We start from the raw sequence: 70,127 nt of genomic DNA on the forward strand, positions 1-70,127 counted from the left end.
AATCTAGACACTGGGTGATATGCATATTTATTATGACAAAATGGCAGCAAAATTCAGAAAAGTACCTTGTTCTGACTCAGCCAGTGCACTGGGATGATTTTCTGGTGGAGGAAAGCAAGGCATCTTGAGGAGAGAATGCTATGTCGAATGTAAACAGTATTATTGTGCAGTTTATCCCTCATGGTCTTGCCCTTTATCTTTCTAGCCCACTTTTCTGGATCTGTGTTAATTTGGGGAACTAATAAGAAGTGACGAATATGGAAAGAAGTCTGTTTTGTTCTTGTTTAATCATCAGTTAGCATCTCCACCCTGGGTTTCTGATTGAAAGGCAGGCCTGCCTGTGCCTCAGTCTGGAAGTTGCTTCATTTCCCCTGTCCAGTTCCCAGCTTGACCTGCTATAGATATATAGCTATATATATATACCTAGCCCTTTTGCAGGATAACAACGTGCCCTTTAATGCCAGTCTGGGCACCCTGTTTTTCTTGTTGGAATGTGACATGTCTCACTTTGTAGTTCAGACTGGAGTTGAACTCAAAGCAATCTCCCTGCCCCAGCCTTATGAGTGCTGAGATTATAAATGAGAGCCACCACACTTGACTTGGGCACCTTACTTCTGTTGGGGTGAGGCCTGTAATGACAGAGAGAGGGGGCCTCTCCCTCCTGGAAGTTTCAGAATGTCTCAGGCTCAGAGGTGAAGCTCCAAAGACATACTGAGCCTCTACCATCTGTGGCAGTGTCTCAAGATCAGAAGGTTACTGGCACACCATATCCTGAAATATTGGGAGTTCAAAGGAGATATTCCATCTACATGCAAATTATGACAGTACATCTGATAAATTGTATAAAATAATTAGAATGATGCATACATGAAATGCCCCTTAAACATTCATAGGGAGGGTCTGCTAGAGGTGGTAGAATTTGCATTGAATCTCAACCAAAAAGAGATAACAGGTTCCAGGCACACTGAGTGACCACACAGCCCACACAACTGCAGCTTAGAGAGAAGAAGGTGACATTTCCTGGTGACCTCAAGTAACCCTGCATTGCTCTGAGACCAAATGGGGAGCTGACAACAGGCCCAGGCTCAGCCCACTGAGTCACCTCCCCCCACTTTTGGCTTCTGAAGAAGTTTAGGTTTTACTTTCTTCTATCTGTAGGAAATTGAAAGCTATTAACTAGTTTTTAAAAAATATTGAAATTTATTTATTTATTAGTTTATGTGTATTATACAGGCCTGGTGCCTGTGGTCTGTGAAGATCATAAGAGGACATTGGATCCCTGCAACTGGAGTTAGGGATGGTTGTGAGCCACCATGTGAGTGCCAGGAACTGAACCCGGGTACTGTGCAAGAGCAACCACTGAGCCACCTCTCCTGCCTTATTAACCAGAGTTTTTAAAAAGTCAGATGATCAAATTATAAAATGGAAACCTAACTCTGGTAACTGCAGGTAGATAGATGGCTGAAAACCCCAGGAAGACCCATGTCGAGGTGGGGAGGGTTCAACCGCTCCCTGCATGCACAGGCACCAACATGCAGCTGGAAGGAGAGGGCAGAGGGCCCCCAACAGGAAAGATCAAGCAGCCTTAGCAATGGAGTTGGCGCAGTAATGAGGAAAGTGAGAGGCTGCAGAGCAGTGGGACTCTGTACTGCAGCAGGTAAAGGGAGGAGATGATATCTGTAGACAAAGCTGATGATGGAGTATTTGCCAAGCTGCTGAGATACCCTACTTCAAGTGCTTAGCAACAGTGATGCAGGCCTACAGGGAGAGGATGACTTTAGATGTGAGGATGAACATCATCTGGCTCCCAACATTTCTAAGGAAATTCATGGGGCTTTCCAGAAAAGTATCCCACTGTAGGCCTGGGGGACACTGAGAAGAAAGGGTGAAGTGAGCTGGCATCCAACTCCTGCGGTGAATGCCACAACATCCCCCCAAAGTTTCTACACTCTCTGGACACCCAGAAAAACCTCTGAGGTGGAGTCCTGGGGAGAAAGGCATGGCTAACAACTAAAGAAGCGATGTTGCCTGGAGGGCCACTGCGGGGACTTCACAAGAGATGGTGTTAAAGGAAGTAAAGTTGAGCCCCATGGCCGCGGGTCATCTATGGGCCTGAGGACTCTGACACTGCTTATTCTTCACTGTGTTCCATTTATGTGCTGTCCTGAGTGACAGAAGCCAATAGCGCGGCTGGGGGGGGGGCACAAAACAAAACAAAAAAAAAAAGAGGGAGACATCTGGAGAGATGACTCAGTGCTTAGGAGCACTGACCTCTCTTCCAGAGGACCAGGGTTCAATTCCCAGCACCTTCATGGCAGTTCACAACCATCTGTAACTCCAATTCTATGGGCTCGAATACCCTCTTCTGACTTCTAAGGGTATCAGGCACACACAGACAGGCAAGTACTCATATATATAACTTAAAGGATGACTTATACCCTATTCTAAGCCCTCAGAAACCTCATTTTCTTTGTTTGATTTTTTGAGACAGGCTTTCTCTGAGTAGCTCTGGCTGTCCTGAAACTAGCTTTATAGACCAGGTTGGCCTTGAACTCAGAGATCCACCCCCCTCTGCCTCCTGACTGCTGGGACTACTGACACGTGCCGCCACACCTGGCTAGAAACCTCATCTTCAGTTGATATTTTTAAATAATTGCATTTTAAAGAAAGATATCCACATCAGGTTTTTCAAATGCATTGCTAAAATTTTTCATCTTTTTTTTTAAATTTATTTATTTATTAAAGATTTCTGTCTCTTCCCCGCCACCGCCTCCCATTTCCCTCCCCCTCCCCCACTTAAGTCCCCCCCCCCCCCTCAGCCCGAAAAGCAATCAGGGTTCCCTATCCTGTGGGAAGTCCAAGGAACCCCCACCTCCATCCAGGTCTAGTAAGTTGAGCATCCAAACTGCCTAGGCTCCCACAAAGCCAGTGTGTGCAGTAGGATCAGAAACCCATTGCCATTGTTCTTGAGTTCTCAGTAGTCCTCATTGTCCGCTATGTTCAGAGAGTCTGGTTTTATCCCAGGCTTTTCCAGACCCAGGCCAGCTGGCCTTGGTGAGTTCCCAGTAGAACATCCCCATTGTCTCAGTGTGTGGGTACACCCCTTGCGGTCCTGAAATCCAATTGTTTTTCCCCTTTAGAGAAGCTAATCCATAATACACCTTTGAGATTTTATTTCTGTTGACACATAGAAATATAGCTCCGCCTTTAATCCCAGCACTTGGGAGGCAGAGGCAGGCGGATCTCTGTGAGTTCGAGACCAGCCTGGTCTACAAGAGCTAGTTCCAGGACAGGCTCCAAAACCACAGAGAAACCCTGTCTCGAAAAAACCAAAAAAAAAAAAAAAAAAAAAGAAATATAGCTCATTCATTTTGGTATTTTAACTCCCAAGAAAATAAGTATTCATTCTTAACCCAGTTGGCTTGTTTCTGGTTTATCCTCTGGAACAGTTGCAAGCAGGTCCTTTTATGGGTCTGTGTATTACACACCCACGGACGTCTCTAAGGAAACCATGGCAGCAGGGTCCTCACTACTAGTGAGGTTCATGATTACTTTCAAAATCCATTAACCCTTGGAGATTGGTCTTCTGGGGAAAACATCTGCCAAGCCTCTTTAATGTTTAAAGTTGAATCGACTTCTAGAGAAGATGCCTCTCGCCAGGCAGAGTCTTATAAATATTGCCATTGAATCCAAACTTGCCTTGGCATTTTATGATGGCTTTGTTGAACAGAAGATTCAAATGTTCAAAGACTTAAATCTATCAACTTATTCTTATTGTTTTTGAATTCATATGTTTGATAGAAAAAAGAAAAAAATCAGTTTTGGCATGATTCCTCATTGTTTTTTTTGTAACACACAGCACTCTAAAGCATCAGGACACGTGAGGCTCTAACTGGGTGAACAGCTCAGAGAATACGTCTCATCTTCAACCGTACACTTTGCGTAACTGCCAAATGCTCATTTCCCAGGAAGGTTTTGACGACCCTATACAAAGATCAGATTAACCTGTCATACTGTCTTGTGGTTAGTTTTCTTTGGAATACTTGCCCATCATTAGTAAGCATGTGTGTGCGCGTTCTGGTCTCAAGAGGAGAAAAGCATTAGTGTTCACCATTTGGCTCCCAGCGCTCTAAAGAGCAGCATGCACAGAGAACTCAGCATGTTCCGTTTGAGTGAAAGGATTATCCTGAGCCAGACACTCCATCTCTTCCTCTGTGATGTGAAGCCCTTCCCTAGAGACTGATTCTCCAGGCCTGTTATAATTTGGCTTCCCCCATATCAGCACCCAGAATGGAAAGTTTCAAAACATTCAACAAGTTTGCCTTTGTCTGTGATCTCAGGCCCACAACGATCTGTCTCTGAGGTTTCAACTGTGACTATGATGATTGTAAAAAGTCAATGGCTCTTTTGACAGAGTGAAACTCAGAAGCGTGGTTTACGGTGAGAACATTTCATTGCGAGTTTATGGTTTTTGACTAATTAAATGAATTTTCAGCCACAACTTACACGCTGGTATTTTAAATTCTTTCTCTAACACATTTTCATGGAAATTCTTTTTATTACTATATCTAAAACACTGAAAGAATTGTCAAAAATGTATTATTAATTAACTGATTAGGCCATTGGAATGTCTACTATTTATCTAGCAGCCATAATATTGAGGATTTTATTATATAGGCCTGTTACACACGCACACACACACTTCCATCATCAACCTAGTTCAGGTTTTCCTCAGATATCAGTGGTACCTTCCTCCCTTCCATCTATCTAGAGTTCAAGCTGGAATTCAATGTCCAATGATGGCGCTGATATAGATGTCCAGGCATGGATTTACAGTTGTTTTATATAAGCATGGGGAAATTAAGATGGAACTCACATGAAAAAGATAGTTAGACAAGCCTTGTGGTACATGGCTGTAATCCCAGCACGCAGAAAGCTGGGTGGTGGGAGCCATGTGACGTCTTCAGGGGACAAGGCCCGAGAATAACATGAATGGCTCTCCTTGTGTCAAGACCCTGGAGATCCTAACCCACTTGGCAAGGACCTATGAACAGTTCTCTGCATGATTCTGGGCATGACCCCGGGAGTGTGTGTGCTTCATGCTCTCCTTGCTTTCACCGTGTTAGTCATACTTCTGGCCTGAACGAGTCACAGTAGGTCATGTAGTTTAATATTACATGTTTGTATAACTGCTGTATAACTGACTGATTTTAACCACAAGAGTTTTAAAGAAATGTTCTTAGATAGATATCAAGAGTTAATGGGAACATGCAAGGAACAGGGAATGAAGTAGAATCATAGAAAACCACAGTTCCCTCATTTTTAATAACTGTGCCAATACTCTAAGAAGCTAAGAGGGATGGGAATAAAAACAAGGGACAAGCAGTACCAACTATTAAGAGTAACTCTCCAGGTTACGTTGGCTATAAAATAAATGAAAAAACTTGGTATGCCCCCAGAAGGGATAGAGTAGTACAGAATGTCAAATGGATTGACCCAGCTTTGGCTGGTGAGTGGATCCTGAGAACCCAGACCCTACCAGATGTAAATATTAACCACCAGAGACAAAAGCATCTTTCTCCCTGCATGAGGCGTAACTGCATGTGCTGCCAGCTGGGCACACTGTTCTCCCGGAGGTGTGCCTACTCAGAAAAGTTCCTTTGGAGCTCGCGAGGCTGCTTATGCTTCTGACGGTCGAGATATGGATGAAAAAGGTAATGGCTACCATTGGGAGAGCTTGGAGATGGAAGGGGAAAGGAACAAGGGACAAACCGGCAATTACTGTCACCATTTTTAGAAACGTGGAAAGTGAAAACTGTTTGTAAAACTGTTCATGCAAACCGTTGAAACTGTAGAAATAAAGACAGCCCAGGCTATCCATGGCCACTTGTTTGAACAACAGGTGGTCACAATTTCTTCACGGTGCTGACTCCACACATCCATCCCAGGTCCATGGTCATGTCTGGAGCAAGGCTTCCAGCAGCTGACGCAAGAGGATCTGGAATTCATGGCCAGCTTGCACTACACAGCAAGTTCCAGGCTAGTCAGACTATACAGTAAGATACTGTCTCAAAAAGTAAATAAAGCGAGGGTTGGTGAGAGAGTAAAGGATAAAAGTTCATTTGTTGTATAAAATGACCACACAGGGCTACACAATTAATCTCTACTCTTAAAACAGCTTGTAGGAAGGAGGGTGAGTATATAAGTTGGAAGTAACCAAATATTTAAAATGGAGATATGATCATATGATACATACCAAGTCATCCATAGAGTCAGAAAAACCCTTAGGAACCCAGGCTTTCCTAGCCCCTGACCCTGGCAGGGCCAGGGAAATGCAAAAGTGCTCCTGGAATCAAGTTACTTTTTTTTTTATTGCGAAAAGAAGAAAAACAAAACATAAACAAAAAACAAGTTTCCACCTCCTCCCAGCCCCCCATTTCCCTTCCCCTCCTCCCACCCTTCTCCCCCTCCTCCCACCATTCTCCCCCTCCCCCCACTCCTCTCCCCCTCCCTCTCCAGTCCACAGAGCAGTCCGGGTTCCCTGCCCTGTGTTAAGTCCTAGGTCCTCCCCCCTCCGTCCATATCTAGGAAGGTGAACATCCAAACTGGCTAGGCTCCCACAAAGCCAGCACATTAAGTAGGATCAAAACCCCCTGCCATTGTCCTTGGCGTCTCATCAGCCCTCATTGTTCGCCATGTTCAGAGAGTCCGGTTTTATCCCATGCTTTTTCGGTCACAGTCCAGCTGGCCTTGGTGAGTTCCCCGTAGATCAGCTCCACTGTCTCAGTGGGTGGATGCGTGCCTCGTGGTCCCGAATTCTTTGCTCATGTTCTCCCTCCTTCTGCTCCTCCTTGGGACCTTGGGAGCTCAGTCCAGTGCTCCTGTGTGGGTCTCTGTCTCTATCTCTATCCATCACCAGATGAAGATTCTATGATGATATGCAAGATATTCGTCAGTATTGCTCTAGGATAGGGTCATTTCAGGTTCCCAATCCTCAGCTGCCCAAGGAACTAACTGGGAACCTCATCTTGGGCACTAGGGAGCCCCTCTAGGGTCAAGTCGCTTGCCCACCCTAAAGTGGCTCCCTTAACTAAGAATTGTGGTTCCGTGCTCCCCTATCCACCTTTCCTTTATCCCAATTCTCCTGTTTCCCAGGTCCCCCCTCCTTCCCTTCTACCTTTTCTCTCCCCATCTCCCCTTACCCCCATCCCACCCCACCCCCAAGATCCCATTTTCTCCCCGGAAATTTGGTCTACTTCCCTTAGCCAAGAGGACAACTATATGTTTTTCCTTGGGTTCACCTTCTTCCTTAGCTTCTTTAGGTTCACCTATTGTAGACTCCGTGGCCCTTATTTATGGCTAGAAACCAATTATGAGTGAGTACATCCCATATTCATCTTTTTGGGTCTGGGACACCTCACTCAGGATAGTGTTTTCTATTTCCATCCATTTGCATGCAAAATTCGAGAAGTCATTGATTTTACCGCAGCGTAGTACTCTAGCGTGTATATATTCCATACTTTCTTCATCCATTCTTCCATTGAAGGGCATCTAGGTTGTTTCCAGGTTCTGGCTATTACAAATAATACTGCTATGAACATAGCTGAACAAATGCTTTTGTCATTTGATAGAGCATCTCTTGGGTATATTCCCAAGAGTGGTATTGCTGGGTCCAGGGGTAAGTTGATCCCGAATTTCCTGAGAAACCGAAACACTGACTTCCACAGTGGTTGCACAAGATTGCATTCCCACCAGCAATGGATGAGGGTACCCGTTCTTCCACAGCCTCTCCAGCAAAGGTTATCCTTGGTGTTTTTGAGTTTAGCCATTCTGACAGGTGTAAGATGATATCTCAAAGTTGTTTTGATTTGCATTTCCCTGATTGCTAAGGAAGTTGAGCACGACCTTAAGTGTCTTTTGGCCATTTGAACTTCTTCTGTTGAGAATTCTCTGTTCAGTTCAGTGCCCCATTTTTTAATTGGGTTAATTAGCATTTTAAAGTCTAGTTTCTTGAGTTCTCTATATATTTTGGAGATCAGACCTTTGTCTATTGCGGGGTTGGTGAAGATCTTCTCCCAGTCAGTAGGTTGCCTTTGTGTCTTAGTGACAGTGTCCTTTGCTTTACAGAAGCTTCTCAGTTTAAGTAGGTCCCATTTATTCAATGTTGCCCTTAATGTCTGTGCTTCTGGGGTTATACATAGGAAGCGATCTCCTGTGCCCATCTGTTGTAGGGTATTTCCCACTTTCTCTTCTATCAGGTTCAGTGTGTTCGGACTGATATTGAGGTCTTTAATCCATTTGGACTTGAGTTTTGTGCACGGTTAAAGATATGGGTCTATTTTCATTCTTCTACAGGTTGACATCCAGTTGTGCCAGCACCATTTGTTGAAGATGCTTTCTTTCTTCCATTGTATACTTTTAGCTCCTTTATCGAAAATGAGGTGTTCATAGGTTTGTGGGATAAAATCCGGGTCTTCTATACGATTCCATTGGTCGACTTCTCTGTTTTTATGCCAGTACCACACTGTTTTCATTACTGTAGCTCTGTAATAGAGTTTGAAGTCAGGGATGGTAATGCCTCCAGAAGATCCTTTATTGTATAGGATTGTTTTGGCTATCCTGGGTTTTTTGTTTCTCCATATAAAGTTGATTACTGTCTTCTCCAGATCTGTGAAGAATTTTGATGGGATCTTGATGGGGATTGCATTGAATCTATAAATTGCCTTTGGTAGAATTGCCATTTTTACTATGTTGATCCTCCCAATCCAAGAGCAAGGGAGGTCCATCCATTTTTTGGTATCCTCTTCAATTTCTTTCTTCAATGCCTTAAAGTTCTTGTCAAATAGATCTTTCACTTCCTTGGTTAGATTTACCCCAAGATATTTTATGCTGTTTGTGGCTATCGTGAATGGTGAAGCTTCTCTGATTTCCCTCTCTGCTTCCCTATCCTTTGTGTATAAGAGGGCGACTGATTTTTTGGAGTTGATCTTGTATCCTGCCACATTACTAAAGCTGTTTATCAGCTGTATAAGTTCTTTGGTGGAGTTTTGGGGGTCGCTTATGTACACTATTATATCATCTGCAAATAACGAAAGTTTAACTTCTTCCTTTCCAATTCGAATCCCCTTGATCCCATTATGTTGTCTTATTGCTATTGCTAGAACTTCAAGCACTATATTGAAGAGGTATGGCGAGAGTGGACAGCCTTGCCGTGTTCCTGAGTTAAGTGGGATGGCTTTGAGTTACTAATGGTTACTAATATTTTTTTGTAACTGTGTAAGTTAGCTTTGTTACCAAGTATGTGGTCAATTTTCGAGAAGGTTCCATGAGCTGCAGAGGAGAAGGTATATTCTTTCCTCTTTAGGTGGAATAATCTATAGATGTCTGTTAAGTCCATTTGCTTCATTACCTCCATTAATTCTCTAATTCTCTGTTAGGTTTCTGTCTGATTGACCTGTCCATTGGTGAGAGAGGAGTGTTGAAGTCTCCTACTATTAGTGTGTGCGGTTTGATGGCTGCCTTGAGTTTTAGTAATGTTTCTTTTACGTACGTGGGTGCTTTTATATTAGGGGCATAGATATTCAGGATTGAGACTTCTTCCTGATGAATTGTTCCTGTTATGAGTATAAAATGTCCCTCTCCATCTCTTCTGATTGATTTAAGTTTGAAGTCAACTTTGTTAGAAATTAGCATGGCCACACCTGCTTGTTTCTTAGGTCCATTTGCTTGATAAGCCTTTTCCCAGCCCTTTACTCTGAGTAGGTGCCTGTCTTTGTGGTTGAGGTGTGTTTCTTGTAGACAGCAGAATGTTGGATCCTGTTTTCTTATCCAATCTCTTAGCCTGTGCCTTTTTATAGGTGAGTTGAGCCCATTGATATTAAGTGATATTAATGACCAGTGGTTGTTAACTCCGGTCACTTTTTAAGTAGTAGGGTTTGTGTGTTTTCCTTCTTTGATTTGCGCTGGTGAAGAGTCTCTAGATGTCTGAGTTATTGTGGTCATTGTTGGACTCCTTGGTTAGTGATTTTCCTTCTATTATTTTCTGTAAGGCTGGATTTGTGGCTACGTATTGTTTAAATTTGTTTTTATCCTGGAAAATTTTGTTTTCTCCATTTATAGTGAATGAAAGTTTGGCTGGATATAGTAGTCTCGGCTTGCATCCGTGGTCTCTTAGTTTTTGGAGAACATCTATCCAGGACCTTCTGGCTTTCATGGTTTCCATAGAGAAGTCAGGTGTAAGTCTGATAGGTTTACCTTTATAAGTAACTTGGCCTTTTTCCTTTGCGGCTCTTAATATTCTTTCTTTATTCTGTATATTTTGTGTTTTGATTATTATATGGCGAGGGGATGTTTTCTTTTGATCCAGCCTATTTGGTGTTCTGTATGCTTCTTGAACCTTCATAGGTACATCTGTCTTCAGGTTGGGAAAGTTTTCTTCTATAATTTTATTAAGTATATATTCTGTACCGTTGAGCTGCACTTCTTCTCCTTCTTCTACTCCAATTATTCTTAGGTTTGGTCTTTTTATTGTGTCCCATATTTCCTGAATGTTTTGTGATGAGAGTTTGTTGGACTTGCTGTTTTCTTTGATCAGAGTGTTTATTTTCTCTATGTTATCCTCAGAATCTGAGATTCTTTCTTCTATCTCTTGTATTCTGCTGGTTATACTTGATTCTGTAGTCTCTATTCGTTTACCTAGATTTTCCATGTCCAGCCGGCCCTCTGTTTGTGTTTTCTTCTTTGCCTCCATTTCAGTTTTCAAGTCATGAACTGTTTCCTTTATCTGCTTGATTGTTTTTCCTTGGTTTCCTAGGTATCATTCACTGATTTACTCAATTCCTCGAACTTTCTATTATACTTCTCATCCATTTCTATAAGGGCATTTTTTATATGCTGTTTAAGGGTGTCAATCACTTTCATGAAGTCAGTTTTTTCTACTTCTTCTTGATTAAGGTGTTCATGTCCTCCTGTTGTGGGGTCACTGGCTTCTGGTGGTTTCGTGTTGTTTTTCAGATTGTTGGGAGAATTCCTGCATTGGCGTCTGCCCATCTCTTCCTCCCAATACTCCCCTTTGGATCTTCTTTTATAGGATCAGGTCTTCTTGCCCACTGATGTACCTTCCCAGTGATGTCACTCCCCAGAGATGTTTCTCCACAATGATGTTTCACTCGGTGCCCAGAACGAAACTTCGTGCTGCTTGGTTAGCTCGCGAACAAAGGGCCTGCCCTGCTCGCTGCGGGCAGGCTATGGGAACAAAGGAGCTACCTGCCACCCCTTTGTCCTCCTGGTTCGGGTTCTGTCCCATCACCCTAGCAGGCTGAGTAGGGAGGCGCTATGCCCCAAAGAAGGGAGGGAGGGAGGGAGACAGGGGGCGTGGGGATCTGGATGTAAGCTGAATGGGATAGGAAGAGAGAGGCGGTTTGGGCAGTATAGCCCCTGTAGGATGGCCAGGAAGTGTGGGCAGGCTGAGGTATGATCCCAGCTGCCGCAGCACTCACTCACCACAATGATGTTTCACTAGGTGCCCAGATCGAAACTCTGCGCTGCTTGGTTAGCTCGCGAACAAAGGGCCCACCCTGCTCGCTGCGGGCAGCCTATGGGAACAAAGGAGCTACCGGCCACCCCTTTGTCCTCCCGGTTCGGATTTGCTCCCAGCGCCCTAGCAGGCTGGGCAGGGCGGCACTATGCCCCAAAGGAGGGAGGGAGACAGGGGGTGTGGGGATCTGGATGTAAGCTGAGTGGGATAGGAAGGGAGAGGCGGTTTGGGCAGTATAGCCCCTGTAGGATGGCCGGGAAGTGTGGGCGGGCTGAGGTATGATCCCAGCTGCCGCAGCACTCACTCACCACAATGATGTTTCACTAGGTGCCCAGATCGAAACTCTGTGCTGCTTGGTTAGCTCGCGAACAAAGGGCCCACCCCGCTCGCTGCGGGCAGGCTATGGGAACAAAGGAGCTACCGCTCAAGTTACTTTTATTTTTTTTTATTTTTTCTCTTTCAAAGGCCTCGAAAACAAGGCCTGGAACTACAGTTTAATCACAGGATTTTATGTTTCAGGGTCTCACATAAAAAGTTATAACAAAAGACTAATGTTGAACAAATGATAGCAAAATACATAGTTACCCTCAACTACAGAGTGAAAAAAATGTAGCAAACCCACTATCCGACACAGAAGGGAGCTGACCAGCCAAACATGCATAATAAATAAAACTTTCTAAAAGTCCATGTAATGATCAGCATTTCAGTAAAAAATCACAGTCTGGGGTCTGATGTTAAATTTTATCACATTCAGAAGTCAGAAAGCCAGCACACTGGAATTACTAAAGAATTTTCTGACATCCATAAAAACGAGACGAGATGATTTTCAGTTTTGAATCTTAGACATGCTGTGCCTCCACAAACAATCAGCTACCACAGAACAAGAGAGTGCATGGAAATTGCTCACTGTAACTCAATGCCTGACTGCCATAAAAATAAAAACATACTGAAAGACCTTGTGTGGCCAATTGGGAAGGCAAATACATCGATAACCCGAAAATAACTGCACTGGGGAGCCGGGACCACACCAAGTTAACCTGGGAGATGGTATCATGTTACTTTTAAATAGTTTTCCCCAACCCAATGCTGCAGAGACAGGACAGACTCCAAAGCTACAGAGAAACCCTGTCTCGAAAAATTAAAAAAAAAGAAAGAAAGAAAGAAAGAAAGAGAATCAGGCATTCAAGGCCATCCTTGGCTACATTCTGAGTTCCAGAGCTAGCCCGTGTTATATTAGACCATGTTTCAAAACACCAAAAATAAAACAAAATGTGACAAAGATGAAGATTTCTTGAGCCACACATAATTAACAACACAATTTACAAAACCTTAGGTGTAAATATAATCCCTTTTATTTTTCTACCTCCTCTGCAGGGTGGGCGTGATTTGTCTGGTGAACACAGCCAGAGCTGTTGGAGAGCGGGGAAAGAGAGGGGCTGCTCAGTCCTACCCTCCCTCTGGGCACCTCTCGGATCCCAGGCCAACTTGGAGTTTCTTTTTTCAGCTCTGTTTGACTCGTCAATGGTTGCCTTGATGGCTCCAAGCCCTACTTCCTGCCAGTGTGGTTGACCTTGCTCTGACCCAGTGCCCCCATTCCTTCTGAGATGATGCATTTCTACCAGGACTTTTAAAAATGGATTAACAGGATGCCCGTCTGTCTCATGCCCTGCCTGGCAGGCACTGAGCGACCAGCACCTGTTGACTCCAGAACACAATCGTAGAGAGTAGCCAGGCAAACCTTCCCCCACAGCATTCAGCCCCATCTCACATCTGCATAGCTGAGGCCAACAGGTCCAGCCAATGTCCCCTGTGAGGCCAAAGTTCTTTAGACAGGACACTCAGTAACGGCAGCCTCTTTACCAGTTCAAATCACCAATTGCAAAGAGGGTCACTGTCCTCCCAGGCTCGAGCTGCCAGTTTAGTAAGAAACAAACTTGCCACAGCAGGATTGGAAAGGACTAGAAACCACCAGTTTTATGATCAATAACCAAACAAATAGATCTTGTGTATCTACTAAGTGCCAGGTAAAGGACATTCAAAAGCAAGGATGATGGACTCTGTCCATTCCCTCACAAAGCAGTCTTGGGGACTGCCATCAGAATGCCCCCAAGTGGAAAACCCACACAGAGGAAACCCAACTTGTTTGTGAATAATCACATTTACCTTATAACCTACAGGTTTTATGTGTATTGCCACATTTGAGGCCAGAACAGAAGTATATGGGCTTGGAAATAACATGGAAATCTTCTGAAGGTTTCCAATTCTATACTCAGTAGAACCTTGCCCCTGGGCGAGGGAGTGATGCAAGAAGAATAAAACCAAGGGAGTTATCCTTAGGGGAACAAATCCAACCAGGAGAGGCATTTCTAGGATGCCCCACAGGGTATGCAGGTCACTACAAACTATGAAGTGGAATAAATACCACAGGTCCTGTATTTCTTAAATAACACCAGATTTGGGGGGATTCATGTAGTGCCAGATAAAGAAGGAAAACAACCCCCAACTCACAAACTGTCATGCTTAGTTTGCAAACCCGCAGTGACCCTTGGAGCCCAAGTCTACAGAGTGAGACACTTCACTGATACCAGGCCCCATGGTACCCTGAAAATTCTATCAAGACATGACCAGAAGCCATCCTCTAGAACACTTGATGCCGATCTGGATCACTGTTTTGGAGTTAAGTCTAGCCCTAGTTGTAAGTGAATGTCGCCTCACCAAAGTACACTTTCTCTCTCTCTCTCTCTCTCTCTCTCTCTCTCTCTCTCTCACACACACACACACACACACACACACACACTCTTTCATATACACATACTCACACTCTCTCACACACACGCATACTCTCTCTCACACACATACACACACATATATTCTCTCTCTCTCACACACACAGTCTATAGAAATTCCTTCCTTTAGGTTCCTGTGACTCTCATGTCTTGTCGCCCATAAAGATCTTTACAGCAGACTATCTTAACGAACTGGGTCACCTTCATAATGAGGGAGAGCAGTTGACTTTGCATCTTCTTGAAAGTATTCCTGAGAAAACGTGTACCAAGATCATGTTTGGAAAGACTGAAATAAAAGGATACAAACAGAATACTTTAGTAGCAATATGCCTGCACATACCCACATCCACACCCCCACACAAACTAACATAAATTTATGGATAGCTTAATACACACACGTATATGTAAAGGTTATAGATATAGTTTAGTTTAGTCATGGAGAAAAATAGATGGTAGATAGATGATTTCAAATGATATCTTAACTCACACACAGACATACAATTTATTTGAGGAAATGCCCCTACAGTTTAATTTTTAAAAATCCCATGTCATAGCTCAAATGATAAATAAAAATCACGCAGCCTGAAAACTGACAAGAGAGCTCCATTAACTGAAGAGGAAAGCAAGGCCCCAAGGCTCCAGGACAAGGTGTTTCCAGCTGAGAGACACTCAGAAGGGCAAGAGGCCCCCAAAGTGATTTTGTGCTTGCACTCATGGCATTGTTTTAGAACCACGACAGATGTTCCTTGGAGAGAAAGCACTTGGGTTCCCCAGAACAGACATTCTCAGGTGAGCTCCGATTATTAAGAGCACTTTCCTCTACTGAAATCTGCCTGATGTGGTTTCTACCACTTCTCAGAGAGGTAAAGAAGCTTTTCACTGTGGTAGGCACGTATGTCACATATGTGTGTCCACATGTTTCTGGAACCATGTCACCTTTGGGTACATCACTTGACATTTTTGAGTCTCTGCCTTTAGAATGTGACAGATGAGCAATTCCGTGCAGAATGTAGAGAAGTCAGGGAGAGCCTGTGCAACTCCCTTGTGCAAGCTTAAACCACTTTAAGATACAGATTAATCTGAACACCTCTTGCCTGCTTTCTTCTCTGACATCTCTTTCGCTGCATTTGTATTTAAGACATGTATCGAAACAAATTCTGCTACCAAATGGCAGCCTCAAATTATTTCAGGAGGGTTGAGGAGGTGACCCAGTAGCTAACACACCTGCTGGGCAAGCATGTGGGCATGAGGTTGGATCCCTAGCACCCACATAAAGCTGAGTTGTGGCACATTTCTTTAATCCCAGAACTCTGGAAAATGGAGGCAGGGAGATCTCAGTGAGTTCAAGGCCAGCCTGAATCACATAGCAAGCATCAGACTAGCCAGGACTACATAGTGAGAACCTGTCTTAAAAAAATTAACAGCACTTACAGGAGTTGGAATTATCTCATATATCTGAGCCCTAGCATTGGGAGGCAGAGATAGGTGGATCCCAGGGCCCCATTGACCAGGTAGTCAAGCTAAAACAACAAACTTTATGTTCAGTGAAGAAACTGTCTCAACAAGCAGGCTGGAGAGCAATATTGAGGAAGACATACCAACATCAACCTCTGTCCTTCACACATGCATGCACAGGCACGCACAGACATGTACACACACATACACCCATGCACGCATGCATGACCATATGCATGCACACTACACACACACACACATACACACACACACACACACACAAATTGTTTCAGATATCTATGATGTACTGCTGCCCCATCTCATCTTTTCTCTATGTAAGTCATCTGGGAATTGATAATGTTCAGGATACTTTTCTGAGACACCCAGTATGTACCAGGCTGAGCATCTTCTTGGCAGCTGGTCTTTTCTCCCCTCCTTAACTCTTATAACCTCAGTGGGGAAAATGAAAATGCCCATCTCTCTTCCCCCTGTGAAGATTGGGTCAAAGGTGACATTTCTAGAAAGGAAGGAGCTAAACTAAAGGCATGCACTAACACAGATTCTATTATGTCTCGCCCCACCATGTCCTCAAGAGTTATTGAGTAACTTGTGTAGATGCTTGTCATGCTCCTAGCTAAAGAGTTAAATCTTTAGTATGTGATACCAAAAGAAGTCAAATGTGTAATTTCTTAGAGCCCTTAGGAACTATTCAGCGCTTTGGTAGATTTATCATGGCCTACCAACCGATCCTCAGATCCTCAACCTTACAGACTTAGAAACTTAAAATGAGAAAACATTAAAAGGGTTTGGAGTTTCTAGATAACTTTGGGGGTTCTGGTAAGTGATCACAAATAGCAATGTGGTCAGAACAATGTTGTCACCAATTCCCAAGTGTCACGGTGGCGAGGTAAAGCAACACCACTGTGCCATTCGTACGGATTTCTCAGAAACAGGCTCCTGCAATATGCAGTTTCTCCTAGGGAAGACCTGCCTTCTATTTCGTGTGTACTTAAGGGTCTTTTGTCAGTCATTTGGTCGGAAACAGAGAAACTAAATAACCAGAATTCTTCATAGCAGAACAGTCACACCAAGACTGAATGATAGATGATATGACAGGAGAATTATTAGGCATGATAAAGAGAAAACCACACGTTTTGCAGTTATAAATTCAAGCTTCTGGTAAGTGATTAGGCAGCATATGTCTTACCTGCCTCAAACCAAACTGTTTGCCACATCCTAAGAAGATGCGGTCAGAAGGTTCACACGTGAGACCCCATGAGAGAGAGGAGGAGGCGAGTTTGTCACTCTAGAAGGTTAATTTGTGAATTCCACCTTCCAGTTTGTAAAAACAAGCCACTTTTAAGAATGGAAGTCCATTTACATGCAAAATTCGAGAAGTCATTGTTTTTTACCGCAGCGTAGTACTCTACTGTGTATATATTCCACACTTTCTTCATCCATTCTTCCATTGAAGGGCATCTAGGTTGTTTCCAGGTTCTGGCTATTACAAATAATACTGCTATGAACATAGTTGAACAAATGCTCTTGTCATATGATAGGGCATCTCTTGGGTATATTCCCAGGAGTGGTATTGCTGGATCCAGGGGTAGGTTGATCCCGAATTTCCTGAGAAACCGAAACACAGATTTCCAAAGTGGTTGCACAAAATTGCATTCCCACCAGCAATGGATGAGGGTACCCCTTCCCCACAGCCTCTCCAGCAAAGGCTATCATTGGAGTTTTTTATTTTAGCCGTGGGAGCCTAGCCAGTTTGGATGTTCACCTTCCTAGATATGGACGGAGGGGGGAGGACCTAGGACTTACCACAGGGCAGGGAACCCTGACTGCTCTTTGGACTGGAGAGGGAGGGGGAGAGGAGTGGGGGGAGGGGGAGAAGGGTGGGAGGAGGGGGAGAAGGGTGGGAGGAGGGGGAGAAGGGTGGGAGGAGGGGGAGAAGGGTGGGAGGAGGGGGAGGGAAATGGGAGGCTGGGAGGAGGTGGAAACTTGTTTTTTTTTCTCCTTTTCTCAATAAAAAAAGTTAAAAAAAAGAAAAAAAATAAATAAAACAACCTGAAACACCAAAAAAAAAAAAAAAAAAAAAAGAATGGAAGTGGCCTTGGTGGGCGATGTCCACACTCTCCAGTTTTCATCACAGAATCACAAAGGAAACAGAGAGTAATGGTTACACAGGAGACAGCTTATAGGAAATACTTTTTAAAGGGATCTTAGATGTTATAAGGTCACAAAGGTTTTTAGTTTCTTGAAAGTATTCAGAGCTGAGGGAACCTTCGAGAAGGAACTGAAGGGAATCAGTAATGACACATGAAAAAGTAGAAAATATTTACAAACACACCAAAATTTTAACACTGAAAAGGACAATACCTAAGATGGAAGCTTCGCCACTGGGATTCAACTACAAATCCGAGCAGAGGGAGAAATCAGCAAAACTCACGCTGGAGTCGTGGCTCAGCAGTGAAGAACGCTTACTCCTCAGCAGAGAACGTGAATTCATTTCCCAGGGTCCATATAACATGACTCACAACTTCACAGCTGCCTGTAATTCCATCTCCAGGGGATCCAATACCCTTTTCTGTCCTCTATGGGCACTGCATCCATGTACAAACGTGCACGTGTGTGTGTGCACGCACACACACACACACTCACACACTCACACACACACACACACACACACACACACGCTTGCATCTGAAAGTAATTAAAAATAAAATAAATCTTTTATTAAAAAGATTACAGTGTCGATGCATTACAATAGACTAGCTCAAGGAGGAAAAAATGTCTAAGCTGGATGACAAGTCTGGTGAAATGTGACAATCAGGCATCATTAAAAGATAAGGATGATCATAATTTGTTTAGAATTCTGTGATTTGCTCCAGAAACAAAGCCTATGAATCCATAGGATAGAAGAATTAACTGAGATTACAAAAAAACCTAAAGGAATAGAAGACATATTACATAAAATTATAAAAGAAAATTTCCCAAATCCATGCGAAGAAGTGAACATCTAAACACAAGTTGTCTTTAGAAACCCAAGAAGAAATGAACAGAAAAGATCCTCTTCACAACACATTTTAGCTAAAATGTGAACACTACAAAACAAAGACAATAGCAAAAGCTGAAAGAGAACTGGAACTCATTTATGAAGACAAATTCACCATAATGATATCGGAACCCTCAGCAGAAATCATAAAAGTTAAGACAGAATGGAATGACAGATTTCAAGCCATAAGGTTAAATAAAAATGCCAGCAAAGATTATTATGTCCAGAAAGTTTACTTCTCAAAATTAATAGAGTAATAAATACAAGATAAATATAAACTAAAGCAATTCATAACCACTAAGTCAACATTGCAGAATATGCTTAGTGGAATTACATACAGGAACACTGTAAATACACGAACACTGTATTTACAGTGTTCCCATACCTACTCTCCCTTCTCTGCATTTTGAACAGTCTGTAGATGTCTGTAATGGTCTCCATCTGCTGCAAATGAAACTTACTTGATGAGGAATTAGAGCTACACTCATCTGTGATGCGAGGGTCGTTATGTAGAGTGCAGTAGGGAACCCAGTAGAGGAAAGTAGGTTTTCCTCTACTGGGCTCCATGATGTCACAGCCACAGGTAGTTGACTAGGTTTCTAGTATCAGACATGAATTCCTCCCGCTGAGTGGGCCATATGTCTAGTTAGAGAGTTCTTAGTTACTTCCAGGATGTTGGTGACACTCTTGCAACCTTGGGTATATCTTACTGTGATGGTCATTGTTGTGGTTTTAGAACTAGGTAGGACTATTAATAGCTATTTTCATGGGCAGCTTGCATAGCACCATTAGATATTCTGAGAGCTAGTTCTCCAGGAGGAGGCTTCCAGGTCAGTTCCAGCCTGAGTCCTCCAAGTCCTTTGTCAAAAGTGTATGGTGTGTTCATCTTTTTTTTTTTCTGCCAAGAAACTCATTGTACAAGGGAGGATTTTCTTTACTAAAATTTGATTATTTTTCTCTTAGGAAATTCCAGATTAAAGTACCTTTGACATTGTATGACTTGTTTTCCCTCATTAACAATTGTTTGAAATAAAACCAAGGAGATGAGAATTTTAAAATTCTCTGATGGTGTGACTCTGTGGTCTCGATAACCTGATACACTGGTGAAGATGACATTATTGAGAATGTTCATAGTATGAGTCAAAACCATCGTCTATTATGGTATTACAGATGAAATGATGGCCTTTTTTGACATGTTTTGTTGTGTCATATGTGTAAGTCATACTGTCTCTAATGTTGGGATGAATTGATTCACTCCTGTAGCATGGGTTGATATTTTGGTTCCATGGTTCCTTTGTTATCACAGGCTGATTTTTAATGAATAATGAATACCTATTGGTAGTTAATATACCAGACATTTGTTTATACCAAGTAAATATTTTTCATTTTCTGGACAAATTATATAAAATACTAAGAGGTAGTTGGGAAACAGCTGGATAGGTAAAGTGTCTGCCAGGCAAGTGTGAGGACCTGAGTTTCATTCCCAGAACCTGTGTGAAAAGCTGGGTGTGGTTATAACGCCTGTAATTCAAGCTCTGGGGGATGGAGACAGATACTTGAGGTTCTCTGGTTGGCCGCTTTAGCCTAATCACCAAGCTAAGTGAGAGACCATGCCTTAAAACACAAGACAGACAGAGCCTGAGAATGATCCTCAAGGTTCACCTCTGCCTACACACACACACACCCAGAGCACACACACCCAGAGCACACACACAGTCACACAAAGAGCACACACACAGAGCATACACACACAGAATATACACACACACACAGAACACACACACACACATATACACACAGAACACACACACACACACACACACACACACACACACACAGAGGTTGCTGAGTTTTAGCAGCCTGGCTTATTTCCTTATGTTGCACTATATCAGCAATTTAGTGACCTGACTGCCCTTTGGGAGCCTTTCCCAACCTTAGCTCATAGGTTTTCATGGGACAAAAGTCAGCTTTCCTGAAGAAGTAGGAATGACTCAGGTTTTAGTCAGTCAGTGGTTCAACTCCCAGAGCCTGCACCAATCTCTTATTTTTGGTCAATAAATGTCAAATGTGGATTATTTCATTAGAAAGGGCTTTGTCACATGGAAGTTTTGAAGCTATGGTGTCAAATAGGTTGACAGGTATTGGTAGACCTATCTGTTACTGCCTTATCCATCACTCTACCATTGCCCTCCCCAGACTGTACTCTGGTCAAGGATGCCCCTCGTAAATCCCCCCCAACACACACTCTAGGTGGTCAGTTCATGCTTGGTTCCAGTACAAGAGATGAGCCTGAATGCGATCTGTTCTTTTGGACTCAGCAGTGTGGCATTGAAAGCATTGGCCTTCCACCACTGGGAACTTGGGTTTCTGGGACTCTGATACAATACTTTACAAGCCCCACCCTGTACCCTTGTGTTCCTGCCATGGGCTGTAACTGGTGGCTTTCTGAGTCATTGGCTGTGGGTTCTGCTGTGGTTACTTCATGGTTCTCACACAAACGCTCAGAAGACGTCACCAGGCAGAGACAGTAAGGGTAGGAGCTTTCATAGAAAGCCTTCCGTGATAAAGCATCATAAAAATGGAGGTACAAGGTTGCTGAGCCCACTCCACCTCCTTCATCTGCTAGAGGTTAAAAGAGAGCAAGGGCAAAGCCCCAGACACGGGGACCTACTCGGCCTTCTAGAGAAGATGAAGCTCCTCCTGTTCCTGCTGGCCTTCTCTCTGCCCCCCAGGACAGAGGCAGGTGAGTGAACACCTCCTTAGTGGTCAGTTTTCACCACTGGTGGGAGGGCAGTGGTCTTTCTCAGGAAGAGCCACTGAGTACTAGCCCTTCCCTGAGCCATATCTTGTCATCTGGAAAGTGGATTTTTTTTTTTTTTGAAGTTTAAGGGTAGAAGGTAAAGAGTAGGAACTTGCAAAGCAGAGAACACTATGTTCTCCTGGAGCAGGCAGAATGGGCCTGGCTCTGCATCTCTGACGATACAGGCACTTCCTCACCAAGCACTCATTAGAGAAACCTAGATCCCAGAATAGGTAGGGATGTTGGCCTCAGGATAAGTGCTTTTGCTGAATCCCAAGCCACTAGGTCCTTTTCTTCATCTCTGCGCCTCCCAGGCTTTTGTGGTTCCACAGTGTTCGAGCATGAGACGCTCCCTGGGCAAGCACTAACTTCTCTGTTTTCTAGAATGCCAGCAGCCGCATCTAGGAATGAGTGGGCGTCCTCACTCATGAAGCCAGTGACCTCTGCTGAGCACCTACTACGTGCCACGCCTGAAGAAATAGGAGGCCACGAAGTGTAGACTGAGCCTTGTCCCCTAGAAAGCAGCCCTGTTCCATCACAGGCACCACAGGGCTGGGGAGGGAGCACGGTTAGAATCCCTGGGAACAGAAGTTGGGGACAGACATGATGGTCCTTAGCCTTTTCTTGCCCAGAGACTTAATCTTGCCTCCAACTATGTGGAAGAAAGATGGACAGACCAAGACCTACCTTTCTCTCCTTTTAGCGAAGGGGAACTTGAGGACTTTCCTTACAGCCTGCTCCTAATTCCAGGCCTCCCCTGGTTCCTAAATGCCTAGCAAGTCAGGAGCCATTACGCAAAGCCCACCTGGTAGACTAGCAGGTGCTTACAAAAGGGCTGGCTTTCCCTTCAGGGGAGATCATCGGCGGACATGAGGTCAGGCCCCACTCTCGACCCTACATGGCGTATCTTCAGATCATGGATGAGAATTCTCAGAAGAAGTGTGGTGGCTTCCTAATACGAGAGGACTTTGTGCTGACTGCTGCTCACTGTTCCGGGAGGTGAGGAGCAAGAAACAGCCCATACCCTCCCGGGAACATTCCACGGAGACCTTGCCTTCTTCCTAAGGGGACTGGGAAGACAGAGGACCTAGCAAGTCTCATGAGGGAGAAGCAGCCTGGCACCAGAGTGGCAGCTAAGGAATCAAGCACATTTAGACTGGGGGGGGGGGAGAGTGTTAGCCTCACAGTACAAACTGAACAATACAGTGGGTTTCATCAGCACCCTGACCCTAAGCAATGTGGTGTACCAATGGTGCTTAGAATGCTATCATTTCTATGACTAACGCGCAGAAGCCACAGTCACTCCGTCCCCTCAGTTTCTCACAGCTAGAGCACCACCATGGCCAGCACTTCCTTCCCTTCACACCTCCTGGGCTGCAACCTCTGAGTCCACATCTCTTATCTACATTCTGCTCTCTGTACAGGCTAATCAATGTCACCTTGGGGGCCCACAACATCAAAGAAGAGGAGAAGACCCAGCAGATCATCCCTGTGGCAAAAATCATTCCACACCCCACATATAACGTTAAGAAAATCCTGAATGACATCATGCTGTTAAAGGTGAGACCTGTTACCCTCAACATATTCCAGGGATTGCCCCTCCCACCCCACTCTCATCCTGTTCCTTCCCTCCCTGCCACCCTGGCTTTCAAAGGGTCCCGGGCCAGCAGGCTCCTGGCTGAGCTGCTCTCTCCTGCCTCTTCCTCCACAGCTGAAGAAGAAGGCAAAGAGGACTAAAGCTGTGAAGCCCCTTAACCTGCCCAGGCGTAACGTCCAAGTGAAGCCAGGGGACCGTTGTTATGTGGCTGGTTGGGGAAAGCTGACCCCAACGGGCCCCTTTCCCGAAACACTACAAGAGGTAGAGCTGACAGTCCAGGAGGATGAGGAGTGTGAGTCTCACCTTCAAAGCCATTACAACAAAACCATTGAGATCTGTGCGGGGGACCCAAATAGCAAGCGTGCTTCCTTTTCGGTAAGTTGGCTTGTCCTCCTCTCTGGGCTCCATGGGAGGAGGAAAGCATCAGGGACTCCTTTGCCCTCTGGCTGTGATCTTTCTCCCTGGAAACAGCAGGAACCAGTAACTAGCTAGGGCCTCAGAGATGACAAGGAGCCTTGGTGAAGACAGTTGGTATAAAGCAGGATTTGCTTGTGTCATTAACACAAGCAAAGGTCTCCTCAGAGCAGTTACCCACATTTGTCACCATTCTGGTCCTCCATGTTCACATCAGGCTCACTCACCTGTCCCCATGTTCTTAAATAATAGCCTGGAGCTGAGAGTTCCATATACCTTCATAGAGAGTAGATCACAGACCTGGAGAAAGTCAGGGCCTGGGCTCAGGAGGGAGGTCAAACAATAACTCTGTCCATAATCAGAGTAGGGATCCTAGGGACCCCAGGCCTGCCCTCTGATGTCCCACAAGCAGAGAACCCAAGTCATACTCCTCGGAGAGGAGCCTTGGCATGAGAGAGTGGTTGGGACTAGGGTGAACAACAGCTCAGTCCTCTGTGAACCTTCTCCATTCACAGGGGGATTCTGGAGGACCTCTCGTGTGTAAAAAAGCAGCTGCAGGCATCGTCTCCTATGGACGAGCTGATGGTTCAACTCCAAGAGTCTTCACCAAAGTGTCAAGTTTCCTATCCTGGATAAAGAAAACGATGAAACGCAACTAACTACAGAGCAAACCAGACCCCTCCCTGACTCACCATCTTCCCTACAGCTGAGTCCAGGATTGTCCTAGGACAGAAGCCAGCATCTTAATAAAGGTCTCTTTGCTGAATTGGAAGACTGGTTTTATATCACATGGACAACCCTGTGCTAGGCAGGCTAATGACATACTTCTGCTTTCTGTTCACCCCAACACCATACCCTCACAAAGCTTAGGCATGGCCATTGAGCAGCTCCTTTCAATGTGTCCCACTGTGCAGGGCCTGACCTTCTGACTGGCCCAAAGCTGAGTGTGGGTGTCTCTTGTCTTGGGGCTCATGGTCAACTCTTTTCCTTCCCTGAGTCATATGGAAGAAAGGAGAGGGAAAACACCATGGGTCTTGAAGACAGGGGAGACAGAGCTAAGGTCACTGTGGATGGACCTTCCTGGGCAGGGCATCTCTGTCCCACAGCTTCATCATTAAGGTGACAGCAATTTCAGCAAGCCCTATTGTTTATCTAGAATTTGTTTCTCTATCCTCTTCTGGGTACAGGGCTAAGCTTTGTCCAGCCTCCTAGTTCCACCCTCCTCTTTTCACACCTACTTTAATGAGTCTATCTGTGCTTTACAGATCATGCAGATCTGAGGACATTCCCACCTTTTATTCTTCTTCAACCCAAGCCATGTGGGTTCCTTCCATTAAGGCCTCAGCCCTGTGGTTCCAGCCCAACTTAAACCCTGGTAGAGAGGTACTGCTCAAAGGTCCAGGACAAAAGTGCCATCACAGAGGGTCCATGGAAGACAGGGCTTTCACTGTCTCTCTCCAGAACCCTGGACCCCACCTCCCACATGCTCAGACTAGGGAAGCTCTTCCCAGTCAGCTCAGTTCTTCTCGTGTGCTCAGCATCCATAGCAGTAGGGTCACTCAGCAGCCTGAGCCCCTCTGAGCCTGTTCATCTTAGTCACTGCTGGCCTCCAGGTTAAGACTCCCTGCTGCTCACCTGGCCTATGGCAGTCTTTGACATCCGGAAGGGTACATTGCTAGAAATCTCTACTTTTCCATCAGTCAGTTCTGAAATGTATGAGGTTTGGAAATGACTATAGTCTATTAGCTTCTATTGGGAAACTCTTCAGAAAAGAATCATTTTTACCTAGGGGAGAGGGCAGTGGGTAGAGAATGACACAACCAAGATGGCCTTGTTTTACAGAGTCATTATACACATATAAATCCTAAGAGATTCACATATTCAGAAGCATAATCCAGAAACAGGATTACACATGAGCCAAGGAGGCTGGAAAAAATAGAAAAATTAAAAAATGGTGTGAAGAAATACTTCTAAATTTAAACATTCTTGCTTACTGCTGCATCCATAGTTCCAAAACTACTTGGGATTCTCATTTTCAGGAAGATCTTGGCATGAGACCATAGCTAAAATGTGTGGCTGCTTGTTAAAGAAAAGTCTTCCTGTGTTGGACTCACATTGCTAAAACAATCCAAGGTGCTAGGCATGGTTGCTTACACCTTGATCTAGCACTTGGGATGCAGAGGCAAGAAGATCTTTGAGACCAAGGCCAGCCAAGGCTATAGAGAGAGAGAGACTCTGTCACAAATCAAACAATTTAAAAATGCTTAATTAACTCAAATAAACTTCAAACTCAGGGTCAGATCTTGTCAGATACTTAACAGATAGCATGACTGGTAGCTATAGCTTAATGGCTCCCTGTCCCAAACAGACAGAGCGTCATGTTCTTCTTGGAGATGAAGTAAAATCTCTCTTTGGGTCAGGTAACTTTCAAAGACATGCTTTTATATAGAAAGAGATGTAGGTGGCACACAATTCCTGATAGAGAACTGGAAAACAAACCCTGCCTTAGAGATATACTAAGATATACTAGTTCCTTTGGAGACAAAAGAATCAAAACAAACAATCAAACAAACAAAAAACAAACTCAAAGAAAAGGCAGAATCAAAGAAAAACATATATTACAAATCATACAGTCATATATGTATTCAGTTTAGATGTCATATTTACTTTGACATGTTTTATGGCTTAAAATAACTTTGAAAACCATTATTGTGTTTCTGTTAGAGAGGAGACAGAAATGAATTTCTACCAAGAGGTAGTAAATGACCCAATAACCAGAATCAACCATGTTAGGATGGAGCCTGAACTGAGCCAAGGATTCCCTGTCCACCAAGGCACAAGTGACCTCTATGTCTTCTAATGTGTGGTCAGTAACTTCCTGATATCCCACACAAAAGACAAGCCCATGCTCTGACTCCCCATGGAGAGGAATTCCTGGGCTCCTCCCACAGCTGCATGGTGAAGGTGTTCATACTCACCTTGCTTTGCTCCCTTGAGCACACACTGGAGTAGATTCAGAGGCAGTAAATGCCTTAAACACAGACAGCTTCAGATTCCTCTGCTCTGTGTATGTATCTCTCAGTCTTCACATTTGCATAGAGCTCACTCAGCTCCCCTAACATCTGTACTGATGTTTTGCACCTGGGAAACGAAATGCTTCAACACATCAAGACCCAACTTCTCTGCTCCCCCAGGGCATTGCAGTCCAGGAAGCCAGAGAGTATAAGACTCCCCTGAAGCACACAGAGCAGACACAACAATACAAGGTCTTCTGGTTCGTGCTGGGGAATCCATACTGGTATACAGCCATTGTCCTGTCCAACATTATTAATTTGCCAGCACCATTTTCCATGAACTTAGAGAATATAGAGTTTCTGTTCTGTATTTGTGTCCCATGGCACCTTTCTGTGGTTGTTTTTTAGTGATGATGTCCCTCCCGCTCCAGACTCATGTATTTGGGTACTTGGTTCCCAGCTGATGATGCTATTTGGGGATGTTAGGAAATATGGCCTCGATGGCGGAAGTCCATTGCTGGGGCAGGCTTTAACTCATACCACTCCCAATTCTCTCTCTCTCTGTTTCTCTCTTTGTCATGCCCATGGTTGTGTGTAACTTAGTAAATGATATCATTCCTTATCATCCTGCTCCTGCTGCCATGCCTTCCACTGATGCCTCACCTGGATCCCTATGTCCTAGTCTTTCTCCTAGAAGCTGCCGTGGTCATGGTGCTTTATCAGAGTAATAGTAAAGTAACTAATACACATGCATTTCAGCAACATACATATTTTACCTTGACAGAAATGCAGGGATGGATTCATTTGCCTTATTTCTCAGGAGTATTTGGCCTGAAGCATTGTGGGAGAGTCCACAAAGAACACAACCCCTCTGCAGGATCAGGCTGCTACTCTACATCATGTAGTTTGTCCTTTAAACATGGGAATGACATTTTCCCTACAGCTGAGATACATGGATTCCAAATCACAGAGATGTGCAGCCAACTCCCCTCATAGAAATGACTGCACTCAATGGTCTTGGTGTCTGTGACAGATAAGGCGATGCTCACCTGTAATTCCAGCCCTCCATGGTTGGGGAAAATAGAGCTTTCAAATCGAGCCTCAGTCGCAAAGTAAGATCACTTCTGGAGAATGAGCTTTTCTCCATACAACCTTGAGTGTGGATTGCCCAGAAGTCTTAATTCCTGAGAAATCAGTCCACCATAAATAACGGATTAATTTATAGCTAGGTTATCAATTCTGATTTGCTGGGGAAATTGGTTTCACTGAATTATCTCTCAAAGTATAATGACTCCTAGTTGGGTGGTGGTGGTGCACACCTTTAATCCCAGCACTTGGAAGGCAGAGGCAGGCAGATCTTTTTGTTTGAGGCCAGCCTGGTCTACAAGATTTAGTTCCAGGACAGGCTCCAAAGCTTCAGAGAAACCCTGTCTTGAAAAACCAAAAAAAGTTTAATGACTCCTAACAAGTCTCTGATAGATCTGTGTAGTACAATAAAGAAAAGACCATCAAGATACCTTAACTATCAAGTTTAGAGTAGCTGTAGTGGAGAGAGAATCCTTGTAGCTTAGACATTTGGGGTCAGAGTTCCCTGAACATCTTTCAAGAGATCATTTAAGTCCCGCTTGATGTGGGAGTCCCCTCTGTGTGCTTTGATTACCATTAACAAATAAAGAAACTACTTTGGGCCTATTGATAGGGCAGAGTTTAGGTAGGCAGGGAGGACAGAACTGAATGCTGGGAGGTAGAAGGTGGAGTCGGAGAAATGCTATGGAGCTGCTGCCAGAGTCAGATATACCGGAACTTTGTCGGTAGGCTACGACGTCATGGTGATATACAGATGGATAGAAATGGGTTAAATTAAAATGTAAGAGTTAGCCAATAAGAAGATAGAGCTAATGGGCCAAGCAGTGATTTAAATAATATGGTTTCTGTGGGATTAATTTGGTTCAGGGCAGCCGGGATGAACAAGTGGCTCCTTTATCCAACATCCCCTTCCCACAATGACTCCCCAGCCCATTTGCTTCAAGACCCTGCTAACTTAGTGCCAAGGAGAATGACAATCTGAATTCACTGCAATATGACACCAGGAAACCATGATGTGACAACTGATACCTTCCTATTGTAGTATGCACGGTCTACAAGAGAGGTAAAAAGTTTGGATTTGATCCAGGCATGTCCTGCTTCCCCCCAGTGTCCTTAGAATGTTAATTAATACAAGTCATCATGAACAGCTACTACAGAACTTTCATGGAATTTCACCTAAGTAACTGACGTGTTCCCCAGTATGGAGAAACATTTGAATAAATAGAACTCCTTTTGCCTATCTGTCCTTTTTCGTCCAATACCAATATTTGCATGTTTTATAAAGCCAGTTTCTTTATTAAACAACGTCTTTAAAATTTTACATTAATTGCATATTTTCAGGCTTGAAAGTGGTGTTATATGTATATGATGTCAAATGATTAAATTAAGTTAGTTGACACCCCACATACTCAAATAGTTTCCATTTGTGTAGTGAGAACATACATTTATTTGATAGATGTTTGGAAATGAACAATGCATTATTAACATACTGTGCAGCAGATCTCAAAGAGTTGTTCATCATCCTAATTGAAATTCTGTGCTCCATGATCAAGAGCTTCCAATTCTAATCTGTTCAGCTCCATGAACCACTATTATCTCCACTTTTGCAGCTTCTGTTTTAGATTAGATACAGTGAGATTATGCATTATCTTTCTACTGTCCCTAGCTTATTTGTCTTAGGATCATGTCTCAGTTTCAACTGTATCATTGCAAATAATGAATTACATCATTCTCTTATCTCTGGATAATGAGCTGGAGAGATGGTTCAGTGGTTTAGAACACTCGTTGCTCTAGCAGAGGATTCAGGTTCAATTTCCAGCATCCTCATGATGTCTCACAAGTATCCTGACTCCAGCTCCAGGGCATCCATTGTCCTATTCTGATCTCCACGGACAACACACACATGAATACACACGCACATATACACAGACACACACAGACACACAGACACCGGAACACACACACATATACCACACACATGCACACATATACACACATAGACATAGACACACACACATATACCATGCACATGTGCATACACACACACACACACACACACACACACCTGTGTTCAGAGTAAGACCAGTCTGTCTCACCTCCCAGAGCTGATCTCACACATCTCTAATCATCTGTGCTCTAAATTCAGATCCTCAGCTCACTCCAGTCAATATCAGCCTTTTCAAGGGCTGGGTCCCTGTCTGTCTCACTTCCAGATCTAGCCCACTAAATAATCACTCAAGATCTAATCAAAGTCCTTGTTTATCAACCGAAAATCCTAGGGAATGTTGTAGAAAATACCACTTCAGTCTCCAGCAGACAACCCAGTGCTGACCTTTAAATTAATATTACTGACCTTTAAATTCATTCCTAAAGCTCTTGCTTAGAGATGAACATCAAAATATAGTAAACAGGTAATTGATAAACATAATTTGTGATTCGTTATTATATTTAACCATGTATGAGAGTAAGACGTGATCAATGGCCACAGGGTAAATACTTTTGAGACTTCTCTGTGACACCCTAGCAGTTTAAGAAAGTCAGAGTGAGTGAAGATTAATTCATCAGACTGTTCCAACAGATGTTCCTCAGTATGATCAGAACTCCCAGAGGTTAAAAAGAAGATGAACTGAAACTCTGCCTCGCCAAATAGGACACAGTATCAGCTCCTAATAAATACTGTATAATTTTGTCCATGTATTTTTAGTGCTATAACTGTTTTGTGGTAAATTGGGTATCATTTTCAAAAAAGAAAAGAGAGAAAGAAAAAACCCAAAGAAATTAAAAAGAGATATTGCCAGAAAGGAAAAAAAATGTAAGTGATAAGAAAAGCCAAACTTTTCTCTCAGTGCAGGCACAGTGGACTTCCTGGGGTCTCAGGCCCTCCTTAACCACAACCTCACCACCCTCTTTTCCTGGTCTTTATCCAGGATTAGCTCAGAGGATGTCAGTGTGGTGACCGTGTTATTTTTACCCAAACCAGACAATGTCCTGAGCTAATAAAGCCAATCAGAGCAGAGGTGTACAGGTTTAAAAGGCCTGTGAGGTCACTGAGCGCTCAAGTCCTCATCCTTCAAGGGCTGTGTCCACTCTGCCCTTTCCAACCCGAGCAGCCTTCTAAGAAGATGGCTCCAGTCCTGATTCTCCTGACCTTTCTTCTGCTGCTTGGAGGAGCTGGTGCAGGTGAGTGAACACCCCTGTCCCAGAGAATCCATGCCATAACTCTGTAGAGTCTCTGCCCAGCTCTAATCAGGAACATCCTGCACTGAACCAGGAGCTTTCTGAACCTCAGGTCCCATTCCAACCCAGACCTGGAAGTCTGTCACTGGCTAGATCGTCAACAAGGTCTGAAGAAGGGCGGTGTCCTCATACGACATGGTGGGCACTAGCTTCTCCCTGCTCTTTGTGTCACCTGGGGAGTGGATCATCCCTAAAAGGAGAAGTAGCAGAGAATGCAAAGTTACTAAAAAGTATACCATTAACTCTACTGGAACCCAGATCCTGGGAAGCTTTAATGACCAGTCAGCAATGGGGTAAGAACACTAATTCAGGAGTATTAGCATCATTTAGTAACCTCAACCCTCAGGCTGCTAAAGAAAGAGGTCCAGGGTGACACTGAGCACTCCACTAGATTTGCATTCTAGTTTTCGTTGGCCTCTCTACTTTCTGCAGGTCACCAGCTATTCCCTTTATTCCAGCACACTCCTCCAATGTTCCCTAGGCTCTGAATCCCATGAATTCTGAATCACCAGTCCTCTAGCTAAGTAGAAATCATTCATTAAGCAGCCAGAATTATTTACTGAGAACCTAGGATATGATGGGCACCAGAACAGGAGAACTTTAGACAATCCCACTCTAAAGGCCTTGGGGTAAAAAGGTGACAAAATTGGCAGAAATCAAGACATGAGAGGTCTCCAGAGACTCACTAACAGAGAAAGACTAACATGAGCCACCCAGCATCCCCTTGGTCTCTAGCATCATGAAGAAAGAAGTTTGTCCCTCCATGTATTTGTAAAGCAGGGGCTGGAGGACGAGTCCTACCCACCCCTCTCAGAACAGGGCACTGAGATCAATCTGTGTGCAAGGAATTCTGTCCACAGCAGTCTTGGGGAACTGTAGATCTCACCGTTCACCTCTCCCTAGATCTTCCCTCCTACCTCATCTGCTGCTCCCAGACACTTCATATTCTCACCTTTTCTTTCAGAGGAGATCATCGGGGGCCATGAGGTCAAGCCCCACTACCGCCCCTACATGGCATTTATTAAATTTGTGAAAGATGATGGCAGAAGTGGTGGCTGCGGAGGCTTCCTGGTAAAAGACAACTTTGTGCTGACAGCTGCTCACTGCAGGGGAAGGTGAGGAGGAGCAGCCCATGCTTTCTGAGACCCCAACAAAAGTTTTCATCCTCTACTCATGGATACTTTTGTGAAAGCTCACTGCAGGGCAGGGCTGTGAAAATGGAAGTCTGTCATTAGGGAAACTTAGAGGTCACAGGGTGAGGGGTCAGAGGCAGCAGCACAGTTGAGTTGAAAGCAACTACACTGGTCAGACTAAAGCAGTGACGGTGGTTGAAAGTGCACATTCAGAATCAAAGCAAACGTTAGATATTGCTGAGAAGCAAGAGGGAACCTCCAGGAGTCTAGTGCCCTTGAGAAGACACAAGCAGTAGTTCACACCCCGAGGCCCTTCTGTCCCCTCAGTCCCCCTCAGCTAGAGCCCCACCCTGCCCGCCCAGCCTCTTACAGCTCCTGCACTGTGTCCTCTCTCACTCCACATCTCCCATCTGCACTCTGCTCTCTACAGCGCAATGAGAGTCACTCTAGGAGCCCACGACTTCAAGATGCGGGAGGAGACCCAGCAGGCCATCCCTGTGGCAAAAGCCATCCCACACCCAGACTACAATCCTAAGGATGGCTCCAATGACATCATGCTCTTAAAGGTGAGAACTTCCCCCACAGTTCTCTGTGCTCTGCTTGCTGCAGGGATTGTCCCTCCCCCCCCCTTCATTCTGTTCCTTCCCTCCCTGCCATCCTGGCTTTCAAAGGGTCCCAAGCCAACAGGCTCCTGGCTGAGCTGCTCTCTCCTGCCTCTTCCCCCACAGCTGGAGAAGAAGGCCAAGAGGACTAAAGCTGTGAAGCCCCTCAACCTGCCCAGGCGTAATGTCCAAGTGAAGCCCGGGGACGTGTGCTATGTGGCTGGTTGGGGAAAGATGGACCCAAAGGGTGACTTTTCAAACACACTTCAAGAGGTAGAGCTGACAGTCCAGGAGGACCAGGAGTGTGAGTCTCGCTTTCAAGGCTTTTACAACAAAGCCACTGGGATCTGTGTGGGGGACCCAAAGGTCAATCGTGCTTTCTTTAAGGTAAGTTGGATTGTTCTCATCTCTTGGCTCCATGGGAGGGGAAAAGCAATCTGGGACCTAGCAACCAAGCTTCAGGGACTCCTTTGCCCACTGACTGTGATCTTTCTCCCTGAAAACAGTAGGAAAGAAGTAGTAAGTATTCAGGTCCTCAGAGCTGACAAGGAGGCAGCCAGTACAGAGGATTTGCACAGTCCTCCTGTCACCCAGGCCCAGGCTTTAGTAATCTGTACTCTCTGTGTGTGTTGTTACCACAAGCAGGGGTCTCCTCAGAGCAGGCACATTTGTTAATGGACTGGTCCTCCATGCTCACATCAGGCTCACTCACCTGTCCCCATGTTCTTAACAATAGCCTGGAGCTGAGAGTCCCACACACCTTCATAGGAAGTGAATCACAGCCCTGCAGAAAGGGCAGAGGCCGGGATCAGGAGGGAGGTGAAACAGTAACCCTGTCCACAATCAGAATGAGAAGCCCAGGGGCCAGAGGCCTGCCCTCCAATCTTCCACAAGCTGAGCACACAAGTCATACTCCTCATTGAAGAGCCTTGACATGAGAGGGAGGCTGAGACTAGGGTGAGCAACAGCTCAGTCCCCTGTGACCCTTCTCCATTCACAGGGCGATGATGGAGGACCTCTCGTGTGTAAAAAAGCAGCTGCAGGCATTGCCTCCTTTGGTGGTCCTGATGGGTCTGCACCAATGGTCTTCACCAGAGTGTCAAGTTTCCTATCCTGGATAAAGAAAACAATGAAAAGCAGCTAACTATGTAGCAAACCAGACCCCTCCCTGACTCACCATCTTCCCTACAGCTGAGTCCAGGATTGTCCTTGGACAGAAGCTAGCAATTCAATAAAGGTGTCTTTGCAGAATCATAAGACTGGTTTTCTGTTCATTCACATGGACCAACTCTGTGCTAGGCAGGCCAATGGCACACTTAATATCTCTGCTTACCCCAACACCATACCCTCCCAAAGCTCAGGCATGGCCATTGCCTGGCTCCTTTTTACTTGGCCCACTATGCAGTGCTTGCCCTCTGACAGGTCCAATGCTGAGTTTGGGTGTTGTTTGTCTTGGAGCTCAGGGTGAATTTTTTCCCTCCTCTGTCATACGGAAGTAAGGAGAAGCAAAGCACCATGGGACCTGGAGATGTGGAGACAGAGCTGATGTCACTGTGGTGGATGAACCTTCCTGGGCAGGTCATCTGTCCCACAGCTTCACCATTAAGGTGACAATTTCAGTATCCTTTCTTGCTCATCTAGAGTTTGTTTTCTTATCCTCCTCTGGGTAAAGGGTCAAGCTTTTTCTAGTCTCCTAACTCCACCCCGCTCTCTTCATGCTGGCTCTGATGAGTCTGTCAACATCTGTGCTTTACAGATCATGCAGATCTGAGGACATTCCTACCTCTTATTTCTCCACAACCCAAGCCAAGTGTGGTTCCTTTCATTAGTGCCCCAGCCCTGTGGTGCCAGGCTAAACCACAACCTGGCAGGGAGGGGTCTCTCAAGGTACAAGCTACAGGCGGCATCACAGTGGGTCCATGGATGTGTGGGCTCTCATTGTCTCTCTCCAGAACCCTGGACCCCACCTCCTATAAGCTCTTCCCAGTCAGCTCAGTTCTTTCTGTGTGCTCAGCATCCGTAGCAGTAGGGTCACTCAGCAGCCTGAGCCCCTCTGAGCCTGTTCATCTTAGTCACTGCTGGCCTCCAGGTTAAGACTCCCTGCTGCTCACCTGGCCTATGGCAGTCTTTGACATCCGGAAGGGTACATTGCTAGAAATCTCTACTTTTTCATCAGTCAGCACGGACGTGTACGAGACTTGCAAATGACTTTCAGAAATTAGCTTCTCTCCGGAAACTATTCAGAAAAACCTCTTTTCCACCTAGGATATAGGGCAGTTCCTACAGAATAATACAATCGAGACAGCCTCATTGTATTTATTTAAAAAGTAACAGACACAGCCATTGTGCAGATTTCAGTTCTAAGAGATGCACATATTTTGTAGAATAATTCAAAAACGATACTAAACATAAATCAAGGAGGCTGAAAAAAGTAGAAAAACAAAACAAAAAAATGGTATGGAGAAGTTCCTGTAATATTTAGACGTGCCTGGGTCCTGCTGCATCCATTGTTCCTAAGACTACCTGAGACTCTCACTGTTAGGAAGATCGTGGCATGTGGCTGGAGCCAGAATGTGTGGCTGCTTGTTAAATGAAAGTCTCCCTGTGTTGGACTCATGTCGCTAAAACAATCCAAGGTGCCAGGCATGGTTGCTCATGCCTTAATGTAGCACTTGGGAGCAAGAGGCAGGCAGATCTCTGAGCCCAAAACCAGCCGAGGCCTTACAGAGAGAATCTGTCTCAAAACAAGCAAATAAAAATTGCTTAAATTAACTAAAATAAACTTTAAACTACAAGCAGCCTTGGCTTCAGGGTCCTGTCAGACCCTTAGCAGGTAAACATGACTGGTTGCTACAGCTTAATGGGTCCCTGTCCCAAGTAGACAGAGCGTCACGTTCTTCTGGGAGATGAAGTAAAATCTTGCTCTAGACGAAGCAACTTTCAAAGACACACTTTTATATGTGTGAAGAGATGTAGGTGGCACACAGTTTCTGACAGAGAACTGGAAAACAAACCCTGCCGTGGAGATACACTATGGGCCTAACTCTTTTGAGGACAACAAAAACTAAGAAGAGTGTAGAATCAAAGAAAAAGAAACCACACAGTCACATATGACTGCAGTTTAGATGTCATATTTACTTTGAGGGAATAGTTCTATGGCTTAAAATAACTTTGAAAACCATTACTTTGCTTCCGTTAGAGAGGAGACAGAAATAAATTTCTATCAAAGGTAGTCAATACCTCATAAACAGTATCAACCATGTTAGGATGGAGCCTGAACTGAGCCTAGGATTCCCTGGCCACCAAGACACAAGTGACCTCAATATCATCTAATCTGTGGTCAGTAACTTCCTGGCATCCAACACAAAGAAGAACCCATTCTCAGACTCCCCCTGGAGAGAAACCCCTGGGCCCCTCCCACAGCTGCATGGTGAAGGTGTTCAAAGCCACCTTGCTTTGCTCCCTTGAGCTCATACTGGAGTAGATTCAGAGGCAGTAAATGCCTTAAACACAGACAGCTTCAGATTCCTCTAGTCTGTGGATGTGTCTCCCAGTCCTTACCATTTGCATAGAGCTCACTCAGCTCCCCTAACATCTGTACTGGAACAGGAAGTGCTTCAACTCATCAAGACCCAACTTCTCTGTTCCTCCAGGGCATTGCAGTCCAGGAAGCCAGAAGTACTCCAAGACACCACTGAAGGATACAGACACAGACCAGAAACAATAACACATGGCCTTGTGGTTTGTGCCGGGGAATACATGCTGGTATACCTCCATTGTCCTGTATAATGTCATACTTCTGCCAGCACCATTTTCTGGGGCCTTAGAGAATACGGAGTTAACATTCTGTATTTGTGTTCCATCCCACCTTCCTGTGGTGTAGTAAGCATATTCCTGCTCTCCCCTTCCCTGCTAGGTTCATGTATTTGAGCACCTGGTTCCCAGTACAAGATGCTGTTTGGAGATGTTAGGAAATATGGCCTTGATGAAGGAAGTTCATTTCTGGGGCAGGTGTTGACTCACACTATTCCCAGTTCTCTCCCTCCCTCCCTCCCTCCCTCCCTCCCTCCCTCCCTCCCTCCCTCGCTCCTTACCCACCCTTCTCTCTCTCTCTGTCATGCCCATGGTTGTGTGTAACTTAGTAAATGATATCATTCCTTATCATCCTGCTCCTGCTGCCATGCCTTCCACTGATGCCTCACCTGGATCCCTATGTCCTAGTCTTTCTCCTAGAAGCTGCCGTGGTCATGGTGCTTTATCAGAGTAATAGTAAAGTAACTAATACACATGCATTTCAGCAACATACATATTTTACCTTGACAGAAATGCAGGGATGGATTCATTTGCCTTATTTCTCAGGAGTATTTGGCCTGAAGCCTTGTAGGAGAGCCCACACAGAACACAGTTCCAACTGCGTGACAGCTATCAGCAGGATCACGCTGCTCCTCTACATCAGGTAGTTTGTCCTTTAAGTCAGGAACGACGATTTTCCTACAGCTACAATCCGTGGATTCCGCATTACAGAAATATGCAGCCAACTCCCCTCTTAGAAATGACCAGACTCAAGTGTTCTGGCTTCTGAGTGAGGGATGGTGATGCTCACCTGTAATTCCAGCCCTCCATGGGCTGAAGTAGGAAGATTGATCTTTCAAGCTCAGTCTCAGCCACAAAGTAAGATCCTCCTGTCCAGAGAATGACAGGAGCTTGTCTCTATAGAACCTTGGGTTTGTATTGCCCAGAAGTCTTAATTCCTGAGAAATGAGTTTACCATTAATAATAATGCATTAAATTATAGCTAGGTTATCTATTCTGATTGCCAAGGGAAAGGGGACTCTCTGAATTGTCTCTCAGAGTTTGACGACTTCTAAAAAAAGTCCATGATATATCTGTGTAGCACAATAAAGGAAAGACCACCAAGACACCTTAACTATCAAGTTTAGAGTCACTGTAGCAGAGAGAGAATCCTTGTAGCTTAGACAAGGTCTAAGTTCCAAGGCCGACTACTCCTGAGAAATATAGCAAATGAATTCACTCCTGCATTTCTCTCAAGGTAAAATATGTATGTTTGAGGTCAGAGTTCCATGAAAAGCTTTCCAGAGATCATTAAATCACCCTCTCCACAACCCCAGTCCATTTCATCAAAAACCCTGCCAACTTAGTGACATCCTGAGCTCACTGCAATATGACACCAGGAAACCATGTTGTGACAACTGATACCTTCTTATTGTAGTTTGTGTGGTTTACAAGAGAGGTAGAAAGTTTGGATTTGATCCAGGCATGTCCTGCTTCCCCTCAGTGTCCTTAGAATGTTAGTTAATGTAAGTCATCATGGATGGCTACTACAGAATTTTCATAGAATTTCATCTAAGTAGCTGATGTGTTCCCTAGTATAGGGCAAAATTTGAATAAATAGTACTCCTTTTGCCTCCCTGTGTTTTTTTCCCCCAATACCAATATATGTGTGTTTTATAAAGCTAATTTCCTTATCAAATGTCAGGCTAAAATTTTTTTATTAAATCACACATTTTCAGGCTTGAAAGTGGTGTTATATGTATATGATGTCAAATGATTAAATTAAGTTACTTGACATCTTTACAAACTCAAATAGCTTCCATTTGTGTAGTGAGAACCTATATTTGTTTGATAGATGTTTGGAAATGCACGATGCATTATTAACATACAGAAATCCTGAGTTCAATTCCCAGCAACCATGTGATGTCTCATAACCATCTTTAATGGAATCTGGTGCCCTCTTCTGGCATGCAAGCATAACATTATATACATAATAAATAAATCTTAAAATAGTTTTTTAATAGTAAGTACATGTCCAAATATACACAGTTGAATTCAGGTTGCATAAACATATACACACATACAGAGTTAAAGGTAGCTTATATTCACACATAACATTAAATCAAAAGTCACATGCATGCACACACATATATATTAAACAGGAGTTGAAAGCAGATGCTCTTCTGGGTTCTACCAAAAGCATGCCACTGTGCAAAACACACCAGACGTAACAGAGTCAGTACGAGGAATTTAGAGACAAAAATGTAACTAAAAGGCAAGAGGAGGCAGAGCACCTTCAGTAAAGATGGCAAGTAGGTTACCCGACCTGCCCTTAGTCAAGATGGCGGTGGTCATCTATAGCAAAGGTAGCAGTGAGATCATCTGACCTGGCCTCCTTGCTCTTAGTCAAGATGGCATTGGTCACGTGGTGCAAGTCGCAGAGAAGCCACATACTTTTTAGAGCAGCCCAGCAAATTTTAAACAGGTCCAAATAACAAGAGAGACATACAGGACATGTAGAACATACATTTAAAACAGAATCACATCTGTGTATCCTCACCATCCACATATTCTTTCATACGTGAAGTAGACAGGAAAATTCCCCAGCACTGCTAGCCCACAGTAGGGTGGGAAGAGGGACCATCAGAGACAGGGCTCCCTGAACAGTGGGGATAGGACAGGTAGAAGAGAGATAAATCCGCCCTAGATTGGGCTTCACTGTGGTGAAAGGCGGCAGGGGTGCCGGTGGGGCCGAGTTTAGCACTGTTGGATTACACACTGGGAATGAAAGGCAGACAGACAAACAGAAGGGACAAAGATCAGAGGCCTCACTTTCAACTATGGATCACGGTCAGAATGTTATGAGGAGTGGGAGTGGCACAGTTTTCACGAGTGAGGAAGGGATCATCCTTTAGACTCCAGTGTCCCAGAAACTGGGAAGGGAAGACCAGACATGAATGGCACGGGCTGCCCTTGCAGTCCGTCAAGCACAAAGGCAGGGGCCAGGGGCTCTGAGTCCCTGGGATTGTAGGTGCCCAGTACTGGGTCTTTTGGAGCAAAGCCAGAAGGCAAGGACCCCTCAGGCCAAATGAATCCTTATTCATGAAAGCAGTGAGCCTGAACCTGAACTAAAGTGAGCTCCTGGTTTCTTCCCTGCCACAGGGGAAGAATGCAAGCCTAGGAGCATGGCCGGGGACACTGCCATTTGCTGCACTCTGTGTGAAATGGAGACCAGTCAAGCTGCTAACTCAGACCCACGTCCACAGGTAGGAAAGGAGGTCCTGTCTGTCACATGATGAATAAACCCCATAGAAGAAAACTTATAACCTATAGAAGGACATGCCTGTGAAAGTACAAGAAGTTTACAGAACACCAAATAGACAGAAAAAATTTCCACTTGCCACATAGTAATAAAAGCACTAATACTACAGAATAAAAAAATATTAAGAGCTGCAAAGAAGAAAGGACAAGTAACACATAAAGGCAGACCTATCAGAATCACACCTGAATTCTTAATGAAAACAATGAAAGTCAGAAGGTCCTGAATAGATGTTCTGCAGACACTAAGAGACCATGGATGCCAGTCCAGACTATTATACCCAGCAAAGCTTTCAATCACCATAGAAGGAGAAAACGAGATATTCCATGACAAAACCAGATTTAAACAATGCTTATCCACAAATCCAGCCCTATCAAAAGTTCTAGAAGGAACATTCCAACCCAAGGAAATTAGCCACACCCACAAAACATAGGCAATAGATAATCCCACAACAGCAAAACCCAAAGAAAGGAAACACACACAAAATACCACCACCAACACAAAACCAGAAAATAACAGAAGCTGACAATCACTGATCATTAATATCTCTTAATATCAATGGTCTCAATTTGCCTATAAAAAGACACAGGCTAACTGAAATATGAAAAGAGCATCCATTCTTATGCTGCATACAAAAAATACATCTCAACTTCAAAGACAGATATTACCTCAGAATAAAGGGTTGGGAAAAGATTTTTCAATCGAATGGACCTAAGGAACAAGATGGAGTAGCTATCCTAATATCTAACAAAATAGATTTCAAATTAAAATTTATCAAAAAAGATGAAGGAGGACATTTCATATTCATCATAGGAAAAATCCATCAATATAAAGTCTCAATTTTGAACTTCTATGCCCCCAAAACAAGAGCACCTCACTTGTAAAAGAAACATTACTAAAGCTTAAATCATACAAGAATTTAACAGATATCTATAGAACATTCTACCCACAGAAGAATATACCTTCTTCTCAGCACCTCAAGTGTTATGACAGACTTTATTGACTCCCCATGGGAGGCCTCACCCTCTGGGATGACTGGTTAGGAGGTGGGGTAGGGGGATGGTGGGGAGGTGGGAGGAGGGGAGGGAGAAGGAATTGGGATTGGTATGTAAAATAAAAGATATTGTTTTTTTAAAAAAAGAATAAAAAAGTAAAAAAAATATTGAGTGCTTTAGACTTTGGATCTAGTAAATTTTGGTTTGTGTTCTTATTTATTTATAAGGTTTTATTTTAATAATGTTTCTGGGTGGGAAAGTGGGTGGATCTGGATGGAGATTGAGGGAGTCAACCATGCTCAGAATATATTATATGAAAAAATAATATTTTCAATTAAATTTTTTTTAAAAAAAGGAAGTAAAGAAAAGAAGCCACTCAATTTGTATAAACCAGCTCAGAGTGTTTTGGTGACCTGAGGGCTGCATGTCATCCAGAATTGGTATTCATACAGCACAACATAAAGTCATAAGCTCCCTGAGAACATTATGAGATGTGTGTGTGTGTGTGTGTGTGATTGTTTTAGTAACTATATTGTGACTCTGAGCACGAAGTTTGTAGATGACAACATGTTCCAGTATCGTGTAAAGTGAACATATGTGTACTCTTGCTATTGACACACATGCATGGCTTTAATTTGATGGTAGAATGAGGCTTCAGCTGTTTCATCTTGCAACTGCAAATGGTCAAATTGACACTATAAAATTTGCACGTGCTCCTAGTGACGTAATAAATGAAATGCAGAAATTATCAATGATGTTTTATTCTACTGTTGCAGACAATGGGTGTTTAATGCTCTTTGGAAAACCAGCAAGCCTTCTTCTTCATCATTAAGAGCACACACATCTCAGTGGTGCCTCACACACCATCACCCAGCGACCACTCTTTCACTCAGCTGTCACTTTGCACTGCATCTGCCCCTGAGATGTTGCCATATCAAATCTTGCTTTCTATTTTCTTGTCAATTTTCATAATAAAAGTAGATATAGTTCCTTATCTATTATTATATATAATCACAGCATGACTTCTATAAAATCATATAAGAAAACAGAACTCAAAACAGAGAGAAGCTGGCGATGATGGCATATACCTTTAATCCCAATACTGAGGAACAGAGACATGAGGATCTCTTATTTCAAGCCTACCATGGTCTACACAGCAAATTCCAGGACAGCCGGGACTACACAAATATCCTGTCTCAACAACGACAAAAAATAAGAAGGAAACTTGAGAGGAACCCATAAAATTAAGAGAAGACAGTGCAATCACCACACTAGACTCATGTTTAATAATAGGTCCTTGCAGAGGTCATCAAGAAAATGTATGCACAAGGAAGATTTCAGTGGGGGAAAGAAGGGGAATAGGACAGGAAAATTGTGGGTAAAAATAACCAAAGTACATCGATTACATGTATGAAGTTGTCAAAGAAGAAAAGGTGGTTTTAAAAGGAAATTTAGTGCAAAAACATTAAATCATCATCAGGACAGAATTTCAAAAGGGACAAGGGATAAAATCATCTCTAATGCTAGGAATTCCTAAAAAGTGTTCATGATAACTATGGTGACATTATTTACATTTCATAAGTAAGATGGTCAAACTAAGGACATCACCAAAACATTATCAAGCTACTTCCTGTGTCATCAAAAATATTTGTGCCAGAGCTTGAGAATGAAAACTGACTTACAGAGGGAAGCTTTTAGTCGATTTGACTGCTCACTTCATCTTTAAGGGAGAGCCAGCCTGTCAACACTGTATTTCAAACCGTAAGTGCTCCAGGTGGAGGTGGAATTATGGAAAGCTCAAAGTAAGGCAAAGAACCGTCTGCATTTCAACACGGCAAAATGCAGTTTTGTGACAGTGATGTAGCCTTGCTATTACATTTGGCAAGAGAATTGAAAACAGATCTCAAGATTTCCAGAAATAATGGCACTATTTTGATATATTCCCAAGTTCATTTTTCTCAGCACGTTTGTTATCTGCTGATTTTCAAATGGAATGCCTAGAACTGCAATCTTCTATTCAACCTAAACAATATTTTTTCTTCATGTCTCTTCACATTCTTTCCAGGGCATTTATAGGTCTTCCTCAGAGACCAGCGCTCACACTTCACAACCACACGTTGTATTCACGCTGGCACTTTCCCCCAGCATCTACATGTGTGAGCAACTACTTTTAAGAACAGGATTGGAGAGATGCCTGTACGTCTTAACAGAACACACTTCTCTTCCAGAGGACTCAAGTTCAATTCTGAGCACCCATGTTGAATGTCTCATAACTACTTGCAACCTCAGCTCTTCTGGCCTCCAAAGGCCCCTGTACTCAAGTGTACATGCCCAAATCCAAGCACAGACACAAACTCAGACACATACACATAATCAAGTGGTAAAAATCTTTTAGATAAATGTTTCTAGATATAACAAGGGACCTACACCCGTGAAATCTCAGAAATATTACTGCTTAAACAAGACCTGAACAATGACTACACCAGTTGACCTTCTACAGTATTTGGGGAAAAACCAAGGGCCCCATCCCAAGATGAAGAGCAACAGGCAATTATAAAGTGCTGAGAGAGGAGAGGGAGAAATAGTCTTCCCCAAAGATGAGTCCCCTTAATAGTTTTCTACTCCCAAGTGGTCAAACCTAAGAATTATGCATTCAAGCAATAATAAACCAACTCTGTAGGTTGGATTTATATTTTTATCCCCTTGTTTGTGTGAGAGAAAGAAAGAGAGAGAGAGAGAGAGAGAGAGAGAGAATGATAATTAAAGAATAAGAGGCCACAATCTGAAGGGGATGGAGCAACCTGAGAGGATTTAGAGGGATAATGGAGGGAATGTTATAATTCAATTTTAATTTTCTTTTAATTTAAAATGTTAAACACACTAGTCATAAAATTAGAATTAAAATATCTCAGTCCCACCTTAGAAATTCACTGAGTTCAGAGCTATGCCCATCAGGCTGGGGAGTAAAGCATCTCTTGCTCAAAAGCAATGTCGAATATCCCACAAAATTCACATTGTCCTCCTTTGCTTTTATGACAAAAGCATACCAAAATAAATGATACTATTTATATGTGTACAATTTCTTTATTAGATATTACAAACATGGACCCTGCTCCATAGTTTTGAAAGATTCTGTATAAATGGGCACAGTACAATTAGGATTATTTTATTCTCTAGAATTTTGTTGCTTGCCTGTATGTGCAGATATTGTGTCACTTTTATATGGTCCCTTTCCAAGGGGAAGAGTCTTCTTTCATTACAGCTTGCATTAGTAATGCGTAGTTCAAAACAATTATCCCTTCACTATGGCCCAGAAAACCCAAAAGGCTACATATCCATAGACCAGATCATTAATTTTGAGCCAATTAATATCAGGACTGCAGTTCACAACTAGGACAAGAAAACCTCTCTTGGTCATAAAGTAGGAAAGAAAGAAATTCAAAAATAAAACATAATGCTGTGGTGGTAAAGCAGGACCTGATATGCTCTGGGTTATCTGACATGCTCTGGATGTGCATAGACACACACGCACATACACACATGCATGCACAGGTACACACATGCATGCACGCACACACGCACACACACCTGTTCCTAGGGCAAGGCTAGTCTGTCTCACCTCCCAGAGTTGTTATTACACAGCTTTAGCCACCTGTTCTCTTAGCTCAGATCCTCAGCTCACTCCAGTCAATATCAGCCTTTTCAAGGGCTGCATCTCTGTCGGTCTCACTTCTGGATCTAGCCCACTAAATAATCACTCAAGATCTTACCAAGGCCCCTTGGAGCTACAGAAAATCCTAGGCACTGTTGCAGAAAACACCACTGCAGTCCTCAGCAGGGAAGCCAGGGCTCATTTAATTTTCCTAACCTTTAAATTCAATCTGGAAGCTCGTGCTTTGAGATAAATGCCAATAAACAATAAACAGGTAACAGATACACGTCAATGTGATTCATTATTATACTTAACTATGCATGGCAGCAAGATGTGATCAGTGCCCACAGGGTAAATACTTGCTTTTGAGATTTCTCGGTGACATCCTAGCAGTTTAGGAAAGTCAGAGTGAGCAAAGATTAATTCATCAGACTGTTCCAACAGATGTTCCTCAGTATGATCAGAACTCCCAGAGGTTAATAAGAAGATGTACTAAAACTCTTCCTTGCCAAGTATGGCTCTGCATAACTCTCACTAAACACTGTATAACTTTATCTGTGTATTTGTAGTTCTATAACTGTTTCATGGTAAACTGGTTATCTGTATTTTTTAAAATGGAAAGAAAGAAACCAAAGAAACGAAAATCGATCTTATCAGAATGCAAAAGGATGTAAGAGGTAAGAAAGGCCACACTTTTGTCTCAGTGTAGGCACAGTGGACTTCCTGGGGTCTCAGGCCCTCCTCAACCACAACATTAACACCCTCTTTTCCTGGTCTTTATCCAGGATTAGCTCAGAGGATGTCAATGTGGTGACCATGTCGTTTTTACCCAAACCAGACAATGTCCTGAGCTAATAAAGCCAACCAGAGCAGAGGTGCACAGGTTTAAAAGGCCTGTGAGGTCACTGAGCGCTCACGTCCTCATCCTTCAAGGGCTGTGTCCACTCTGCCCTCCAACCTGAGAGCCTTCCTGGCAAGATGGCAGCAGTCCTGATTTTCCTGACCTTTCTTCTGCCACTTGGAGCTGGTGCAGGTGAGTGAACACTCTGATTCTAGAGGTACCATCCCATAATACCTCTGTGGAGTCTCTGCCCAGCTCTAGTCAGGAACTTTCTGCTCTGAACCAGGAGCTTTCTGAACCTCAGGTCCCAGACCAACCCAGACCTGGAAGCTTGTCACTGGCTAGATCCTCAACAAGGTCTGAAGAAGGGCGGTGTCCTCAGAGGACATGGTGGGCACTAGCTTCTCCCTGCTCTTCGTGTCACCTGGGGAGTGGATCATACTTAGATAGATATGTTAAGAGAATGAAAACCTCCAAAAAGCATGTCATTAACTAATTAAGCCCAGACCAACGGCCCCTTTAATGACCAACCTGCAATGGAGTAAGACCACCAGCTCAAGGATATTATCATTATTTAGCAACCTCCCCATTCAATTACTGAAAAAGAGGCCCAGGGCAACAAATGCCAGCATTGCACCCTCCACTAAATTTACAGTTTTGGTTGGCCTCTCCACTTCTTTCTGCATGTCCCTATATTCCTGTCTTTGGCCCCAGGGCCCTGAATCCCATGCTATCTTAACTACTAGCCCTGCAGCTAACTAGAAGTCATTCATTCATGCAGCCAAAAGCTTTTATTGAGAACCCAAGATATGTTGGGCACCAGACTAGGAGAGTTTTTAAAAATTCACTGGATAGGGGTTGGGTAAAAGGTGAAAACATGATACCAATCAAGACATCAGAGGGTCAGACAGACACATTAAGAGAAAAGACCAGGCAATTCACTCAGGATTTCCTCAGTGTAGACTCATGTATTTGTAAAGCAGGGCCTGGAGGACAAGTGTACCCACCCCTTTTCAGAGCAGGGCCCTGAGGCTTAGGATTCAGCAAAGATTATTCTATGTGTAAGGAATTCAGTCTACAACATCTTGGGGAGCTGCAGATCCCATTGCCTTCACCATCCTGACTTCATCTGCTGCTCCCAGACACCCCATATTCTGCCTTTTCTTTCAGAGAAGATCATCGGGGGCCATGAGGTCAAACCCCACTCCCGCCCCTACATGGCATTTGTTCAATTTGTGAATATTGATGGAAGTAAGAGTCGCTGTGGAGGCTTCCTGGTAAAAGACAACTTTGTGCTGACAGCTGCTCACTGCATGGGAAGGTGAGAAGGAGCTAGGTCATGCTTTTTGAGATCCTGAAAGGAGTTTAAATGCTTTAATTGTGATTCCTTCTGTGAGAGCTCACTGGAGGGCAGGGCTGTGATAATGGAAGTCTGTCATCATGGAAACTTTGAGGTCAAAGGGTGAGAGCCCAGAGGCAGCAGCACAGTTGAGTTGAAAGCAACTACAGTGGTCAGACTACAGCAGTGGCCGAGGCTGAAAGTGCACATTAAGAGTCAATGTAAACTTTGGAAAATCGTGGAGAAGAAAGAGGGAGTCTTCAGGAGTCTAGTGTCCTTGAGAAGACAAAGCAGTAGTTCACACCCTGATGCCCTTCTGGCTCCTCAGTCCCCTCAGCTAGAGCCCCATCCTGCCCACACAGCCTCTTACAGCTCCTGCACTGTGTCCTCTCTCACTCCACATCTTGTATCTGCACTCTGCTCTCTGCAGCTCAATGAGAGTCACTCTAGGAGCCCACAACTTAATGATCAAAGAGAAGAGCCAGCAGATCATCTCTGTGGCTAAAGCCATCCCACACCCAGACTACAATCCTATGGATAACTCCAATGACATCATGCTCTTAAAGGTGAGAAGAGCCCTCATCCTGTCCAGGGATTGCTCCTCCTGCTCTTACCGTGCTCTTTTCATCTCTTCCATCCTGCTGTCTCAGCCCAGCTGTCAATGAGCGGCACTCTCCCTTCTTCCCACAGCTGGAGAGGAAGGCCAAGAGGACTAAAGCTGTGAAGCCCCTCAACCTGCCCAGGCGTAAAATCCAGGTGAAGCCGGGGGATGTGTGCTCTGTGACTGGTTGGGGAAGGATGGACCCCGAGGGTGACTATTCAAACACACTTCAAGAGGTAGAGCTGACAGTCCAGAAGGATCAGGAGTGTGTGTCCCGCTTTCCACGTTCTTACACCAAAGCCATTGAAATCTGTGTGGGGAACCCAAAGATCAAGCGGGCTTCCTTTAAGGTAAGTTGTATTGTCTTTCTCTCGGGGCTCCATGGGAGGGGAAAAGCAGTCTAGGACCTAGAGACCAAGCATTAGGGACTCCTTTTCCCTCTGACTGTGATCTTTTCCCCTGGAAACAGCAGGAACCAGTAACTAACTGGGGCATCAGAGCTGATAAGCAACCACTGTGAAGTTAGCTTGTTGCAAGGTTTTACATGGATTTAGTCCACCATATTGGTGCCAGGTGTTGTAAGGAGAGGGCTGTTTGTTTGTCCCAGCTTCCCAGAACCAAAATAATCATACAGAAACTATATTAATTAAATCACTGCTTGGCCTATTAGCTCTAACTTCTTATTGCTTAACTCTTATATCTTAAATTTTACCCATTTTTATTAATCTGTATGTGGCAGTGGCTTACCGGCAAAGATTTGGCATGTCTGACTCTGGTGGCGGTCCCATGTGTCTCTCTGACTCTGCCTTCTTTCTCCCAGTATTTAGTTCAGTCTTCCCTGCCTACCTAAGTTCTGCCTTATCAACAGGCCAAGACAGTTTTTTTATTCATTTATGGTAATGACAGCACACAGAGGGGACTCCCACATCATCAGCTGGTATAAAGCAGGATTTGCACAGTCCTCCTGTCACCCAGGCCCAGGCCCTCTGTGTGTTGTTACCACAAGCAGGGGTCTCTTCAGACAGGCACCCACTTTTGTCAATGGTCTGGTCCTCCATGCTCACATCAGGCTCAACCACCTGTCCACAATTCTAAACAACAGCTTGGAGCTGAAGGTCCCACACACCTTCATAGAAAATGGATCATAGACTTGGAGTCTGGACTCAGGAGGGAGGTGAAGCAGTAACCCTGTCCAAAATCGGAGTGGGAAGCACAGGGGCCCCAGGTTTGCCCTCTGATCTCCCTCACACAGAGCATACAAGTCATGCTTTATGGTGGGAGGTGTGAAATCAGTTCAGTCCCCTGTGCCCCTCTCTATTTACAGGGCGATTCTGGAGGGCCTCTCCTGTGTAACAAAGCGGTTGCAGGCATCGTCTCCTATGGGTTTAAAAATGGTTCACCTCCGAGAGTCTTCACCAGAGTGTCAAGTTTCCTATCCTGGATAGAGGAAAACATGAAACACAATTAACTACAGAGCAAACCAGACCCCTCCCTGACTCACCATCTTCCCTATAGCCAAGTCCAGGATTGCCCTAGGACAGAAGCCAACATCTCAATAAAGTTCTCTTTGCAGAATCAGAAGCCTGGTTTCATATCACAGGGACCAACTCTGTGCTAGGCAGGCCAATGGCACACTTCTGCTTTCTGCTCACTCCACAACCATGTACACACATTGCCCAAAGCTCAGGCGAGGCCACTGAGAAGCTCCTTCTTACTTGTCCCTCTGTGCAGTGCCTGCCCTTCTGACAGGTCCAAAGCTGAGCTTGGGTGCCTCTTGTCTTGGGGCTCAGGGTGAAGTTTTTCCTCCTCTGTGTCATATGGAAGAAAGGTGAGAGCAAGCACCACTGGTCCTGGAGACAGGGGAGACAGAGCTGAGGCCAGTATAGATGGACCTTCCTGGGCAGAGTATTATTGTCCCACAGCTTAACCATTAAGGCGATAGCAATTTCAGTATCCCCTCTTTCTCATGTATCCTCCTCTGAAACAGGGCCAAGTTCCTCCAGCCTCTTAGCTCCACTCCCTTTTCTTTTATGCCTGCTCTGAGACTCTATCAATTTCTATGCTTTATGGTCCATGCTAATCTTTACATGTCCCTACCTCTTATCTCCATACCTAAGACACCCAAATCCACATGTGGCTCCATTCATTAGGGCCTCAGACCTGTGGTGCCCGCCTAAATCATGACCTAGCAGGGAGAGACTGACAAAGGTCCAGACCAGAAGTGGCACCACAGAGGACCATTGAGACCAGAGCTCTCAGGGCATGTCTCCAAACCCTGCACCCCAGATCCCACATGCTCAGACCTAGGAAAGCTCTTCACAGTCAGCTCAGTCACACTCCAGCCTCCCCATGTGCTCAGCATCCGTAGCAGTGGGGTCTCTCAGCAGCATGAGCTCCTCTGAGCTTGTTCATCTCAATCATTGCCAGCTTCTAGGTTATGGTGCCCTGCTGGTCATTTGGTTGATGTCAGTCTTTGACATCCCCAAGGCAAAAGAACTAAAAGTCTCTACTTTTCCATCAGTCAACACTGAAGTGTATGAGGTTTGCAAATGGCCTAAGGCAATTAGTTTCTATGGGAAACTATTCAGAAAATCAGCATCCACCCAGGAGTGGGCAGTAGGTAGAGAATAACACAGCTAAGACAGCCTCATTGTGTTTATTTTAAAGATGGCAGAAACAGAGTCAGTATTCTGATTTAAATCCCAAGAGATGGGCATGCTCAGAAACATAATTCAGAAACAGAATCAAATGCAAGTCAGGAGGCTGTGAAATAAACAAAAATGAAATGAAAGGTGTGGGGAAGAACCTGTGATATTTCGACATTCTTGGTTACTGCTGCATCCATAGTTCCTCAGACTACCTGGGATTCTCACTGTTATGAAGTTCTGGGCATGAGACTGTAGCCAGAATGTATGTGTGTGTGTGTGTGTGTGTGTGTGTGTGTGTGTGTGTGTGTGTATAAAAGTCTCCCTACATTGGACACACATTGATAAAAAAAAATCATTGCTGCCAGGGATTTTTGCACCTGCATTAATCCAGCACTTGGGAGGCAGAGGCAGGCAGATCTTTGACTTCAAGGCCAGACGAGGCTGTAAAGAGAGACTCTCAAGTCCCCCCCTTCATCCAGGTCTAGGAAGGTGAGCATCCAAACAGACTAGGCTCCCAAAAAGCCAGTACGTACAGTAGAATCAAAATCCAGTGTCATTATCATTGGCTTCCCAGTCCACCCTCATTGTCAGGCACATTCAGAGAGTCCGGTTTGATCACATGCTCGGGGAGTGGGGAAGTAAGGGAAGGGGGAGTTGGGGGAGGGGGAGGGAAAAGGGAGGATGGGAGGAGGTGGAAATGTTAAATAAATTAAAAAAAGAGAGAGACTCTCAAACAAATGAAAATTCTTAAATTAACTTAAATAAACAGAAAACTCTAAGCAGCCTTAGCTCAGGGTCCTGTCCTGTCAGACACTTAACAGATAACAGGACTGGTAGCTAAGCTTAATGGTTATCTGTCCCACACAGACAGAGTGTCACCTTCTGGGAGTGGAAGTAAAATCTTGCTTTGGACCAGGCAACTTTCAAGGACAAGTTTTTATATAGGAAGAGATGTAGGTGGCAGACAGTTTCTGATAGAGACCTGGAAAGCAAACCCTGCCCTGGAGACAGACTAAGGACCCAGCTCCTTTAGAGACAACAAAAACAAAGAAAAGTTCAGAAACAAAGAAATGTGTATTTGAAAACATATGGTCATATATGTATTCAGTTTAGAAGTCATATTTATTTGAGGGAGATGGTTCTAAGGCTTCAAATAACTCTGAAAACCATTATTGTGTATCAATTTGAGAGGATATAAAATAATTCTCTACCAATAGGAAGTAACTGACCTGAAAAACAGTATGAGCCATGTTGGGGTGAGGCTGAACTTAGCCTGGGATTCCCTGAAGAATCGACCTCAGTGTCATCTAATCTCCAGTCAGTAACTTGGTGTCATCCCACAAACAGATGAGCCCATTCTTTGACTCTCCCTGAACAAAACCTCCTGGGCTCCTCACACAGATGCATGGTGAAGGTGTTTAAAGCCCCCTTGCTTTGCTCCCTTGAGCACTTATTAGAGTAGATTCAGGCAGTAAATGCCTAAACCCAGAGTGCTTCAGATTCTTCTGCTTTGTGAAAGTTTCTCTCAGCCCTCACATTTGCATCGAGCTTACTTAGCTCTCCTAACATCTGTACTGATGCTCTGCACCTGCGACAGAAAGTGCTTCAACTCATCAAGAGCCACTTCGCTGTTCCTCCAGGGCACTGCAGTCCAGGAAGCCAGAGAGAAAACTGTAAGACATCCTTTAAGAGCAGACACTAGAACACAAATTCTCCTGGTTCATGCCGGGGAATACATGCTGGTATAACATCCATTGTCTTGTCCAGCACCATGCATCTCCTAGCCCCATTTTCTGTGGACTTAGAGAATGTAGAGTTTCTGTTCTGTATTTATTTGTTTTCCATGCCATGTTTTTGTGGTGTTTTTGGTGAGGATGTTCTCTCCTAGACTAATGTATTTGAACACCTGGTTCTGAGTTGATGATGCTGTTTGGGGATGTTAGGAAATATGGCACTGGTGGAGCAAGTCCATTGATGGGGCAGGCTTTGACTCACACCACTACCAATTCTCTGTCTCTCTCTTTCTCTCTGTCTCTGTCTCTCTCTCTGCTATGCCTTACTCTTTGTGTGTGTGTTTGTAACAATAGTGTATGACTTTTGAGTATGAAGTTCGTAGATGACAACATATTCCAATGCCATGTGAAATGAATAGATGTGTGCTCTTGCTATTATTAAACATGCCTGACTTCAGTGTGATGCTGCCAGTGTTTTATGTTCCAACTGCAGACAGTCAAACTGGCGCCATTATAGTTTCATGTGTTCCTGGTGACTTAATTAATGAAACATAGAGAATATCCATGATATTTTAATTTGCATTACAGATAATGTGTGTTTATTGGTATATGGAAAACCAGCAAGCATTCTTTTTGGATCACCAAGACACACACACCTCAGTTTTGCCTCACACTCCACCCTCCAGCCACCATTTCTACACTCAGCTGTCATTTTAAGCTGCATCTGCAGTTGAGACATGGAGATACCCAAGCCTTGCATTCTATTTTCTTTTCAATATTCATAATAAAAACATAGTTCGTTATCTGTTATTGCTTTTAATTTCAGCATGATTTCTTTACCATGATGAAACAATATAATACAATAAAAAAGAGAGATGATTTCTCAGTTAAAAGGGGGCAGACACTTATTTTTTTGTCAGGTAAATACAAGGCTATGTTCAACCTTTGGGGATTTGTGAGTGTTCACAAAGGTGATAACAGAAAACGTATTACATGCAAATCATACTACCTAACATGGCAGCTGTCAAGGATGGTGACACAAGGAGAAAGCAGTGGAATTGAAAAGGACATCTTCTCATTAACAAAAGCACTTATGTTTCAATTCAGGGGGCTGAGGATGTGGCTCAATGGCTAAGAGTATTAGCTGAACAAGCAGGAGAATCTGAGTTCAGATCCCAGCACCCACATAACAGATGCTGAGTGGAGCTGATCGCCTGTATCCTCAGTGCAGACAAGGAAGCCTGCTGATGCTTGCTGCTAGCAGCCTCAACAAAACAGTCTGTTCCCGGTTCAGGGAGGGACCCCATCTCAAAGGAGTGAGACAGAAAACAGTAGAGGAACCTGACATCTTCCTCTGCACTTATTCAGGCACAGGGACACACACACTGACATACATGTGTACACACAAGCACCACACATTAAAAAGATAGTCACACCTGTTCTAGTTATGTTCTGTTACTGTGATAAAACACTGTACCAAAGAAAGCACTTGGCCAAGAAAGGGTTGATTTGGCTCCCATGTCCCACCTGCACTCCATCACTGATGGAACTCAGGGCAGGAGCTGAAGCAGGAGCAGAGGCAGGAACCTCAGAGGAAAACTGCCTACTGGATCAGCTTGCTTTCTCTTCTAACCCAGGACCACATGCCCATGAATGGCACTAATCACAGTAGGCCAGGCCCAACTCAATCCATTAGCAAACAAGAAAGTACCCCCGCAAACATACCCATAGTCAATCTAATGGGCACAATCTTGAACTGAGGTCTTCTCTTCCCCACTGTTTCTAGTTTGTGTCGAGTTGACAGAAAGTTCCCAGCACAGCCCGTTAGACAGGCTCTGTGGTAAACAGCTAGACATGTGGTTATGTGGTTGTTTTTAAAAGAACAAAACAAAACAAGTAAAAATGCCCAAAATACATCGAATACACATATAAAATTGTCAAAAAAGTAAGAAAAAGTAAGTTCTAAAAGGACATTTAATGCAAAATCATTAAAAAATGGGTAACATCATATAGATCATCATCAATACTGAATTTCATAAGGGACAAGGGATTAAATCATCTCCAGTGCTGGAATTTCCTGAAAAGTGTTCATGCTAACTAAGGTGAAATCATTTACATTTCAGAGGTAAGATGGTCAAGCTAAGGACATTACCAAAACATTATTAAGTTACTTCTGATGTTGTAAACAATATTCATGACAGAATTTGGGAATGAAACTCAATTACAGATTGAACTTTTAGTTCATTTTACTGCTCATTTTATTTTTAATGGGGAATCCAAATTCTCAATACCATGTTTCATACACCATAAGTCCTACAGGTAAAGTTTGAATTATGATATGCTGAAATTAAAGCTAATAATTGCATGCATTTCAACCCAGCTGAATATGGTTTTGTGAAAAGTGATATAGCCTTTCTAATACGTTTGAGAGACAATTTGAAAACAGATATCAAGATTTTGTGAAATAATATCACTATTTTGGTATAATCACAATCCCATTTTTATCAGCATATATGTTATCTGCCAATGTTACCTTCTGATTTTCAATTGGAAATGCCTAGAATTGCAATACTTCATTCAACCTAAAAATATTTTCGATCATGTCTCCTCTCGACATTTATGGGTCTCTTACAGGACCTTCTCAGAAACAAGAGCTCACCCTTTACAGTTACACTGGATTCATGACATCAGTATTTCATAGCACCCACACTTGTGAGTCATAGGTCCCAGGAACTGAGCATGCAGGCCTGGAGAGATGGATCAGATGCTCTTGCATAGGACCCTAGTTCAGTTCTGAGCACCCATGCTGAATGACTCATAACACTTGTAACCTCAGCTCCTCCAGCCTCCAAGGGCGTGTGTACTCACATGCACATGGACAAACACAGACATACACATAAAATCCTTGATGCAAATATCTTCTAGATATGAGAGGGAACTACACCTATGAAATCTCAGCAATGTGACTGCTCAAATAAGACCTGAACAATGACAACTCCAGTTGAGCTTCCAAAGTGGTTGGGAAAATAGTAGGGAGCCCCATCCCAAGATGAAGAGCAACAGGCAATTATAAACTCCTGAGAGAGGAAGAAATAGTCTTCACCAAAGATGAGCCCCTCTAATGGTTATCCAATCCCAAGTGGTCAGACTCAAAATAAATATGCATTCAAGAAATAATAAATTGACTCTGTAAGCTGGATATATATATATATATATATATATTCTTCATGTATGTTGAGAGAGCGAGAGAATGATAACTATAGGTTAAGAGGCCTTGATTCTGAATGAGATGGAGCAACCTAGGAGGAGTTAGAGGGATAATGGCTGATGGTATGATTATATTTTAATTTTTCCAATAATTACAAGTGCTAAGCACATTAACACATAAATTAGAACCAAACTATCACAGCCCATCTTAGGAATCACCGAGATCAAAGCTCTGTTCATAAAAGGCAGTTGTGTCTAACAAGTCCATTTGCTTCTTGAAAGCATTGTCCAATAGCCCACAATGTTCGTGTTGTCCTCATTCACTATATTTGTTTGTTTGCTCTGTATTTTTCTTTTCTGAGACAGCATTTCTCTGTGTACCCTTAGCTGTCCTGGAACTCACTCTGTAGACCAGGGTGACCTTTAACTCTAGACATATGTCTGCCTCTGTCTCCCAAGTGCTGGGGTTCAAGGCATGTGCCACCACTGCTCTCCTTAATTTTAAGATAAAAATATACTAAAACAAATCCTATTTTTATGTATGTCCAAATTCTTTATTAGATATCACAAAATTGAAGCCTGGCCCATGGTTTTAAAAGATCTCTTCTAAATGGGTAGCATATAATTAACAATTTTTAGTCTGTAAGGATGTTGTTGCCTATCTGTATGTGCAGATAATGTATCATTTGTATATGGTTCCTTTTCAGGGAGGAATTATCAATTTTCATTATAGCTTGTATAGTAATGTGTATCCCAAAACAGTTATCCCTTCACTGTGACCCAGAAATGCCACAAAGTTCCAACCCATGGACCAGATGAGTAATTTAGATTCAATTAATATTGGAACTGCAGTTCACAACAAAGACAAGAAAGCCTCTATATACACCAAGTGTGAAAGGAGGAAATTCCAAAATCTCTGAAAACCATAATGCTGTGGTGGCAAAGCAGGACTCCGGTTGTTCTGTGGTTGTTCTGGTTGTCTGTGCAGGCAAGCATGTGTGTGCGTACACACACACACACACACACACACACACACACACACACACCTCTATTCTTAGGGCAAGGCCAGCTTGTGTCACCTCCCAGAGTCGATCTCATACAGCCTTAACCATCTCTTCTCTAAGCTCAGATCCTCAGCTCACTTCTGTCTTTATTAACTTTTTCATGGCTGGGTCACTGTCTTTCTTACTTCCTGATCTAGCTCACTAAAATAATCATTTAAGATCTTACCAGGGCCTTGTTTATCTACAGAAAATCTTAGGCAATGTTGTAGAAAATACCACTACAGTCCTCAGCAGTGAAGTTAGGGCTGATGTAATCTTACTTATGTCTTAAGAGAGAAATGCCAATACATATTGAACAGGTAACCGATACTTGTCAATTGTGATTTGTTATTATATTAAGTATGTATGTTAGTAAGACACGATAATTACTATCAATTAATTATCACACAGGGTATCAATTGCTTTAGAGAATTCTCTGTGACACCTTAGCAGTTTAGGAAAGTCATAGTGAGTGAAGATTAATTCATCAGACTATTCCAACAGATGGTTCCTCAGTATGATGAGAAGTCTCAGAGCTTAGTGAGAAGATGTACTGAAACTCTGCCTCGCCAAATAGGACACAGTATCAGCTCCTAATAAATACTGTATAATTTTGTCCATGTATTTTTAGTGCTATAACTGTTTTGTGGTAAATTGAGTGTCATTTTCAAAAAAGAAAAGAGAGAAAGAAAAAAACCCAAAGAAATTAAAAAGAGATATTGCAAGAAAGGAAAAAAAAATGTAAGTGATAAGAAAAGCCAAACTTTTCTCTCAGTGCAGGCACAGTGGACTTCCTGGGGTCTCAGGCCCTCCTTAACCACAACCTTACCACCCTCTTTTCCTGGTCTTTATCCAGGATTAGCTCAGAGGATGTCAGTGTGGTGACCGTGTTATTTTTACCCAAACCAGACAATGTCCTGAGCTAATAAAGCCAATCAGAGCAGAGGTGCACAGGTTTAAAAGGCCTGTGAGGTCACTGAGTGCTCACGTCCTCATCCTTCAAGGGCTGTGTCCACTCTGCCCTATTCAACCCGAGCAGCCTCCTAAGAAGATGGCAGTAGTCCTGATTCTCCTGACCTTTCTTCTGCCACTTGGAGCTGGTGCAGGTGAGTGAACACCCCTGTTCCAGAGGTGCCATCCCATAATACCCCTGTGGAGTCTCTGCCCAGCTCTAATCAGGAACTTCCTGCACTGAACCAGAAGCTTTCTGAACCTCAGGTCCCAGACCAACCCATACCTGAAAGCCTGTCACTGGCTAGATCGTCAACAAGGTCTGAAGAAGAGCGGTGTTCTCAGAGGACATGGTGGGCACTAGCTTCTCCCTGCTCTTTGTGTCACCTGGGGAGTCGATCATCCCTAAAAGGAGAAGTAGCAGAGAATGCAAAGTTACTAAAAAGTACTTCAATGACCTTACCTGAACCCAGACCAAGGGCAGGTTCAATGATCAGCCAGCAATGACGTAAGGACACCAGTTGAAGAATATTAGCATTATTTATTAATCTCTGCTCTCAGGCTACTAAATCTAGAGGCCTACGGTGACAAGATGCCTGTGCTGTACACTCCATTACCTTTGCCATCTAGTTTTGCTTGTCCCTCCACTTCTTTCTGCAGGTCCCCAGCTACTGCCATTATACCAGCTGAATCCTACAATATCCCTTAGGCTCTGATTCCCTTGAGCTCTGAACCACCATCCCTCCAGCTAAGTAAAAATTATTCTTCCATGCAGCTAATTCATTTACTGAGAACCTAAGATATGATGGGCACCAGAATAGAAGAACTTTAGAAAATCCCTCTCTAAAGACTTTGGGGTAAAAGGTGACAAAATTAGCAGAAATCAAGACAGGAGAGGCGTCTGGAGACCCATTACCCAAGAAAGACTAACATGAGCCACTCAAGATCCCCTAGGTCTCTAGCATCATGAAGAAAGAAGTTTGTCCTTCCATGTTTTTGTAAAGCAGGGGCTGGAGGATAAATTCTACCCACCCCTTCTCAGAACAGGGCCCTGAGATTTCAGATTCAATAAAGATCATTCTGTGTGCAAGGAATTCTGTCTACAACAGTCTTGGGGAACTGTAGAACTCACCCCATCACCTCTCCCTAGATCTTCCCTCCTAACTAATCTGCTGCTTCCAGAAACCCCATATTCTCACCTTTTCTTTCAGAGGAGATCATCGGGGGCCATGAGGTCAAGCCCCACTCCAGCCCCTACATGGCATATATCACATCTTTTCATGATGATGGGAAAAGACATTGCTGTGGAGGCTTCCTGGTAAAAGACAACTTTGTGCTGACAGCTGCTCACTGCAGGGGAAGGTGGGGAGAAGGAGCTAGGCCCATGATTTCTGAGACCCCAACAGGAGTTTCTATCTTCTACTTGTGGTTGCTCCTCTGAGAGCTCACTAGAGGTCAGGGCTGTGACAATGGAAGTCTGTCATTAGGGAAACTTTGAGGTCAAAGGGTGAGAGTTCAGAGGCAGCAGCACAGTTGAGTTGAAAGCAACTACACTGGTCAGACTACAGCAGTGACCGAGGTTGAAAGTGCACATTAGGAGTCAATGCAAACGTTGGAGTACTGCCTGAAAACAAGAACAAGTTCCCAGGAGTCTAGTGTTCTTGTAACGGAAGAGCAGTGGTTCACCCCCTGATGCCATTCTGTCTCCTCAGTCCCCTCAGCTAGAGCCCCATCCTGCCCACACAGCCTCTTACAGCTCCTGCACTGCGTCCTCTCTCACTCCACATCTTGTATCTGCACTCTGCTCTCTGCAGCTCAATGAGAGTCACTCTAGGAGCCCACAACATCAGCTTCCAGGAGGAGACCCAGCAGACCATCCCTGTGGCTAAAGCCATTCCACATCCATATTTCAGTCGTAAGGATGGCTCCAGTGACATTATGCTCTTAAAGGTAAGACTTGTCTGCACAGATCTCTGAGATCCGCTTGCTGCAGAGATTGCCCCCCCCCCTTTCTCCTCTCACCCCGTTTCTCTTCCATCATGGTTTACAAAGTGTTCAGGGCAGTAGGCCCATGGCTGAGCTGCTGTCTCCTGCCTCTTCCCCCACAGCTGGAGAGGAGGCTAAGAAGGCTAAAGCTGTGAGGCCTCTCAACTTACCTAGTAGCAAGGTCCATGTGAAGCCAGGGGACATGTGCTATGTGGCTGGTTGGGGACAGTTGGCCCCGGAGGGTAAACTCCCAGATACATTGCAAGAAGTTGAGCTGACAGTCCAGGAGGATCAGGAGTGTGAGTCCCGGTATCCAGATCGTTACAACAAAGCCATTGAGATGTGTGTGGGGGACCCAAAGATCAAGAGAGCTTCCTTTTATGTAAGTTTGATTTTCATCCTCTTTGTGTTCTGTGGGAGGGAAAAGCAATCTGAAACCTAGAGAGCAAGTTTCAAGGGATTCTTTGTTTTGATCTTTCTCCATGGGAACAGCAGGAACCAGCAACTAACTAGGCCCTCAGAGCTGACAAGGAGCCTTGGTGAAGAAGACAGCTGGTAAAAAGCAGGATTTTCACAGCCCTTTGGACTCCTAGGCCCAAGCTTTAGAAAGCAGTGCTGCCTGTGTGTGTCCTTACCACAAGCCGGGGTCTCCTCAGAGCAGGCACCCACATTTGTCAATATTCTGGTCCTCCATGCTTACATCAGTCTCACCTGTCCCCATGTTCTTAAACAATAGCCTGGAGCTGAGGGTCCCACACACCTTCAAAGGGAGTGGATCACAGACCTGATGAAAGGGCAGAGGCCTGGTTCTGGTGGAAGTGAAGCAGTAACCCTGTCCACAATCAGAGTGGGAAGCCCAGGGGACCCAGGCCTGCCTTCCAATCTCGTACAAGCAGAGCACACAAGTTATATTCCTCGGAGAGGAGCCTTGACATGAGAGTGGTTGGGACTAGGGTGAACAACAGCTCAGTCCTCTGTGACCTTTCTCCATCCACAGGGAGATTCTGGAGGACCTCTTGTGTGTAAAAAAGCAGCTGTGGGCATTGTCTCCTTTGGACACATTGATGGTTCAGCTCCAAGAGTCTTCACCAAAGTGTCAAGTTTCCTATCCTGGATAAAGGAAACGATGAGTAGCAGCTAACTACAGAGCAAATCAGACCCCTCCCTGACTCACCATCTTCCCTACAGCTGAGTCCAGGATTGTCCTAGGACAGAAGCCAGCATCTTAATAAAAGTCTCTTTGCAGAATCAAAAGACTGGTTTTTATCACAGTGACCAACTCTGTGCTAGGAAGGCCAGTGTCTCACTTCTGCTCTCTGCTCACCTCATGTCTATACTCACATCTTGTCTAAAGCTCCTGCAAAGCTTTTGCCCAGCTCGTTTGTAATTGTCCCACTGTGCAGTGCCTGCCTATGGACATGCCCAAAGCCGAGCTGTGCTGTCTCCCATCTTGGGGTTCAGGGTGAACTTTTGTCTTTCTCTTGGTCATATGGACAAAAGGAGAGTGAAAGCATCATTGGTCAGGAGATTGGGGAGACAGAGCCTGACGTCACTGTAGATGGATCTTCCTGGGCAGAATATCTCTGTCCCACTGCTTCACCACTCCTTGTCACCAAGGTGAGAGCAATTTCAGCATCACCTCTTTTTCATCTAGAACAAGTTTCATTATCCTCCTCTGAAAACAGGGGCAAGCTTCCTAGGGCCTCTTAGCTCCACCCCCTTCTGTTTTATGCTCTGACTCTATCAACTTCTATTACAGGTCATGCTAATGTTTACAAGTCCCCACTTTTTACCCCTACCTTGGACACCCAAATCCACATGTGATTCCACTCATTAGGGCCTCAGACCTGTGGTGCCAGGTGGGCAGGGAGGTGGCTCACAAGGGTCCAAGGCAGAAGTGGCATCACAGAGGGTCCATGGAGGACAGGGCTCTCAGTGTCTCTCTCCATACCCATGTACCCCACTTCCCACATGCTCAGGACCTCCTGTCCATGGATGAGACTAACCACAGTTGGCTGGGACCAACTCTATCCATTAGCAATCAAGAAACTATGCCCACAGTCAATGTAATGAACACAATCCTCAGTTGAGGGCTACTCTTCCCAGGTGTTTCTAATTTGTGTTGAGTTGGCAAATTGTGCCCAGCACAGGCAGTGAGATAAGTTTTTTGGTAATAAGAGAGACATAAGGTTATTTGGTTTTCTTTAAAAGCACAAAACAAAACAAACCATGATGACCATTTGTTGATAGTAGGTCTGCTGAGAGGTGTGCCTGTAGTGATTCAGACTGACAGGCTCTAAGATGGGAGGAATATTTATTTTTAAACCCATTTGGTCTCACCAGATTATGACCAAGCGAATTGAGGAAATTTAAAACAATTCTATCCAAAGACATTTGAAGACGAGAACCAGTAATTGTAAATCTTACTCTTTGGGGATTGGTGGCCGTGCTGATGCTAAATAGAGCCCAACCTACCATGTTGATTACAGGTAGTGATGCTGGAGGTAACTTCACTGAAGAAATGGCTTGTTTAGTGCCATTGAGACACTAAATAAATCTATTTGTATGGGCAGTGGAAAAACATATCGGAAGTGGCTTCCTTTGTCCTTAACCAATCTAACTAGAACAGCTGCTGCCGATGCCCAGAGTTGGTAGTTCAAAGAGACAGACCCAGCCTGGTAGTGGTGGAGAAAACTTTTGATCCCAGCACTGGGGAGCAGAGGCAGCTGGATCTCTGAGGTCAAGCTCAACCTAGTATACAAGGCAAGTGTCATAACAGTCAGTGATACACAGAGAATCCTTGTCTCAAAAATAAATAATTGAATACATAAATAAAACAAAATAAAAATGTAAATTAAAATTAAAATAGAGGAACTTGTAAAATTATGAGAATACAGTGCAATTACCACACTAACCTCATGTTTCATGATGTGTCCATGCAGAGTTCATCAAGAACATTTATGCACAGAGAAGAAGGTCTCACTGGGAATGGTGGGCAATGAGAGAGCATGATTTTAGGAAAAAATGACCAAAATATATTGAATACATATATGAAACTGTCAAATAATGCAAAATAAGTTTTAAGAGGGCTTTTAATGCAAAATAAATGAAATATGGGTAGCATCATATAGATTATTGTCATTTCTGAATTTCATAAGGATCAAGGGATTAAATCATCTCCAATGCAAGGAATTCCTGAAAAGTGTTCATGTGAACTATGGTGAAATCATTTACATTTCAGAGGTAAGAAGACCAAGCTAAGGACATTACCAAAACATTGTTAAGTTACTTCCAATGTTGTAAGCAATATTTATGCCAGAACTTGGGATGAATATTCAATTACAGATTGAATTTTAGTGAATTTGACTGTTCATTTCATCTTTAACAGAAAACTAAAATCTCAATACCATGTTTAGCAAGGTACATGCTCCAGGCATTGGTGGATTTACTGTAAGCTCAAATTAAGGTCAATAATTGCATGCTTTTCAAACAAGCTGAATATGATTTTGTATACAGTGATATAGCTTTGCTATTACATTTGAGAGAGAATTTGAAAACAGATATCAAGATTTCCAGAAATAATGTCATTTTTTTTTGTATAATCAGAAGTCGGTTTTTTATTTATTTATTTATTAAAGATTTCTGTCTCTTCCTTCCCACTGCCTCCCATTTCCCTCCCCCTCCCCTATCAAGTCTCCCTCCTTCGTTAACCCAAAGATCAATCAGGGTCCCTGCCCTGTGGGAAGTCCAAGGACCACCCACCTCCATCCAGGTCTAGTAAGGTGAGCATCCAAACTGCCTAGGCTCCCACAAAGCCAGTACATGCAGTAGGATCAAAAACCCATTGCCATTGTTCTTGAGTTTTCACAAGTCCGTTTTTCATCAGCATATGTTATCTGCCAATGTTACCTTCTGATTTTCAATTAGAAATGCCTAGAACTGCAGTCCTTCATTCAACCTAAGAACATTTTTGATCATGTCCCTTATCTACATTCATGGGCCTCTTACAGGACCTTCTCAGGTGAGACCTCACCCTTCACCGTCATACTGGATTCACACCATCAGCTTTTCATAGCACCTACACTTGTGAGTCACAGGTCTCAGGAACTGAGCATGCAGGCCTGGAGAGACGGCTCAGACATATTAATGGTAGAGATTGCTCTGGCAGAGGGCCCAAGTTCAGTTCTGAGCACCCATGCTAAATGTCTCATAACACTTGTAACCTCAGCTCCTCTGGCCTCCAAGGGCATGTGTACCCAAACCTGAACACAGACACATACACATAATCAATAGTTAAAAATCCTTGACATGAATACATGAATATCCTCTAGATATGATGAGGGAACTACACCTGTGAAATATCAGCAATATGACTGCTCAAATAAGACCTGAATAATACAGCACCAGTTGACCTTCCAAAGTATTTGGGGAAAATCAAGGGCCCCATCCCAAGATGAAGAGCAACAAACTATAAAGTGCTGAGAGAGGAAGAAATAGTCTTCTCCAAAGACGAGCTCCCCTAATCCAATCCCATGTGGTCAGACCTAAAATAAATATGTATTCAAACAATAATAGGCTGACTCTGTAAGCTGCATTTATTTATATTTTTATGTCTGTGTATTTTAAGAGAGTAAAGAGAGAGGATTATAACTGAAGATTAAGAGACCTTGAATCAGAAGGGGATGGAGCCACCTGGGAGGAGCTAGAGGGATAAAGGTGAATGGTATGATTTTATTTTAATTTTTCTATTAATTCCAAGTGTTAAGCACACTAACAGTAAAATCAGAACCAAAATATCTCACCCCATCTCAGGAATTCACTGAGATCAATGCTCTGTCCAAAAAGGCAGTTGTGTCCAACAAGTCCATTTGCTTTTCAAAAGCATAGTCCAATAGCCCGCAAAGTTCGTGTTGTCCTCATTCACTGTTTTTGTTTGTTTGCTGTTTCTTTTGTTATTTTTTTCCCTTTTCTGAGACACTGCTTCTCTGTGCACCCTCAGCTGTCCTGGAACTCACTCTGCAGACCAGGCTTCTCTTGAACTCACAGAGATATGTCTGCCTCTGTCTGCTGAGTACTGGAATTAAAGGTGTGTGTCACCAAGGCTCCCTTTAAGTTTAGGATAAAAGCAATCTAAAATAAATACTACTACTTAGATTGTTCAATTTCTTTATTAGATATCACTAAATTGGAGCCTGCTCCATAGTTTTAAAAGATTCCCTCCAAGGTGTACCATATAATTAAGATTGTTATGTAAGGATTTTGGTGCAGAAAGGATTGTATGTGCAGACAATGTATCAGTCATATATGATTCCTTTTCATGGAGGAATTATCAATTTTCATTATATCTTATATAGTAATGTATATCCCAAAACAGTTATCCCTTCACTGTGACCCAGATATGCCACAAAATTCCAACCCCTGGACCGGATGAGTAATTTAGATCCAATTAATATATGGACTGCAGTTCACAACTAGGATAGGAAAGACTCAATGGAGACCAAATATGAAAGGAGGAAATTAAAATATCTCTGAAAATCATAGAGCTATGCCGATAAAACAGGACCTGGGTTGCTCTGGGCTTATCTGGATGCTCTCTCTCTCTCTCTCTCTCTCTCTCTCTCTCTCTGTCTCTCTCTCTCTCTCTTTCTCTCTCTCTTTCTCTTTCTCTCCCTCTATTTCTCCCTCCCCCCCCCCACAAAACCCTACACTCCTCTGTTCCTAGAGCGAGGCCAGCCTGTCTCACCTCCCAGAGTTGATCTCACACAGCTCTAACCATCTGTTCTCCAAGCTCAGATCCTCAGCTCACTCCACTATATATTAACCTTTTCATGGGCTGGGTCCCTGTCTGTCTCAATTCCGGATCTAGCTCACTAAATAATCATTTAAGATCTTACCAGGGCCTTTTTTTATCTACAGAAAATCCTAGGCAATGTTGTAGAAAATACCACTACAGTCTTCAGCAGGAAAGTCAGGGCTGATGTAATCTTACTTATGTCTTAAGAGAGAAATGCTAATACATATTGATCAGGAAACCGATGCTTGTCAATTGTGATTTTTTTATTATACTTATGTTTGTATGATAGTAAGACACATATTGGCCACAGCGTATCACTTGCTTTAGAGATTTCTCTGTGACACCCTAGCAGTTTAGGAAAGTCAGTGAGTGAAGATTAATTGATCAGACTATTTGAAAGAATGGTTCCTCAGTATGATCAGAACTCCTAGAGGTTAATGAGATGAGGTACTAAATTTCTGCATAACCAAATATGGCTCTATATCAACCCTCACAAAATACTGTATAACATAGTCTATGTATTTGTTGTCCAGTAACTGTATCTTCCTTGTCTGTATTATATAAAATGCAAAGAAAGAGAGACTCCCCCCCCCCAAAAAAAAAGCCAAAAGATTTCTTACCAGAATTCAAAAGAACATGAGAGATAAGAAAGTACATTCTTTGGGTTCAATGCAGACACTGGACTTCCTGGGTTCTCAGGGCCCCTTAACCACAGCCTCCACACGTTCTACTTTCTTGGTCTTTATCCCAGCTCAGCTCATGTCAATGTGGTGACGGTGACATTTTTACCCAAACCAGAAAATGACCTTAGCTAATAAAGCCAATCAGAGCAGAGGTGCACAGGTTTAAAAGGCCTGTGAGGTCACTGAGCGCTCACGTCCTCATCCTTCAAGGCCTGTGTCCACTCTGCCCTATTCAACCCGAGAGCCTTCCTAGGAAGATGGCAGCAGTCCTGATTCTCCTGACCTTTCTTCTGCCACTTGGAGCTGGTGCAGGTGAGTGAACACCGGGTTCTAGAGGCGCCTTCCCATAATACCTCTGTGGAGTCTCTGCCTAGTTCTAGTTAAAAACTGTCCTGCACTGAACCAGGAGCTTCCTGAACCTCAGGTCCTAGACCAACCCATACCTGAAAGCCTGTCACTGGCTAGATCGTCAACAAGGTCTGAAGAAGAGCGGTGTTCTCAGAGGACATGGTGGGCACTAGCGTCTCCCTGCTCTTCGTGTCACCTGGAGATGGATCATCTCAAAAGAGAGTAGTAGCAGAGAATGCAAAGTTACTAAAAAGGACATCATTGATTTTACCTGAGCCCAGATCCAGGGCAGCTTTAATGACCAGTCAGCAATGGTGTAAGTCCACCAGCTCAAGAATATTATCATAATTTAGCAACCTCCCCCATCAATTGCTGAAGAAAGAGGCCCAGAGTGGCAAATGCCAGCATTGCACCCTCCACTACATTTGCAGTTTTTGTTGGCCTCTCCACTTCTTTCTGCATGTCCCTAGCTATTCCTGTCTTTGGCAGCACACAACTCCAATGGCCCCAGGGTCCTGAATCCCATGAGTTCTGAACCACTAGCCCTGCAGCTAACTAGAAGTCATTTATTAATGCAGCCAAAAGCATTTATTGAGAACCCAAGATGTTTTGGGCACTAGAATAGAATTTTAAAAGATCCACCCCATAGGGCTTGAGAAAAGGGATGAAAACATGATGCTAATCAGTACATCAGAGGGTCAGGGAGACACAGTAAGTGAGAAAAGACGAAGGCAATTCACCCAGGACCCCTCAGTGTAGACTCATGATTTAGAGCTTGCCCCTCCATGCATTTGTAAAGCAGGGCCTGGAGGACGAGTGCTACCCACTCCTTTTCAGAGCAGGGCCCTGAGGCTTACGATTCAGCAAAGATTATTCTATGTGTAAGAAATTCAATCTACAACATCTTGGGGAGCTGCAGATCCCATTGCCTTCACCCTCTTGACCCTATCTGCTGCTCCCAGACACCCCATATTCTGCCTTTTCTTTCAGAGAAGATCATCGGGGGCCATGAGGCCAAGCGCCATTCCCGCCCCTACATGGCATTTGTTGAATTTCTGGATGTTAAGGGGAAGAATGATTCCTGTGGAGGCTTCCTGGTGAAATCCAACTTTGTACTGACAGCTGCTCACTGCAGGGGAAGGTGAGGAGAAGCAGCTGGTCCATGATTTCTGAGACCCCAACAGGAGTTTCCATCCTCTACTTGTTGCTGCTTCTGTGAGAGCTCACTAGAGGGCAGGGCTGTGACAATGGAAGTCTGGCAACAGGGAAACTTTGAGGTCAAAGGGTGAGAGCCCAGAGTCAGCAGCCCAGTTGAGTTGAAAGCAAATGGACTGGTCAGACTACAGCAGTGGCCGAGGCTGAAAGTGCACATTCAGAGTCAATGCAAACTTTGGAAAATTGTGGAGAAGCAAGAGGGAGGAGTCTAGTGTCCTTGAGAAGACAAAGCAGTAGTTCACACCCCGAGGCCCTTCTGTCCCCCGAGTCCACCTCAGCTAGAGCCCCACCCTGTCCACACAGCCTCTTACAGCTCCTGCACTGCGTCCTCTCTCACTCCACATCTTGTATCTGCACTCTGCTCTCTACAGCGCAATGAGAGTCACTCTAGGAGCCCACAACATCAGCTTCCCGGAGAAGACCCAGCAGAAGATCCCTGTGGCTAAAGCCTTCCCACACCCAGGCTTTAATAACAAAACCTTCCCAAATGACATCATGCTCTTAAAGGTGAGAAGAGCCCTCATCCTTTCCAGGGAGCTGCTCCTCCTGCTCTCACCCCACTCCTTTCTTCTCTTCCATCCTGCTGTCTCAGCCCAGCAGTGAATGAGTCACACCCTTCCTTCTTATCACAGCTGGAGAGGAAGGCCCTAAAGACTGAATATGTGAGGCCCCTCAGCCTGCCCTGTTCTGAGGTCCATGTGAAGGCAGGGGATGTCTGCTCAGTGGCAGGTTGGGGTAGGAAGGCCCCAAATGGTAAATTATCAAATGTACTACAAGAAGTAGAGCTAACAATCCAGAAGGATAAGGAGTGTGAGTCCCGCTTTCAAGGCTATTACAACAAAACGATTGAGATCTGTGTGGGGGACCCAAAGATCAAGCGTGCTTCCTTTAAGGTAAGTTGGATTGTCCTTTCTGGGATCCATGGGAGGGGAAAAGAAATGTGGGACCTAGAGACCAAGCATCAGGGACTCCTTTCCCCTCTGGCTGTGATCTTTCTCCTTGGAAACCGCAGGAACCAGTAACTAACTAGGGCCTCAGAGCTGACAAGGAGCCTTGGTGAAGACAGTTGGTTTAAAGCAGGATTTGCACAGCCCTCCTGACTCCCAGACCCAGGCTTTAGAAAGCTGTGCTCCCTCTCTCTGTCGTTACTACAAGCAGGGACTCCTCAGAGCAGCCACCCACTTTTGTCAATGGTCTTGTCCTTCATGCTCACATGAGTCTCAACACCTGTCCACAATTCTAAACAACAGCTTGGAGCTGAAGGTCCCACACACCACAGAAAATGGATCATAGACTTGGAGTCTGGACTGTGGAGAGCGGTGAAGCAGTAACCCTGTCCAAAATCAGAGTGGAAAGCACAGGGGCCCCAGGTCTGCCCTCTGGTCTCCCTCACACAGAGCATACCAGTCATGCTTTATGGTGGGAGGCTGGGCTAGTGTGAAATCAGCTCAGTCCCCTGTGCCCCTCTCTATTTACAGGGCGATTCTGGAGGGCCTCTCCTGTGTAACAAAGCGGTTGCAGGCATTGTCTCCTATGGGTTTAAAAATGGTTCACCTCCGAGAGTCTTCACCAGAGTGTCAAGTTTCCTCCCCTGGATAGAAGAAAACATGAAACACAATTAACTACAGAGCAAACCAGACCCCTCCCTGACTCACCATCTTCCCTACAGCTGAGTCCAGAATTGTCCTAGGACAGAAGCCAGAATCTCAATAAAGTTCTCTTTGCAAGAATCGGAAGGCTGGTTTCATATCACAGGGACCAACTCTGTGCTAGGCAGGCCAATGGCACACTTCTATTTACTGCTCGTTCCTCAACCATGTACACACATTGTCCAAAGCTCAGGCGAGGCCATTGAGCAGCTCCTTTTTACTTGTCCCTCTGTGCAGTGCCTGCCCTTCTGACAGGCCCAAAGCTGAGCTTGGGTTTCTCTTGTCTTGGGGCTCAGGGTGAAGTTTTTCCTCCTCTGTGTCATATGGAAGAAAGGAGAGGGAAAACACCTTTGGTCTTGGAGATATGAAGACAGAGCTGAGGCCAGTGTAGATGGACCTTGCTGGGTAGACTATTGTTTTCCCACAGCTTCAACATTAAGGTGACAACAATTTCAGTATCCCCTCTTTCTCATGTATAATAAGTTTCACTATCCTCTGCTAGAAACAGGGCCATGTTCCTCCAGCCTCTTAGCTTCACCCCCTTCCATTTATGCCTGCTCTGATGAGACTATCAACTTCTATGTTTTACAGTCCATGCTAATCTTTACATGTCCCTACCTCTTTATTTCTTTATTTTACTTAAAAATTTCCACCTCCTCCCCTCCTCCCATTTTCCTCCCGCTCCGCCCACCTTTCCCCCTCCTCCTCCCTCTCCAGTCCAAAGAGCAGTCAGGGTTCCCTGCCCTGTGGGAAGTCCAAGGTCCTCCCCCCTCCATCCAGGTCTAGGAAGGTGAGCATCCAAACAGACTAGGCTCCCACAAAGCCTGTCCATGCAGTAGAATCAAAACCCAGTGCCATTGTCCTTGGCTTCTCAGTCAGCCCTCCTTGTCCACCACATTCAGAGAGTCCAGTTTGATCACGTGCTCCATCAGTCCCAGTCCAGCTGGCCTTGGTGAGCTCCCATTAGATCAACCCCACTGTCTCAGTGGGTGGGCGCACCCCTCGCTGTCCTGACTTTCTTGCTCATGTCCTCCCTCCTTCTGCTCCTCATTTGGACCTTGGGAGCTCAGTCCAGTGCTCCAGTGTGGGTCTCTGTCTCTGGCTTCATCCATCGCCAGATGAAGGTTCTATGGTGATATGCAAGATATTCATCAGTATGGTTATAGGATAGGGCCATTTCAAGCTCCCTCTCCTCAGCTGCCCAAGGATCTAGATGGGGACATCCCCATGGACACCTGGGTACACCTATAAAGTCTAGTCTCTTGCCAACCCTAAAATGGCTCCATTAATTAAGATATATACTTCCCTGCTCCCATATCCACCTTTCCTCTATCCCAGCCGTCCCATTCCCCCAAACTCTCCCCATCCCCCCTTCTCACTTTTTTTCTCACCAACTCCCCTTACCCCCATCCCACTCCCACCCCCAAGTTTCCAATTTTTGCCTGGCAATCTTGTCTTCTTCCAATATCCAGGAGGATAACTATATGTTTTTCTTTGGGTTCACCTTCTTATTTAGTTTTTTTTAGGATCATGGATTATAGGCTCAATGTTTTTTATTTATGGCTAGAATCCAGTTATGAGTGAGTACATACCATATTCATCTTCTTGGGTCT

The 70,127-nt window shown here is 44.1% G+C and overlaps 5 protein-coding genes across 6 annotated transcripts; all 5 read left to right on the forward strand.

The window, feature by feature from the left end:
* Positions 1-21,431: 21,431 nt before the first annotated feature.
* LOC121435008 (granzyme B-like) lies at positions 21,432-24,401 on the forward strand. The gene is made up of 5 exons (XM_041634039.1): positions 21,432-21,578; positions 22,487-22,634; positions 23,060-23,195; positions 23,347-23,607; positions 24,162-24,401. The coding sequence occupies exons 1-5, from the start codon at positions 21,524-21,526 to the stop codon at positions 24,303-24,305; spliced, it is 744 nt and encodes a 247-aa protein (XP_041489973.1). The 5' UTR covers positions 21,432-21,523; the 3' UTR covers positions 24,306-24,401.
* Positions 24,402-30,826: 6,425 nt separating this feature from the next.
* LOC121435019 (granzyme C-like) lies at positions 30,827-33,946 on the forward strand. Its single transcript, XM_041634062.1, has 5 exons — positions 30,827-30,926; positions 31,948-32,098; positions 32,547-32,682; positions 32,845-33,105; positions 33,719-33,946. Exons 1-5 carry the CDS (start codon positions 30,869-30,871, stop codon positions 33,860-33,862), a joined length of 750 nt encoding a protein of 249 aa, XP_041489996.1. The 5' UTR covers positions 30,827-30,868; the 3' UTR covers positions 33,863-33,946.
* Positions 33,947-45,454: 11,508 nt separating this feature from the next.
* Positions 45,455-48,725, forward strand: LOC121434967 (granzyme C-like). Its single transcript, XM_041633970.1, has 5 exons — positions 45,455-45,509; positions 46,488-46,638; positions 47,087-47,222; positions 47,347-47,607; positions 48,582-48,725. The coding sequence occupies exons 1-5, from the start codon at positions 45,455-45,457 to the stop codon at positions 48,723-48,725; spliced, it is 747 nt and encodes a 248-aa protein (XP_041489904.1).
* Positions 48,726-56,939: 8,214 nt separating this feature from the next.
* Positions 56,940-59,966, forward strand: LOC121434966 (granzyme C-like). The gene is made up of 5 exons (XM_041633969.1): positions 56,940-56,994; positions 58,051-58,201; positions 58,654-58,798; positions 58,956-59,207; positions 59,823-59,966. Exons 1-5 carry the CDS (start codon positions 56,940-56,942, stop codon positions 59,964-59,966), a joined length of 747 nt encoding a protein of 248 aa, XP_041489903.1.
* Positions 59,967-65,514: 5,548 nt separating this feature from the next.
* LOC121435012 (granzyme B(G,H)-like) lies at positions 65,515-68,584 on the forward strand. 2 transcript variants are annotated; one of them, XM_041634047.1, is made up of 6 exons: positions 65,515-65,614; positions 66,641-66,791; positions 67,237-67,372; positions 67,498-67,758; positions 68,116-68,235; positions 68,344-68,479. In XM_041634047.1, the coding sequence occupies exons 1-5, from the start codon at positions 65,560-65,562 to the stop codon at positions 68,194-68,196; spliced, it is 684 nt and encodes a 227-aa protein (XP_041489981.1). In that variant the 5' UTR covers positions 65,515-65,559; the 3' UTR covers positions 68,197-68,235; positions 68,344-68,479. The 2 variants fall into 2 exon arrangements, with proteins under 2 accessions (XP_041489981.1, XP_041489980.1); XM_041634046.1 differs by lacking the exon at positions 68,116-68,235 and having other exon boundaries at positions 68,344-68,584.
* The last annotated feature ends 1,543 nt before the right edge of the window (positions 68,585-70,127 follow it).

The sequence above is a fragment of the Microtus oregoni genome, unplaced genomic scaffold (assembly GCF_018167655.1).
Source record: "Microtus oregoni isolate MIOR12 unplaced genomic scaffold, Mior012 000045F_ref0000178, whole genome shotgun sequence".
Lineage (NCBI taxonomy): Eukaryota > Metazoa > Chordata > Mammalia > Rodentia > Cricetidae > Microtus > Microtus oregoni.

Excerpts from the sequence above, each read along its gene's own strand:
- LOC121434966 (XM_041633969.1), top strand. The coding sequence starts at position 56,940 with ATGGCAGTAGTCCTGATTCTCCTGACCTTTCTTCTGCCACTTGGAGCT. Across the intron at positions 58,202-58,653 it reads GCTGCTCACTGCAGGGGAAG|CTCAATGAGAGTCACTCTAG; the intron begins GTGGGGAGAAGG and ends TGCTCTCTGCAG. Across the intron at positions 58,799-58,955 it reads TGCTCTTAAAGGTAAGACTT|GAGGCTAAGAAGGCTAAAGC; the intron begins GTCTGCACAGAT and ends ACAGCTGGAGAG.
- LOC121435019 (XM_041634062.1), top strand. The coding sequence starts at position 30,869 with ATGGCTCCAGTCCTGATTCTCCTGACCTTTCTTCTGCTGCTTGGAGGA. Across the intron at positions 32,099-32,546 it reads GCTGCTCACTGCAGGGGAAG|CGCAATGAGAGTCACTCTAG; the intron begins GTGAGGAGGAGC and ends TGCTCTCTACAG. Across the intron at positions 32,683-32,844 it reads ATGACATCATGCTCTTAAAG|CTGGAGAAGAAGGCCAAGAG; the intron begins GTGAGAACTTCC and ends CTTCCCCCACAG.
- LOC121435008 (XM_041634039.1), top strand. The coding sequence starts at position 21,524 with ATGAAGCTCCTCCTGTTCCTGCTGGCCTTCTCTCTGCCCCCCAGGACA. Across the intron at positions 23,196-23,346 it reads ATGACATCATGCTGTTAAAG|CTGAAGAAGAAGGCAAAGAG; the intron begins GTGAGACCTGTT and ends CTTCCTCCACAG. Across the intron at positions 23,608-24,161 it reads GCAAGCGTGCTTCCTTTTCG|GGGGATTCTGGAGGACCTCT; the intron begins GTAAGTTGGCTT and ends CTCCATTCACAG.
- LOC121435012 (XM_041634046.1), top strand. The coding sequence starts at position 65,560 with ATGGCAGCAGTCCTGATTCTCCTGACCTTTCTTCTGCCACTTGGAGCT. Across the intron at positions 65,615-66,640 it reads GCCACTTGGAGCTGGTGCAG|AGAAGATCATCGGGGGCCAT; the intron begins GTGAGTGAACAC and ends CTTTTCTTTCAG. Across the intron at positions 67,759-68,343 it reads TCAAGCGTGCTTCCTTTAAG|GGCGATTCTGGAGGGCCTCT; the intron begins GTAAGTTGGATT and ends CTCTATTTACAG.
- LOC121434967 (XM_041633970.1), top strand. The coding sequence starts at position 45,455 with ATGGCAGCAGTCCTGATTTTCCTGACCTTTCTTCTGCCACTTGGAGCT. Across the intron at positions 46,639-47,086 it reads GCTGCTCACTGCATGGGAAG|CTCAATGAGAGTCACTCTAG; the intron begins GTGAGAAGGAGC and ends TGCTCTCTGCAG. Across the intron at positions 47,223-47,346 it reads ATGACATCATGCTCTTAAAG|CTGGAGAGGAAGGCCAAGAG; the intron begins GTGAGAAGAGCC and ends TTCTTCCCACAG.